The 54,033-nt window shown below is 45.2% G+C and overlaps 1 protein-coding gene across 1 annotated transcript; it reads left to right on the top strand.

Annotated features, from left to right (window-relative positions):
* The first annotated feature begins 6,699 nt into the window (after positions 1-6,699).
* On the top strand, positions 6,700-41,244 carry LOC115311452 (snake venom metalloproteinase-disintegrin-like mocarhagin). The gene is made up of 14 exons (XM_040218965.1): positions 6,700-6,772; positions 13,395-13,564; positions 16,236-16,325; positions 17,357-17,468; positions 19,037-19,120; positions 20,600-20,709; positions 22,186-22,263; positions 23,047-23,186; positions 27,874-27,926; positions 29,642-29,750; positions 37,701-37,868; positions 38,432-38,576; positions 38,657-38,788; positions 41,167-41,244. The coding sequence occupies exons 1-14, from the start codon at positions 6,700-6,702 to the stop codon at positions 41,242-41,244; spliced, it is 1,542 nt and encodes a 513-aa protein (XP_040074899.1).
* The last annotated feature ends 12,789 nt before the right edge of the window (positions 41,245-54,033 follow it).

The raw sequence follows: 54,033 nt of genomic DNA, 5'->3' as shown, positions 1-54,033 counted from the left end.
CGATGATCCGGACCGCTGGCGGTTCTTCTGTGTACATGTAAAAATACAAAAATATTACGACAACAAGTGTGCGTGAGTTAATAATAATAACAATAATCTTTATTTCCAGACAGACATGACTCTAAAAAGCTGCGGCAAAAGAACAAAAAACAAAAAAAAAGGCGGCACAGACACCTAAGTGTGCTTACGACGGGGAATGGGGAAGCATTGTGATCCTTTTGGTGAAATGTTTTCAACATGCATTAAAGGTCATTCTGAAGATCCGGTGTGTGTCGCGTGGGAGGCAGCGCGCTCATTCTATAGACCTTTTTCGCTTACTCTCGCCCCCGACCGTCAAGTAGGCATATCCGGTATGGGCGACGAAAAAATATTAAAACGTTTCAACCTGCAACTAGTAAAAAAATAGAGGCGAAACAAAACGAGGATGAGTGACGTTTACGCTTATCTCCTAAATGCATTCTATTGGCAATGCATTCTCCCTCTTCCTATGCTTGGCAGCCGTGACCTCAAGAAATGCCTCCCCCCCCCCCCCTTCTCTCCAAACACTAAAAAAAAAATCTACCTACGGGTTTGACGTTTTATATATATTTTTTATCGTTTGATAACATTCTTCACTGATTGATTGAATGTATTTTTAATTCTTGAATAGATAAAACAATTGCTACTGGCTTGTGAGCCTTTTGAGTTTCTAACGAAATCGCTTTGCCAGCCCACGGCCAGACTGGAAGCGCGCGCTCTCTTTCTCTTCTTACGGCCTTTGCAATCGCCGGAAGTCAATGGCATTTTTTCTCCGTATGTAATTCACTTGCTTGCCGCCAGGGACGCAGCCACCTCACCCCCCTTCACCCCACTCGGAGAGTCCATTAAGCTGCTTGGCGCTGGTGTTCGAGCTTCGTAGGTTGTTGTTTTGGCAACGGTTTATTGAACTTTGCTCCGATTTAAGTCACTCTACCGACAGTCAGTGTCGTCAGCAAACTGCGTTCCTCTATGACATGGACGGGACCTCTACTTGTCTGACCCCTTGCACGCCGTTGTTCGGAAAGCGCGGTCATGGTCTGCTGCTGCGTTCCATTCTCTCAGTCGCACTTCTGGACAACATTGTTGCTTTTTTTTTTTAAGGCTGTTAAGCACCTTTCGCGTACAAATGTACACGAAGTTCTGCGACTACTCATTGCACCTTATTTTGAAGACGCGCCAATCCTAAGTTGCCCAGAGGGCATTGACAACAGTCACTCAAAGCGCATGGCTGGTTTAATTTGCAACAGGTTCCTCAGAATACTTCTGATTACCCATGCAAAGACGGTCACGGACAGAAACACAAAATCAGCTGGATATGTGCACAAGCCCTCGAGGAAGCAGTTTAGGCTGTAATATGCACTGTGCGAAAATTGTACAGACTACTACACCCTCGTCTAGAGCAGCTGACTGACTTCATGTGCGGCCTATGAAATGATGAACAAAAAGTTAGGGCGCAAACAAGCTGGTGAAGGTTTAACATTTTGGACAAAACCCCCAGACTGGGGGGGGGGGAAATGACAACACAACACAAAGTCTCAAACACAGCTGAAGTTTATTGGGCAGAAGATCGTGGTTTTATAGGGCACAGGTACCCGGAAACCAAATGAAATGAGGATGCAGACCACGGCAATAGATAGATTGGGCCTGCTTACATTTCACGAGAGTGCACGAATTATTTATTATTTAAAGTTCCTCCACGTAGAAGGGGTCCGTCTCCACCTGTTGTTGAGTTGCAACAGAAGTTCTGGAGGTAAAGACGAGTATAATTTCTCCGCAATTGCATTCGTTGTCTCTACTTACTACTTTTTACTCCCGAATCTCTCGGAGATGTGCGTCAAATATTCACCGTTTTGGGCTCATCAGAAGCGCATTGGATAGTGGTTGAGGGTCTAAACGTAAGGATCTGGTGTCAAAGGCGATAAAAATCTAAGCGGCAAGTTGCGACAGCGCTGAGATACACTGTCAGACGCGCTCTGTGCAAACGGCAAAAGGTAGCCCCCCAGGGGTGAGGTGACAGCGCCCCCCGCGCATTGCGGCGGGAGGTGGCGATTGCCCCATTTGCAAAGGCTGTAAGAAGAGAAAGAGAGCGCGCGCTTCCAGTCCGGCAGTGGCCATCCCTGCAGCGCGGATCAAAGCCAGTATGAAAGAGCAAAATTTGCCGAGCTTGGCACTCTCGCCCGGGTAGATGAGCTAGCTGGGCTCTGCTTCGGGGTGAACCGAGCACCACCACTGTCATGTTTCCTGGCATATTTGTCAGAGAGAGCACGCTCTGAGCGCTGAAGGTGCACGGGCGAGCAGCAGAAAGGAGGAAATTAAGAGCAGAGGAAGAACATTACTGCCACGAACCACTTTTCTGGCCACACGGATGAGTATCGCCATCTAGCGGTTGAACTAATGGCTTGTTCAAGATGGCCGCCGTGGGACCGCCGCCTTAAAAAGGCGATGCAACAATTTTTGAACTTTGCAAAAATACGGCTTAGAGCGAAACCCTGACATTGATCACCTATGAAGCACGTGTTCGTTTTTCACGACAGGCAAATAAAAGTCACAAAAAATCTTTAAAAAAAATTAAAGCCGTTTACAACTCCCTGTAACGCCGAATTAGAGCGCAGCTCTTGAGGAGGAGGAGGGAAGGGTACTGAGGGTAACCTGACCTCGATGGGGGGGGGGGGGTCACGTGACTGGGGAGAGGGGTCACGTCACCTCAAGGGGGGGGGGTCACGTGACCCCTCTCTCAGAGGTCACCGAAGGTGCCCGAGATCCTGCCGAGGTCCTCCCGAAGGAACCCGAGGTCCACCCGAAGGAACCCGAGGTCCTCCCAAGGTCCTCCCGAAGGAACCCGAGGTCCTCCCGAAGGAACCCGAAGTCCTCCCGAGGTCCTGCCGAAGGAACCCGAGGCCCTCCGGGGTCCTCCCGAAGGAACCCGAGGTCCTCCCGAAGGAACCTGAGGTTCTCCCGAGGTCCTCCTGAAGGAACCCGAGGTCCTCCTGAAGGAACCCGAGGTCCTCCTGAAGGAACCCGAGGTCCTCCTGAAGGAACCCGAGGTCCTTCGGGAGGACCTCGGGTTCCTTCGGGAAAATTTACCCACAATGCACCACGCGTTTACGCTGACGGCGACGGTGAAAGCGACGCCGCTCAAGCCGGAAACGGGCACCTAAGAGCTGCGCTCGAAAAAACCAGCAGCATTCACCCCCTCAACTCGCCGCAAGAACGAGCGACCACGGGAGGAGCCGGTTATATGCCGCCGACGTTGATCATAGCCACGCTCTTGGACTTTTAAAGCACAGGACACTATCCAGACATTGTTATGGTTCGGCTATTGTCGTCACGTGAGCGATTGAACAGGGGCCACAACCCGAACGCTTATCGAACTATATGTTATAACGAGCCAAAATCGTGTGCTCACGCAATGCTTGGGTCCATTCTATGAGCCGCATCCAGATATCGTCACTGGGGGATACCGCGACCCCCAGCCACGTCATCAAGTTTTGCGAAGGAGAGATTGAAAGAAAACGCTAGCTTTTGCCCTTGAAATAGGCCCTTTTTAGAAATGCAATGCCATCTGGCGGCTCAAATGGTTGTTTAACTTTTGTCGTGCTAATGGCTGCAATGAACTTGTAGTCTGCAGTATTTTATTGCGCACCGCAACTTTCGCAAATAAACGGCAACGAGAATGTGCCCTTCACTGTACAGTGAATAGCAGATTCTCATTAGCCGTTGACTTTCAAGGCGTCTGCGAGGGTTGGCGCTTCGTCATGACTGGTTGCATCTTTGTGGCCATAAACACTGAACGAGATCGAGTAAGAACTGTACATACAGTTCTTTTTCGATATCGTTCAATGTCGATGGCCAAAAGTATTCAACCAGTCATAAGAAAGCGCCAACCCTCGTGCACGCCTTGATAAAGTTTTGTACATTTCGGGGCTTTGAAACCAATTGTGTGCCACTGACAGATTGACCGGGCCCGAGTTAGAAATAAATGCTTACGCATCTCTCACATACAATTCCTGCTTCGCATCGTGGTAACGTCTCAAATGTATAGGCCTCAAATCACCAGCTTAGGAGCATTTTCAACTTCTTTGTCCGTGGCTCCGGTATCTGTACTTTGCCCGTGGCTCCGGCATCTATACTAATAAGCGGCTAGAACTTAAAGCACCCTTTCAGCGTACGACAGTTAAAGTACATATTATGGTATACTCTAAGTTTACAAAGGGCGCTTTTAGTATACTTCAACTTACTAGAAGTACAGTTTCTGTCTCGGAGGTTAATTCTTGGGGTTGATCGGTATTTACCGAAATCACAAAGGCCAAGTTATTAACGCCTTGGCGGCACACTATAAAAAATACGACATCGATTTTTTTTTTAGAGCGCAGCTCTTAGGGGGCCGTTTCCGGCTTGAGCGGTGTCGGCGTCGCCGTCGGCGTCGCCGTCGCCGTTGGCGTCGCCGTCGGCGTAACCGCGCGGTGCATCATGGGAAATGTCCCATAATGCACCGCGCGAGCCCCCCACCGGGGTCACGTGACCTCGTGGGGGGCACGTGACCCCCCCGAAGTCACGTGACCCCGGTGCATCATGGGAAATGTCCCATAATGCACCGCGCGAGCCCCCCACCGGGGTCACGTGACCTCGTGGGGGGCACGTGACCCCCCCGAGGTCACGTGACTCCCCTGAGGTCACGTGACCCCCGCCGATGTCGCGTGACCCCCAATGACGTCATCGTCACTGATGACGTCACCGGCATCCACATCGTCATCGTCATCATCACTAATGACGTCATCATCACTGATGACGTCACCGGCATCCACATCGTCATCCTCATCATCACTGATGACGTCACCGGCATCCACATCGTCATCGTCATCATCACTGATGACGTCACCGGCATCCGCATCGTCATCGTCATCATCACTGATGACGTTGCCGACATCCGCATCGTCATCGTCCTCATCACTGATGACGTCATCAGTGACGTCACTGATGTCGTCACCGACATCCACATCGTCATCGTCATCGTCACTGATGACGTCACCGGCATCCGCATCGTCATCGTCATCATCACTGATGACGTCACCGGCATCCGCATCGTCATCGTCATCATCACTGATGACGTTACCGACATCCGCATCGTCATCGTCATCATCACTGATGACGTCATCAGCGACGTCACTGATGACGTCACCGACATTCGCATCGTCATCGTCATCATCACTGGTGAAGTCATCAGTGACGTCACTAATGACGTCATCGGTACCCGCATCGTGATTGTCAATGATGACGTCATCAGTGACCTCAGTGATGACATCATCGGCATTGGGGGTCACGTGACCCCCAAGGTCACGTGACCACCCCCTGGTTAGTTTAACCCCCCCCCCAGTGCCCTTCCCTCCTCCTCCTCAAGAGCTGCGCTCTAATTCGGCGTTACAGGGAGTTGTAAGCAGCTTTCACTTTTTTCGTGTACTGGAAGCCGGGAAGTTTGAGCCGACATGCCTCCACAGCAGGTGCCGTAACGAGTCAACGTGAGCCAATCTTACACCGTCTTGTTTCCGCAACGTCATGTGGTTGTTTCTTCCCTTAGTTTCGGTATGGCAGACTCTAGACACCATAACGTCACCCTGAAATAGCTCGAAGACGAATTTAGTTCTCCGGCTTCTAACAACCGCTATAAGATATTTGGACTACGGTCAACGCTAGAACCTTTCCGTCTGGTCTGGTCATTTCAATAACTATCGTCATCTAAATGTATATCATCTGTACATGGCGGCCTATCAATGGCTCGTGAACGAAGGATTTGAAAACAGGCACCGTTACGGAGCCTGACTATCCCAGAAGTTAGTTTTCTGTATTGTTATTAGATGTCACAATGGCGAGAATTATATAGCTTCTACGCGCAGCGCAGTTGAGGCTGTCATGTAAATCCTTGGGGTGTCCATTTTTGTCATGCCCCAGACAGCGCATGGCATTAAAATGTGGTGAATTTTATCAAAAGTTTTACTCACATAAACGCCTCATGCAGAGTGAGAGTTTCTTGGCACCATCCAAACTCAAACAAATAGAGAAATAAGTGTACAGCGAAGAACACCCCAACTTTAAGACGAATATGTACTAGATTTTAACGGCGCTTAACATAGAAATATGTAGATTGGTATTTGAGCCACTGGGTGATGCATGGCGGCTGGAAACCTGGAAACTTCAGAAGCATAGCACTAAATTTGTTAAAGGATCTAATATGTAATTTAAATGTGCTACATAGTTTTTCAAGACTTATTCTCATTCGCTGGTGAAGCACCATGTCGTTTGTTTTGATTTCCAAGCATGATGTGGAAATCGGAACAGATAAGTTCTTTTCCTGTTAATTATTTAATTTCAATATACGATTCATAGAACTACCCTCCAGTAAATAATCTTAATCGATACAAGATTCCGGCTTGCAAGTTAAGCACATCCTATTTGCCCCTACGTGCAGTGTTTTTTCCATACCGGAAAAAAAGCCGTTCTATTGAATCTACCCGGAACTCCTTTGTGTGAAACCGGACGTCATGAGTTTGGTGATGTGAAAACAATTGTTGCAAGCCCCATGAGCTCTGCAAACCCGCGTAAAATAGAAGCATAAAAAGCAACAACATAAAATGCTGAGAGCATTAAAAAAATGTCTCACATTCTGTACAAGTCATACCAGCTGTAATGGAGAAAGCGTTCTGCGTACTTGTTACTTTGCTTGCTTCAATGCTCATTTGCAATGGATCATCCTATGCCCGTAAGATCAATCCTTATCTTACCAACGTTAGTAAAGCGACTCTATAGTACCTGATAACTTAAAAAACACAGGCTGGGGCGAGATCGTTTGGTGTAGTGCTACAGCAGCCTTTGTTTGCATTTTTCACCTTGTTTGAATAGACGGCGGGAATAGCATGCTAAGCCGCACGACGAGACCATTTTTGGGGGTTTTATTCCTTAACACTTCCTTCTTTTTTTAGATGGACACACTTAACTACACTTACCCTAAGCCACAGTTACCACACTCATAGCATCCTCTATACTGACAAAGCATGGCACATCGCCACGAGAAGCGGCCGCCCAAATTGAACAGGTAGAGCGGCAGACAAGGGATGAGAGGAGAGCCACGTGACGGACGCCCCGCTGCGGCGAGACGCCCAAACACACTTGTCCCGAGCGATGGAATGTCTGCTCGTGCTCCTCGCGTTGTGCGCTGACTACAAGCTCTCCGAGAAATACTTTGTGCTACCAGCTCCTAGCGCTCGAAATCTGCAACCGGGCACTCTATGGTTCCGTCGTCGAACTGCCAGGCTTTGTGATTATATAGAGGAGGCTATGCCACAGTGTACTCCGGGACAACGCTCGGCGGCTAGGCAGTCAAAGCCATGGTCGCACGTCCGCTTGCGAATCTTGAGCGCCCATCAAAGTGGTGCACGCGCACTGTTCACTTCTGAAATAGCTGTCCGAGAGTATAGGGAGTATTCACTGGCGGCCATATCTGTGTGCGCTAATACTGAGCGCGTGCTGACAGCGAGCTTCCATAGTTCTTTTGCAACGTGCATTCCGCACCATCAACAGTGTCGGTCTTAGCAGCCTATTGATGTGAGCTCGTTCTGAGCATGCGCTCTAAACAGCACCCACAAATATGGCGTCCAGTGAACACCCCCTATAGTGCAGTAATTGTGGTGAAGCGTAACTGAAGTCAAAGACGGCTTGGCTGCGGTTAAGAGTGCCCGTGTAATATACGTGCTACACAGGGCACCCTTAACCGCTGTTAAGTCACCTTTTATCGCTATTACGCGTCACCACAGTTACTACACTATACTCTCGTATACCTATTTCAGAAGAAATAGGTATATGGCATATGCATATGGCATTGATGGCTGTTCACGATGTGCAAGTGCGCGTGCTCCCATAGCTTCGACTGCATGGCCGCAGAACGTTGTCCAAGAGTGTCGTGTGGTAACCGTAGTGAAGCGTAAGAGCAGTTTCAGGTGACTTAACCTGCGGTAAAGGGTGACCGTGTAATACGCTTGTCACACGGGCACCCTTAACCATTGGTAGGTCACCTTTCATTGCTGTTACGCCTGATCCACATGATGCGAGTTTACTTGCGATTTCGCAATTGCAACGCCGCTTGTGCGACAAAGAAAAAAAAGAAAGAAAGAAAGCATGGGTGAAGCTTCGGTGCCCGACGTCGCAGTTGCGAATTCGCACGCAAAATCGAACCATGTGAATCGAGCTTTACGCGCCACCACAGTACACTACACTGTACTATCGGATAGATATTTTAGAGGTGAAGAGTGCGCCTGCACAGGCTCTGATGGGCGCTCAAGACGCTCGAGCGCACGTGCGCCCAAAGCTCTGACTGCATAGCCGCCGAATGTTGGCCGCAAGTACAGTGTGCTAACTTTGGTTGGGCGTAATGGTACTTACGTGCGCCCGTGTTACAAGGGTTTAACAAGGGTATCAAAATGTGTGCAGTAACTTGACGTCTCAGAAGCAGTGATTTTTTAGGGCTGGGCAATTGATGGATTACCCTACAAATCAATCAATTAATGATTTATTCGCGATTATTTTTTTAACCGGTTAATCGCTACAGGTTTGACAAACCAAAAGAAAGTAAAAATTAAACGCTTTCATCATGCAGAAGCGCAAGAGCACACCTGTATGAAGGAAACATTTGAGGTAAAATTTAACCTAAAGTAAACTATAGGGGCGAGATTTTGTACCTCCAGGCAAGTGCAGGGCGCCTTTGAACTGTTTTCAACCACACATCCAGGTAGATTCATAAACGAAATTCTATATTGCGCCGTTTATCACACATAAAACAAATATATATATAATTCTGACTTAAAAATATTATGCGTAGAAATAACCGAGACCAATAGACTGATTAATTAATCGATTAAAGGGTGGCGATAAATCGGGTTTAAAATGTTAACCGGCGCCCAGCCCTAATATAGATACACATACCTCGTTCTAGCGATTGTAAGAGTTCAGGATGTTTAAACTGTGTCCATACTGAAGGTGTGGACCGGTGTTTACGTTTTATTAATATGAAGATGATAACTTTTATAATAATATTAATAATAATTAATATTAATATTATTATTATTATTATTATTATTAAATTCCCAGAGACCACCTACTTTTTTTTAATTTGCTTTGTAATATTTCTTTTTTAAATTTCTGCTACATTGGATTAGCCCTACAAGTCCTTGAGGCCTTTGACTAACCAGCTGCGTTGTGCCCGTGGATATGGTCCTCATTTTAAAATAAACTAAAATTAATATTATTATTATTATAATTTGCTTTGCATAAAAGCAGTAGCGCCAGCCGCGTCTCATGCACACCCTTGTGTTATTGGCTGCAGTGGGCGTCAAGCTACATTTAAAGATGAAATAAATTGCACTACATTGTATTAGTGTACACTTTGAATGCAAAAATACTACAGAATCCGGGTAAAGGCAAGGTAAAAATAATTAAAAAGCGGCTTGACAGACCAGTAAGACACAGTTTAGTTAATAATTTATTGTCCCATACGAAATGTAACGCCAGTAAAACAAATCGCAATGCGGCAGCATGCGTAACTTACATTACTTAGCCACTTCTGTATAGTTCAATTTCCACCTGCTACCGCCATGGTGCTTTGCTTTAATAACGACGCCTCCCGCACAGCAGGTGAAACGATTAATTATACTATTTCACTGCTTATATCAAGCCGGTTCTTTTTTACTATTGTTATTCTTATTTTTCGAGTACTTTTTCAAAAAATAGCCACTCACCGTGCAGATATTTGGTGAACCCCGGTTTCGAAATGGATGTCATGTTTGAGGCGGCATTTTGTGAAATTGATAAACAGGTGGCGCGTTTTTTTTTTTTGTTTTTTTTTTTAATGGTATGTATGCATGATTTAATAGACGTGTAGCAAACACATGAAGCGCCGCCCGTGGCCTCGAAAGAAACGGCGGGAGCGGTATGTTTAGAACCGGTTGTAGCAGAGAGAGAAAGAAAAATGGGCGTTGAAGAAAGAATAAAGCGTTGGTTATTAATTATGCGCCTGTTCGGAGTCATGTTACCGTCCTTCAGAGGGCGGAGGTGGTGCCAGGACACACTTAAAAGTTCAGACTGCACTCCTACGTCTGTCCTGGCGCCAGAGAAAGGAGAGGACCTGCTCCCTCTCTCTCTCTCTCTCTCTTTCTTTTTTTCTCTCCCTTGGGTATCATGTGGTAGATGCTTCGGGGGCAAAGAGGACCGTAGACGGCTTTGCGCGCAGTAGTGCAGTTAAGAAAAAAAAAAGTTTATACTGAAAGGAATAATAATTGCAAAAATCAGGTACAGGTTAAGAGTTCAGGTTAAGTTCCTTCCACCCCTTTCCACTTTAGCAGAGCAAACGGTAAAGTGGACTCGACCACGCCTCCAGCGTTCGGTCTGCTAAAGTGGAAAGGGGTGGAGAAGGTTCCCCCAAATTCTTAACCTGTCCCCGACTACAGATGGGGGTCTGCAAAGCCAAGCTTCTGTTTAACAGAAATATGTAATGTCTCCAACATTTGATTCGCTTTTGAAAGTAAAACCCGCGCATTTAAACTGTTACTCAAATGATAATAATTGCAGTCGCTTTGAGATGAACGTGGATAAGTTGGCGAGCAAAGCGATGCTAGAAGACCATTAAAGGGGCACAAGTGTTACCAGCATTAGCTAATAAAGAGTTTTGGTAGATCGTTCCGATGAGTTCGTTAACGATACCCGATTCTCCGCCGCAGCGTTTGCGCTAGGATCGTATCGTTATCGGGGGTGTCAGAGGTATCGAAACGATCTACTAAAACTTTATATTAATATTTATGTTATTTATTACGTACTTCTTAGCAGACTCATATGGGTCTATAGAAGGGCGAGTGCGGGGTTATATCTTTTGATATGAGATATATACTTTTTTCCGGCAATGTTGTATTTGTAGCGTATAAGGGCGGAATGACATTTTGACTTGTAGTGAGGTAAAGGGGGGGGGGGGGAGAGAGAGAGAGAATCACATTCAACGCAAATGTCATGAGATTTAAAATGCTTTTAGGGTTCTTGTGTGGCAAGAACACGATTAATAGTGTGTAGGAGTCAGCGAACAAGCGCAATATTCTTGGAGGAAGCCGCGCAGTTTTTGAGCAGTTGCTTTTCTGACCTTTTCCTACGGAGTCTTGTAGCCGAATCCTTTTTAAAGGCCACGCTACTAAACACTTGAGGAAGTTTGAAATGTACGTGTGTGTTAACCGCCTCAACGTGCGCAACCTTCACGTCACTGAAGAATTACTACAGATGTGCTTCTACTTTATGAATGCGGCATTTGTCAGTACGAACAAGGCGCCTTTCATAATTAGGCGGTGATCTGCTTCTTAAGTTCTGTTAAGAAGTGCTACATAAGGAAGTTATATAATACAGCGGTAATCAGGCTTGACCCTTTTTGGGATCTGAAGAAACTACGACCTGATCGACGTGATGGTAACGGTTTATCAGAATGAGAACATGGCGCATGTCCCGCGCGTGACCCCGTTGCCCACTTCCTCGTCGTCCCGTGTCCGTTCTCCAACAACCCTAAAGCGTGTTTCACATGCAGCGATTTTGGCCCTAAAGCGACGCTCGTGCCACTGAATTGCTGGTGCTGGCCAGAGCGCCGCGACGGCAGAAATCGCGCCGCTCTAGGGCCAAAACCGCTGCATGTGAACTAGGCTTAACGCGGGAGCGCCCAAATTTCTCCGGCGAGCGCTCGAGTGGTGGCATTCACGGGAACTAATCCAGTCACGTAGTGCAACATGAAAAACCCTCTCGAGCGGTGTCCTGGCCCCTACAACGGGAACCGCCGACACACGCTACGCCACGCCAGCTTAAAAAACAGAACAGCAATTTTTTTTTCTAGAAAGTGACGTTATTGAGAAACCTCTGAGCTTAATTTATGTTTTCTATTGTTAAAGCTTTCTGACGATCGTGAAGAGGGCGATAGCACCCTCCCGTGTTCGGCGGCCCCAACGGTTCCGGATGGAGAGGGTAGGACACTCTTCGAGCGGGTTGTTCTATAGTTCCCCTTCGTGTGTCGTGACTATGGGTTAGTAGCCGCATAATGCCGCCAGTCGAGCACTTGCCGGAGAAAACCGCGCTCTCGTCCGCGTAATGGACAAATGTGATTGCGACTGCACATAGTAAAGTTGATAAAAAATCTATAGATTGTCATACAAATTACTGAAACCTACTACAGCCGTATAAATTATACACTGGGGCAAGTATAACTTAGATTACATTCTTTTAAAAATGATAGTTTTTATGACTATTCTGTGGTCCGCACTTACGTGCACATAATACAGAATGTATAAGGTGAGGTGGTAAAGCATAGTGGTTCGCAGTTGTCCGTTGAAAAGTAATAAATCTGCGACAAACGTACCACGTTATACACATATCGAGTTTTAGTAACGAATGAAATGACAAAAAAAAACAGTTGAAAAAATGCAAAAAACGCGTAATTTTTCAAAATCACTTTATAAATCCCCGACGAAATTAGGTTCAGTGAAAAGTAATCATATGCAAATTAATAATTAAACTTTGCTAACTTTTCAAATGTTCGGTATCACTTTAAGAATATCCGGGAATTTTTTTTCATTGCTCACCTCGCACGGAGATAGGCAAAACCAATGCATTGTGGAGAATTCGTCTGCTAGCAGAAAAGTGATCGCCAGGGGCGCTGCGATCACTTTTCGCCCGCGATCCGCTGGAGTTGCCAGTATTGGCTTACACGGTATTTGATTTGGCTTTACTGTGTTCGAAACGACTACCGTATCTACTCGAGTAATAGCCGCACTGTTTATGAAGATACCTGAAGGTTCGCTTTTCCGCGGAGCACACAGATTGCCAATCACCGCGATCGACAGCATGATTCCAGCGGTTTACAGGTCTTCGCGCGAAGATACCATCTGTGAAGATTGGATTTGTATGTGTTCTCGATCTAGTTATTCATTATGTTATTTATGCGCAACGGGATGATTGGCTGTATATGTGCTCTGCGGGAAAGTAGAAGCAAGGGCATTGTTCATGAATAGTGCGGCTATTGCTCGAGTAAATACGGTATTGAGGCTCAAACCGCCACCCAAGCCAACCCTTCTACACTCGAGATACAGGTCATATGCATATATTAGATGAATAACTCTAGATGTATGAAATAAATCTAAACACCACCCCTCCAAAAAACTCACACACAAAAAAAAAAATAAGCAATGGTATAGGTTCAACCGGTTGAGCGTACTTCGAGTTGCAGCGTGATTGTTTAGGCATTTTGTCGTCATGACGGCTAAGAGTACATTTTGTCAACATTTAATTTTCTGGTGTTCTTGCGCCCCCAACAGGACATGTTATTTCGACAGTGTTCCCGAAACTTGTAGAGCCGCGAAGTTCAACCGGGGAACTCACATTGATAATACACGCTGGTCTCGTACTTAAGTTGCGCAGAATTTCCGTCTTTGCGGATAACTTTCAAGTTACCACATATTCAGACAATTACAAGATTGTTGAACAGGTAAGTGATCGCCACATTTCAACTTTAACCGCATGTAAGAGACGTGCCTATTAAAATTTAACAGAAGGGTTTCTTTTAATAGTTTCAGTGACCAAAAAAAGTTATTTAATATGTTCTAGTCCAAGATCTAAATACGCAAATGTAATACTGAACAGGTACCTCGTAATTTTATGCATACTTTTTTTACAGTTACATGCAGGCATCAGTTAAAATAATCTAGAACTACGCTTGCTGAAGACATTAACTAATGGCTTAACATTGCTAGTTCTACCATTTGTGTAAATACAAATATATAAAAAAGAATTATAATTGCTAACAACTCTATGAACATATTTATGGTAGGACTGGGCATCAATTGAAAACAATTGACCCGCTTAATCAGCGCCCTTTAATCGATTAATCGGTCGCGTTAGTTACAAACATGATTGGTTCAAAAATGGCAAAAGAACATTTTTCCTTCTAGTTTTTTTTTTTTTTTTTTTTTTTTTGTTATCTACGCCGCGATGTGCATCTTCAGCTTTGGCTGCACATCTGTAGCTCTGTACAGCCGAAAGGTACTCACCTATTATTATTCAACCGGCGAAAGCTTTGCGTGACGATTTTTCTCATACTCTCCAACATGAGCGCCTTTCTTGCTTCTTCGCAATTATCCTCGCTGCACTAGAGAGGCGCACGAGAGACGTTGAACCAGGAGAGACATTCTACGTTTTACAACCGACACACTTCAGAGCCGAGGAAGCCCCACTATCGCCACTCCCTTTCGATGTTCGTCCCGTCAGCTGTGGAAGGATAGAGAGGCACACCCAGAACTCCTCCGTTGGCATCGCCATTGAGCTGCACGGTGCGCGCCTGGACCATTGTGAAAGTTGGTTGCTTTTGCAGGACTGACAAGTGCACTGGTACTTCCCCGACAGATTGTAAAAAATGTGTTTCCAGTTGTAGCCTTTATCACTTATAAGTGGCGGTCGTCGATGCCAGAGGAGCGAGGAAAAAAACCCAAAACCCAGGCAGATATGCCATCTGACTAGGTGCGCACACAAGTTAATCAAAGTGAAACTGCTGGACTTTGTGCCTCTTGGGGAATCTCCGCCTTCACGCTGGAACCAGCCCTGGATTAATGGGTCACTGACATCCCAATGGTCATAATTTTTTGTTGTCTAAAACGATGCAAGTTGTAGTCATAGACGCCCAAAAAAAACGCCACAAAGCGAGAAAAAAAATGTCCCCAAAAATAAAAAGGCGTATACGCCTTTTTATTTTTGGTGTTTTTGTTCTCCCCCGTCTTATTTCCTCACTTCTTTTTATTTGTGAAGTAATCGATCGAGAAATTTAGAAGCTTTGTAATCGACATTTCTATAATGCTTAACGGCATTCATAAAACATTCTTTTTTAGTAATTGCATACGCACTATGGATTTTCATTTTGAAATTCCAAAAATCGGAGTCCGGACTCGCCTCCTGGCTTCTTGTCCTCCGTCGGAAAACATGGCGGTGCCGCAGCGCTCGGCATATGTAACACTAGGGATGATCAGTGATTCGGGGAATCGGGCGAAGTTCTCTTTTTTAGGTGCCCGACGACCTGTCAGACTTCGAAAGGGAAATCGTCAAACGGCCCAAACAACTAGGGTTTGAGTCTGTGTACCGCGTAGAGTCGGTTGTGGCTCCTTCGGGGCAGTCTTTCACGCAGAACCGGAGCGACGTCGCCCCTCACATCACCCACAAAAGTCCACTGCGCACTCCCTTCGACCCCAGACCGGGCCCTAAAAGAACTTCAAACTCGAAAGTGAGGCATCGTTTGCTCACAGCGATGGGCGTTTTGCGCGGTGAAGAGCGGTCGATCGCGGGTCACGGGAGAACGCGGCACTTCATGTCGGGGCATTTCCGAGGCGTGAGAGAATCTCGAGTTGCAGGACGACTCAATCTTTGACGCCACTGCACTGGTGCGAATAGCGCGGGAACTTCGAATTCAGCTTTTGAAAGTTTTCTTTTACTTCACAAATATTGAGTTCCCAACTTTTGAATTTCGAGGGTAATGTCCAGGCATCGTTTTCAATCCCTTCGGATAATAAAAAAAAAATGACATATAGCTGGCATTGCCCCTTTAAAGGCCTACCTGAAAAATCGTCTGCTGTCGGGAAGAAAACCGGTTCTCAGTTTCCTTCTCTGCGCACACTGCCCTTTTCCCCACATTAACGGCTCTCTGAGCTACTCCCCATTAAAAGAAAGACGGTCTCCCTCTTGCTCGTGTGGAAAGGGGGAATGGAAGGTGAGTTTCCTCCTTTCTGGCTGCTGCATGGTCGTCATTTTAACAATGATTAAAGGTGTTGTTATTTTTGAGTTTCCCGCTTAATATCAGGAGGGTGTTTGCCTTTTAGGGAACGAAAACATGGCAATGAAAACACACGTAATTTTTTTCTTGGCTTGCCCGGTTACAAGTTCAACCGACTATTATAACCAGTTGAAATTTAATCACGATTAAAGCATTAATAGATTAATCGGAAGGTTTATGGGAGTTTGCTTCTCAAAACAGTTTCAGGCACACTAAAGCAAAATAAAAATGTAATAGACAAATATATGATTTTCTACTAAGATGTATATCGCATCACTTTTCGCTTATTATTCCGCAATGAAGGAATTATACGTTTATACGACTGTTTTGGTTGTTCCTTCAGAATTCCGCAAAACTCCAAAGAGAATTGTACCACGATCCAGAACATGAAGCTGCCCTCGTAATTGAATTTATAGATGACGGCATACAGGTGGTAAGCTCTAACGACTGTCTCCAGTCATCAATTTAGATGACGGAAATACGCTGAAATTTTGACAAATTCGCAAACTGCGAACCTGTTGTACCTCATTTATTTATGATACTTTTGACTAAATTTTATTAAAGTTAAAAATAAAAGTATAGCACCGGCCGGGTGATCCTTTCTCAGTGCCAAAATCGGCGGTCAAAGGTCAGAATTAGTTTTGTCTGTGAAAAATCAAAGCACAAGCTCACACAAATCGGCCAGCGTAATAAATTACACTCATGTGTAAATGCAACTACAATCGACAGATGCCTCATGCCACAAGTTGACAATAAAAAGTCACCATTCGAAGCCGATAAAGATGAAATCATGAGGAAACATTATATACGTGCACATTTTGCCTGTTTATGTCAATACTGGAACTCTTCTCTAATAAATAGAAATATATATTGAAGCTTGAGAAACTTCTTGTGATGTGATTTATATCCAGTATATTCCAACTTCTTGTATGATATGCATGGTTTCACGCTTGATACGTTAGAAACGTAGATTATCGTTTGATGCGTGAACGTTTTTATTGATCCTCGTTTGGCACTAAAACTTGTGTGAACATCTGTTATACCCGAATACATGCAAGTGTTTTCGTTCTAACGTAAAAGAGCCTCAGAAACCTTAATTTTTACTAAATGGCGAGCACCCATCTCGTTCCAAAGATAGGAATTTTATTGCGGGATATTATACAAAAAACCCCAAGGCAGTCGGATAAACTAATTATTCTAACCTAGTCTTGAAAAATTAGCTTTCTTTGAGTATGCATGATGTTCAGGCAAAAAGCCTCGTATAATACGCAATCGATTGGTGACCACTGCTGCTTTCGCCTTGATATCCTAGGGAGATATTACTATGGGGATAATCATTGGCTGTATTTAGTATACTGTTGGAGCCGAAACCCTCGTACGAGAATAGTGCCTTTTAAAAATCTGTCGGTCAATTTTATCTGTGAAATATTTTCAATGTATTATTAAGGTTTTTAATGTTTGCAGATTGGAATCCTGGGAGACACACTGCGTGTGAGGCCCTCGTCTATGGCAGAGAGAAACTTGGACGGCCATGTGGCACACGAACTATTTGAAATACCAGTACGGAGTGCTCAATGTACGCCAGACGTTGCTTCTTTTATTTTATATTGATTTTGAAGAATGCATTGTACGAGAGATACCACATACATAATAAGGGCGTCGAGCGTGAAACCCAAACCACAAGTGTTTTTCAAATGTCATTGTGATCGAAGGCAGGTAATGAATGGGCGAAGGGCGCGTGCCGAAGGAAAGCGCAGAATGGGGAACTGGCGCTGATATGTCGCTCGCATGTACTAGATTTCACTATACATCGTCTCACCTCAGGTCCAATAGCACCCACCGCAACAAGCTAATGGGGTCAATTAACCAGTGAGACAAATTCAGTGCCTCGGCATTGTTCATCTTTATAGGTGTGCTATCGTCGGCTAAACTAATCCACCGCAGTGGATGGACACTGACCTAGCGCTTTTAGTATTTGTGTGTGTACTTGTATGTGGTATCAGAAGTATGGTGAAACGATGTATACATGCCGACTAAAATGTCAGTGTGCCACGCACACGAATCTCGGAAGTATAAAAGCTTCCGGATGTTGCCAAAATTTGTTTTTAAATCGACATTACGTATTCTGCAAAATGAATATTGGTTCAAGGATAGCATCAATAGAATATTTGTCTTTCAGTGCTTCATTTGATACGCCAACTCTATTTGCTTGTGTTTTTAATCCTATTAAACCGAATATAGGTGCAATGAAAACTACATACAATATCCGATTTTCGGATTGCGAGATCAAATAAGATGTGAGACATAATGTCGAAAAGTATAGAAAAGGACCAAACGGTCAAAGAATTCCCTCTGACTATAAGAATATTTCTGTTACCTTTCGTAATGCATTCTTGTAAACTAAGCAGCACCCTCCCATTGCCGAGTTATATGGCGCTTTACTCCTAATAAATTATAAATTTTTCACCCATAAAATACCGTGGAAGCTAAGTGCCCGATTTGACCGGACAAGCGCCCATGTCTAGATTAACCCCTTTTGCAGTGAAAGTGAAGTGGGCGTTCCCTGGTATTTTATGATATATAATAACTATACTGATTGAACTAAACAAATTAAAAAATACAGGTGAGCTTACTTTGTTCCAGATGGACAAAAGCAGGTCTGTGGAAGTGGTAAACTGCGATTATTACCTATCTAAACCGATTTGTTTTTTTTTTTTCAAATTTTATTTGTTGCATAACGCTCAGCCACCGACACAGCTAGGATTGTACACTATTCTGGATTCAATTATAAGCGGGATACAAGGATAATTGATGCCAAATATTATATAACTTAAAATGGTAGAAAATGTTTTTTTATAATGTCGAATCATCACGAAGACTACTTTCTATCGATTTAGCTATCTGTGCAGTGACAAAACCATGGTCATGAAAATGATATTTGATGCCAAAAATAGTCACCCAGTCGCCTTGCTATATACTTTTAATTCAGTTATAAAGACGGGTACTAAGCAAAACGTAGTATCATCACCAAATAACGGGAGACCTATACTTCCTTCAGCATGTATGATGAACAAAAAGTAAATTATATCACGTAAACTTCATTCGCAGAAAACGTGTTTGATACATATGTTCACCTTTTGACAGACGACAATCCCGATAAAGCCGCGTTTCAAACTCGCCATTTGAATGGAATCTTGGAATCTCGGATGGCTGCTAAGTCGCGCAAAGGTAAATGACCAACTGCAAGCTTCATTCATCAAATTTTGTATTGTATCCGACAAATAAAAAAACATTAAATCGCAACCCAATTGCGGGTGTACTTTAGAATTCACAAACATGGCTTATGCTCATAGGGCATGAATACTAAATCAAACGGTAATTGTGGTTTTAGCTTTATTACTAGAGTCATAATTACTATCGGTTCTTTACTGAAACACATTTCGTGCTGATATGTAGGGCTGCTAAAATTCGCCAAGACCAGTGTTCACCTCATCTTTGCAGCTACGGCTTTCTTTTTTTCTCGGGATTAGTACACGGCCTAAATAAATAAATTATAATAATAAAAACTTATGGAGCTTTCAGTACTGCGCTTTAAGAAAAGACTCTGCGTCTAATTACCCGCAAAACACTCAAAGAGCCAATCTCTGTCGAAATCTGCTCAGCGATTGATGAGGCGGACCGTCCAATTAGACCTCAAAATGAAGCCTGCGCTGTGGCATTGCAATGCAAAGTTTCATGCTTGCAATGCGTAATGCCACAGCGCAGACTTCATTTTGGGGTCTAAAGGGATGTTCCGCCTCATCAATCGCTGAGCAGATTTCGTATATTGCAGAGATTGTCTCTTCCAGTGTTTTGCGGGTAAGTTGACGCGCAAGGATTTCTTAGAGTGCATTTTATTATAATACGTAGAAGAATAACGCTGTATATGCAACGTGTAAATAAATATGCATTGTTTAATTTCCAAAACGCAGCAAATGATTTTACTTCACGTCACATTTATCAAATCGCTTTTTTTACATTATATTTTTTTGTGATATATAATACTTCGTTTTTTCCTGAGGCCACAGTGCAGCCGGCGCTACGTAAAAATTGGGCTAACTAAGCATTGCTGACGCGCAACGTCACGGCATTCATATTGTTCGGTGTGTGTCATATTACCACATAATCGAATCAATCTCAACGTATGTCCGTGAATTCGGTAATTTAGCCTGTAGGTTGGTGTTCTTGTCCGTTGGCTGCGTTTTGGCGTATAGCAAAAAGAGTTTATGAGATTCAGCCAAAAGTTTTTTTATCTTTTTTTATAGAAAATTCAAAGCAATCGAAAGAGGGCAAGGAACGCTTGGGAGCATAAAATATAAGTTAATAGAACTTGAAAGCTTCGCCTCTCTAAACAAGATACTACGAATATGACGCGTTTTTTGTGTTGGTATAAATATTCTTTTCCATCAATTTGTCTCCAAATTTTAATGGCAATCATTGTGGAAACTCGCGGTTGAGGCTTGACAGAAGATATATGTTGGGTTAATTTTGGTTCCTTATTTCGCGAAGTACACGATTACCTTAAGGTGGAGTTTGAGTGTGTTGTCTCTTTGTTTCATCCGATATACGCAGTAATAATTTCTCGGGCACACTCAATACATTTCTAAAACTTGCATGCGTTATCTTGTTTTGTATATCCTTTCTGTGTTAATTGTATGCCTTTTCCAGAACTATTGACAATAACCCCAGAGGTGCATATTATGGTCGACACCACACATTCCTCCCAGTTCGACAGTCAGAACAGAACGATAGATTATCTCGCTGTATTTTTCGCATTTGTGAGTATCAACCTAGTGCTTACTTTGAAAACCTCTTTAAAAAAAGTTGCTTAAACACCTGCTTCTGTTAAAAAAAAAAAACTCCTATAGTTCATATGATCACAGTGGCATCGAAGTCTTAGAAATTAAATTCAAAGGAATGCTTAAACTAGAAATATTTACACTAAATTCCTGGTTATGTTAAAGAAGTCTTAGTGATCTGCAGGAGCGCCCCTTGATAGTGAATGGCAACACTTGCATCCTTGTAAAGCGATATCTTGTCGCGTTTCCCATGCGGATATTGGTTTATCTCGAAAACTCTTTTTCCAGAGCATAAATTTAATGAAAGGCAGCATTGCAATCATTAAATTTTGTTTACCTGTCAGCAAATCAACCATCTTTACACCATTACGCGGTATAAATAAAGGTAGCGTAAGGGCGATACATAGTTCAAAATATTCCTCGTCGCCGGCACCATTTCTCCAAAATAGCTGAGTATAACCGAAGGAAAGGAAGGCTAAGTGAGGAAAAGTTAATGAAGAGGAGAATCTCGTTACTGGTATATACACAGGGGGAGCCAACTGGAAACCTTAAATTATTTTTGTTTGAACTTTATTTAACAAAGGTGGTACATATCTACACAGTTTTACAAAAAAAAGTCCCCATTCCGCTCAATAAAAGTTTTCTAGTGCTTAATCAGTGTGTTAATTCCTATATATAAAAATATTTCGGTCACTTGGGAAGTCACTCATGCAGCACCAGTTGCCCCACTTTATAAGATCATAAACGTGCTCCCCTTATCGCCTCCATAAGTGACACAAAAGATGCAGCAGTCTCATGAGGTGAGCATCAGTGCCAATGCTAACAAGTGCTGTTATTTATCTATTGTTACTCAGCGATGTTTTATTACTATATGGCTTTAACTGCGGCAATGAACTTTGATGTCACCACTCCGTAAGCCTGACGAGTCGAGGAAAGTTTGTCATATAACTCCCTCGGCTTGGGAAGCTCCTTGACCATTCGGACACTAGAATGACAAATATACATAGCACACTGCAAGTGAGGCGGTATCATTTGCGCTGCTTATTTGACTCTATGCTTGTTGTCTGCACTGTTGTACTGTGAGGAGATCTGCTGGACATACCTTTAATTACTGGTAAAAATGTTGCCAGTTTACAAAACCATGGCACCATATTTTGAAATATCACTACCACATTTTTAAAATTTTCGTTTGACATTCACTCGAATATCGCTTTAGAAATGAAGACTGAATGGTTAATGCGATGTAATATTTCTTTGTTTTTGTCTTTTTAAGTTTAGTGAGTGTTACCATTACAATTGTATGCATTTTAAGGCCTCCCGGATACCTATCTATGTGAACTTTCTTTGTCGTGTCCGGAAACGGGCCATGCTTTGGCTTCTTGTGCGCGCACTTTTATTGAGCGTGAACGCTTAATTCTCCAACAATAAATCTTAAGTTCGACGTTGCTTTCCAAGGTAAACATGAAATTCAAGACACTCTCAAGGAGTAAACTGGATGTACAGCTCGTGTTATCACGACTCACAATCTTTAGGGTATGTAAGTCTGTTATAACTTGTTTTTGCAAAAACCCTTATCTTAAAAGCAACATTTGCATTTTATTGTGTAAATTAAAAAATATCTCGCTTGCAATATTACATTTTACTGATAATAATAGGCATTTTAGTCATGTAGTAGACTGATATTGCGTTAATTCTATTATATAATCAAATAGAACCCCTTCTTTAGCTCTAAGATAAAATTGTATAATCAGAATTGGCGCGTCCATCATTTAATGAAACATCTAAACAAACGAAGCGAACACATCAACTAATGTTAAGTTTAAAAATGGCTGTGGTCACTACAACTATGGTAATATGTTTACATCGCTCTACTTTGCAAAAATATGTCCCGCAGATCTAGGTCTTTCATAACTCATAGATGACGCATGTATATTAAAGTTGTCACCCGAAGGCTGTGCAAACTCTCGTTGTCTGCTGAAAAACAAAACGGAATACTTAAGGTGACACTTTTAGGAACGACAGGCGCGAATATACGCGGGCTTATTTCTTTCGAAATCAAGTGAGAAGGACACTAAATGTTAACGTGGAGAATTATACCTCTGAAAAATAAACACACACGTAATCATCGGGCATAAGCATAAATATTACCACAAACTCTAAGATATAGAGAAACTCCAAGTCGAAATTAACCTTGCTGTGTGTTCGTGTTATATTCCTGTTTATTATATGCACGAGGATAATAAATGCACAAGTCAGCTATCTATTGATGTATTGTGTGCTGTTTAACATAATTTTTCACGCTGTCTCCGGTTGCAGAACGGAAATGAAAGCTTTGTACAAAAGCCCGATGACCGCCAAGACATTATGCTCATGCGAACCTTGGAAACATTGAAATATTTCGTTGGAAACAATACACAGAATTTTAGAAAGGATGACTTGGTAGTACTACTAACAGGGTACGCCTGCATGTAAATACCTTAATATGAACATATCGTACGGACTTCCGCAATCAGTACATAACGGACGCCATGACTAATTCATGAAGCTCCTTCCATAAACTGCACTTAATCTTTATTTACTCCTACATTTCATTCGTCGTTAAAAAAGCTGGAGTAATTCTGGCAGAATTACTACAGACTCAGAACAATAATGCTCGTGACAGTCGTCGACAAAATAATACTCCCTGTACAAGAAACAGAGGTCAGCATTTTTGGTTCAACTCACTCAATCACAGCTAGCTCAAAATAAAAAAACTCAAAACTCACTAGCCTTCACCCTACGGCCGCAGTCACCTTCAAGTCCTCACTCACGAGCTCGTGCACTCATGGACTCACCACACTCATGAACTCACGCGCCTTATTAAACTTATAAACATACCAAACTCACGCCTCTCACCGAACTCATCAACTCGTCAACTCACCGAACTCATGAACTCACCAAACTCATGAACTCATCGAACTCACCCAACTCGAAAACTCACCGTACTCACCAACTCACACCCCTCACCGAACTCGCAAACTCACAAACTCACGCCGCTCATCGAACTCATGAACTCACATACTCACCGACTTAATTCACTCACTCAGAAGTAGTCCTCTCCCTCACCATAGTTGCGGCGCTGGCGCTCGTGTTGTGCGCGGGTTGTGCGCATTTTACAACCCCCCCCCCCCCCCCCCCCCCCCACGATCGTTGCCGTCCTCCGCCGCTCCGGCTCCAGCCGTCACGTCGCCAAGAATATTACTATTTTGTATTTTTGTTTCTTTCGCTTCGACCCCTTCCGGTGACCGGCGGAGCGATTGAAGAAGGCGCGCTTTGAGTCTCGCGAAGAAGTATTCTTTATGGTGTGTACCCTCCGTTTTGAGCATTCGCGGCACCTTCGCGCAAATATGGAGTAAGCGTCTGGATCGCTGCTTATTTAGGTTCGAATTATTACTAATCAAACATGCACCCCCGTGGGTGTGTATTTTGTTCCTGCATAGAATATTGCGAACTTCTCCTTAATTGTCGGACGGTATTTGTCGTCAGTCACACGTATTATTTCACCGAAAATAACTGCCTGGTGGGTATATTCTTTCCTTAAATGGGGGGGGGGGGGGGGGCTGGGAAGGGGGCGGTCATGCAATTTCTTAAATGGTATACAAATCTTCAAAGATTGTTTTGTTTGAAACAAAAAATTGGGCCACTTAATTTTTGGAGGGCGGGAAGGTTGCTATCATGCACACACGAAAATGCAAGCATATAGAATATTGTTTTTTATAATTACTTAGGTGCTTGTTCTTGCCCCTCCCCTGTTATTTCCTCGAATAGTTGCTAAAAAGAAAAATGGCCCGCCTCATAACCGGGACGTGCGCCGGCGTGAGGTGTGTATGTTGTTAAATAAAAATATATAAAAATAATAACTAATAGTAAATACTATTGTACCTAGTGAGAAAACTCTTTCTCCGGCACGCCAAGCGTTTTCGAGTGCTGCCAGTATTCCGACTATCCCCAATGCCAGTACTCCGACTATCCTCTTAAACAACTAACGGGGTGTCGGACAGCCGGATAGCAATGTCACGATTTTTTATCACCATTATTAAGCGAAAGCAAACATATTGTTTTATGTCTCTTTAAATTGTATTCTAGAAACGTATCGTCTGTAATTATTTAATGACAATCAACTCTAGAATAAACTTTTATATGGTACAAAATAAATGGAGCAGCATTTAAAACGAACTGCGATAAAGTCCGGCGTTTCGGGCGTACTCGAGCACGAATGTTTCCAGGCGTACATTTGTTTACAGAACTCCAGGCTAGGGATTTAACCAACAAGTATGCAGGCCAATCGTGACAGTTCCCAGCCGTCTTTCATTTTATTATTGGCTTCGGAATTAGCGGCTGTACCTATAGGCGAGCGCACTCGAAATAGCAACTTCTGCCTTCAAGCGCAAAGGCGTAGCACTCGTTTTCCTCCCTCAATAAACAACAAAACGTCGCGCGTATATCGGTGCCTATCACTCTGTACGGCAGCGGCCGAGGCAAGCATTAAATTCCTGCCCCCTTTCTCGTTACCCGCGCCACGAAGCAGCGACCAGCGGCGAAAAACCACGCCAAGCCTCGAGAAGTGAGCCGGAGCCAAAGAGCGGAGATAAATGCAGCGGCGCTCTCACCTCCTTTCCCACCACTGGTAGAAAACCAGCTCTGTAAGAGCTAACGGCGCCATTGTGAAACGACAGTCCACTCAGCTTCCCCGGAAATGTACGGAGAACTCACACAGCCCGCCCTTCATCGACGTCACCCTGCAAACGGACATCGAACCTATGCACCCTCGGGACCTCATGCCCCGCCAAACTCATGAACTCACCAACTTCGTGAACTCACGTCCCTCACCGAACTCATGAACTCACCGAAGCCATGAACTCATCGAACTCATGAATTCACCAAGCTCATGAACTCACCGAACTCCTGAATTCACCGAACTCCTGAATTCACCGAACTTATAAACTCACCGACCTCATGAATTCACGCTCCTCACCGAACTCATGAACTCACCGGAGTCACGAACTCACGCCTCTTACCGAACTCATGAACTCATCAAACTCACGCCCATCCCTCTACCTTAAACTCGTGGATTTCGAACCTTACAGACTTACTCACCCTCACGTCACGCCTGATCGGTGAGAGTGAGTGAGGTGAGTGAGTGCACTCATGAGGTGAGTTTTGCCGAGGCATAGCAAGAAAAAAGCACTGTCTTCTCAAAAGTAGGCCTGTTTACAATTCTTATATATGCAATGCGTCGCTCGAATTTTCACTTGTTATTTTAACCCGCATTATCTAACGGGTTAAAAATAACATGTATATTGCAGGTTAACAAATCTTAAATTTATGATGACACTCCATTCTAATAGAAAAGATCGAAAATAGTTTTGAGAAATATTTCCAATCCTGTCGTTTATATATTGACTTCAAAGTTATTAAAAAACAAAGTGCGTTTTAGATTGAACCAAATATTCATTTTATAGTTACTGACAAATAAATATTAACACTAAAAGTAGAAATGGCAAAATTACTTTCCCATTGTAATTAAATCACACAACAAACTACTTTCCTGAAACCTGCAAAAATGTACTTAAATTAGATTAGAAATTAGAGCAGGCTAATGTAATGTCATTACGCTGCAATTATTTTCTTAATGTAAACCAGTTTGCTTGACATTACTTTTCAATACATTGATGCAGCAATTCCTGCTCGTTTTATTTACAGTATATATACTAGAATTCATACCTTTCTGTTTGCCCCACAAAACCCTCATGCGCCTCACAGTTAATTATACTGAAGAGTCATTCCGCTTGCGCACACGACTTAAGTGTTAAACATGGTGAATGGCCTCCTCTTTAAATGCGACTCAAATACAGCTGGTTCATCTGTTTCATTGTTCATCCAACGGTGTAGATCCTTAGTGAAAGGGGAATGGGATTCCGTCTTTCCGATTTCGGGAAAGTTATAGTCCGTGTCAATAACTAAACTTAACTCATTGGAGCTGGTTGTAACAAGGAGTCGTCATATAAAACGTTTCCCTTTGGACTCGCACGCAGTCAAATCCTTTTCCCCCAAGGACGCCAGTTGAGGCATTTCCGGGCATTCCTCTCGAGAATCGTTCCCAAACACCCGAAGAGTCAAAGTTATTGCGCGTTGTCACACAAGGGGGCTGTCTGTTTGCTGGGCTGAAACGTCTCCAGTTGAAGAAATAGATGCCGCGAGCTTTCAAAATGTGTACTTTCCCAACAAACGGGTGGTGATATTTGCTCGTTTACTTATTGCTGAATAAAGACCCCAAGAAAAATAAGAGATGCGTAGCCCGAGCGGACCCTGTTTAGCTTGCTTCCCGTCTTGTCCGACTACAGGAAACCTCTTTACTTGCATAGGCCAAGGGTACGCACGAAGCATTTTGGGGCCTCGACAAGGCATTTGGGATTAACTATTTATATAAAGACGTCTATCTTTTGCCGCGTAACCACTCTGTTATTGATACCCGCGCGCAAAGAAGGGGTAAGGTGATGAATTTAAAGTGGATAATTGCTTCCAGTGAGCTCGTAGCTCCTACCGCTCTGTCAGTTTAAGGGGGAAGGAAGTATAGTGCCGGTCGCAATCACTTGGCGCCGTGGATCTGTCTTGTCTGGTGTTCGTGAACCGTGGTCTTCCAGCAATGCCTTCACATAGAAGCTTTTCTCGTTGTTCGCATTTCAAGCCCGCCTTTGTGCGTCTGTCTAGTTTCTCGTACGAGGCTTTGCGCGAGGACAGACGCTGTTCATTTGCTCTGATGTCTCCGGACATTTCAGCATCCAACATATTTTTTTCTTTTATTTCCCTACATCTTGCAAACGAAGTGACACAAATGGGACGAAAGTAATTTTAGAAGTAATGAGCAATGTTCTTGAAATTACAAACTTAAATAATTAAATAGATTAATAAATTACCAGCATGGGAAATTGATTCATTGTATAACTCATTACCACAAAAGTGATCAAATTATAGTAAATTTTATTGAATTAATGTAATTACCACCATCTCTGCGTATATGCTTGTTTTTGTTTCCTACATCACTTCGGAAGTGAGATATTTTGCGAGCGAATTATCGATCTTTATATTTCATACGCTTTTCAGATGCGACCTTGCTCAGATGGATGATAAAGGAGAACTCTTCCTGGGAGTAACGGGTGAGTAACATTTGCTGCGATCGAACTCACCTGATTATAGCTGTTTCCTAGTTTAATTGTAATCTTAGAGAACACTTTCTTTTTGTACGAAGAGTGTTTGGATGTCATCTCCATCAAGTGTGACTGCTGCTGTCTTCATTGATGCGCTAGCAAAATACAAGTTTCACCGGGTTTTAATCGTTTTTATATTTTGCTGAGTAGGCCCAAATATTGATAAAAGAGATAATTAAACAAATACAAACTAACATAAAACATTTTCACGCGATCTGTTTTATTGTATGCCCAATGCACACAATAATAATTTAAAAAACGCAGCACCAGGCTTAGTTGTAGCAGCTTAATAACTACACTCACATGAGGACAATTTGCACTTGTATATGAAACACCGTTTTAATCAAAACTTATTTTTATAAAAAAAAATGCAAGTAGCATATTACTTTACAAAACGGGAGATTAACCTGATCTGATAAATTATAGAATAGTTTTTGCTTTCAAATTTTAATAACACCCTCGGGGTTTTCGAGATTCACTAATGGGGTAACTTGTTGCCACCACACCAACTTGATTTTCATAAAACAAATGGAGGGAACCAGCGAATTACTTCAGAGAAAAAATGTATTGTTACATATTTTGACGTCAAAGTCACTGCTGTAGCTGTCTTTGTGCTTTTGTTTTAGGATTTTGACTTAGCAATTGTCAACATTTTGCTTTAAAAAACTTTACTGTGGTGTTCGTGGACCGGTTTCATTGCATTTAAAGTCATGTTTCTGTAAGCGCAAACAAGTTGTCCAGATGAACAATGTTCAAATGCACAACTGTGATTTGTGGTGCGCGATAGAGCAGCATTTTAAGGTCACTACTCCTTACCTTTGTTCATAATGATGTAGAGATTCCCTCTGCAGCTAATGTTTTTGTATGGTATACGGATGATAATAAAGTGACTGACGGATGATAATAAAGTGACTGGATGGTAATAAAGTGACGTTTCTTTACGCTCCAGACGCGCCCACGTACTATTCGTTTTCCCCCGACCTTAACCAATGACGGCGCACGCTTTGCTGCTTCGTCATCGCGCGTTCCTTGCGTGTTCTCTATTTTGCCCATTGAATGGCGTGCCCCTTATTGTGTTGCGATGCGACAAGAACGAATTTTAGAACACTCGCTTCCGGTATACTCGAGGACAACTTTATGTGGCTCTTCAGGACTGGGGCTCTAATCTGGACACTTGGCGAAAAAGTCGGCGAGCAATCTGGCGGCTGTGATTGGTCGGCGCCGCACTTGACCTTAGCACCGGCCAATCATAGCCGTCAGATTTCTCGCCGTCTTTCTCGCCAAGTGTCCAGATTAGGGCCTCTGGAGAGCGCTGGGGCACAGCTTTGGCTGGACTTCAGGTCGCTCGAGCCCCCGTAGCTTTGACTGCATCGCCACAGAAAGTTGTCCATGAACACAGTAATGGTAACTATCCCGACTTTCTTGACTAGTAACAACCACATTTACTGCCTGTGGTGTGTTTGAGGCGCCAAACAGCTAGTGGAAAAGGTAGTAACGCCCAGAGAGAGGTAGTAACTGCTGCAGTTACTTTCAACTCCCCACATTAAAAAAAGTAAATTCGCAAAGCTAGGCATGTTGCAAAGGGCATAAAGTGATAACTTACATTAAAGTGATAATGTCCTAGTTTCCCGACTATAAAAGAAAGGTATTTCTCGAATATGCAGGTTTCGCCTACGTTGGAGGAGCTTGCAGCGCTGATAAAGTGGGCATCGTGGAAGACATGAATAAAATGTTCGACGGTGTGCATTCATTTGCACATGAAGTTGGACACCTGTAAGTAATGGCACACTAGAGTACTTGTTGTTCTGAGGGCGTATTGTCACATGTGAATATGTACTCTGTGAAACGAATAAAACCGTTGGCAGGGCTTAGCAATACTTAGTAGTATTATGCCCAGCCGATTTAAAAACAAAAATGAAAATTGTGTCATATACTAAATATATGTCTATTTTTTTAAATATATACACAATGACTGCTAGAAATCTAGAAGGTTCAACCGAGTTATCTATAGTTTTAAACTGGTAACATAATAAAAAGGCTGCTAGCGCCGGTTGTTTTTACTATGGCTTTAGGCATACGTGCAAAAAGTAAAACTTAAAAATGAGCACGTAAACAAACAAAAAATATCGATGTAGAAAGCTGAGCTAGTTGGCGGAAGTTAAACATGGTGTACATTTTGAAGAAGTCTGAGGAAACCTAAGCACTTCTTATGAGTTGTGGGTGCGAAAGCATGCCACCCGCGACGTATTGCGTCCGCCTCACGGTGTCGAAGAGCCTCCTCCTCTTGCCGCCTGAGACGCTTCGAATCGCGATCCGCTTGCGCCTCACGCTCTCGAAAGGCTTTGTTCTGTCTCCTAGCTCGTTGAGCCACTGCTCATTCCTCCCGCCGTGTCTTCGGGGACTTGACAGCAATGCCTGCCTCCTCGTTCGTTGTGCTGCGTTATTCCGCTCCCTCAGTTCGTCTGCGGTATACTTGCGTGGACGGGCAGGTTTCGCTGCCGCCGAGGTTGCGGCCGCCGACGATGTAGATGCTGAAGGCGCCGCCATGTTTGTCGGCGTCAAGAGGAGTAAAAGGTTCCGAGCGCGCGCCACCATGTTCCTTTTACCGGCGCGTTACCGGCGCGGGGCCCGCAGCGCCATGGGGTGGCGTTCCTTGAAACTATGGCGCGGGATAACCAATGGGAGCCTCGTTCCTTGAAACTATGAAGCGCGCTGGCCAATAAAATCCTATCCATCTAATCGCTTCTACACATGACAGGCTTCGCTCCATTGGGCCAACGGAATTTAGGTGCCGTTTGGCGCGCGGCTTTAAAACTTGATGACTGTGGTTTACTCCATGGGACAGTTAATGCCTTCGCATTAAAAATATTAAATACAACGTCATTGCAAAAAAATAATGGAATAAAGAAGGAACACCGCAAACACCTCACGCGTGTTTTTTTTTTTTTTTTTTTTTTTTTTTTTTTTGTCTATAGTCAAACGCGGTTCAGACACACTTGACAGAGTATAGTAAGTTTGTTCGACCTAGGTTGTTTGGGGATCGTACTGCCCGCGTGGAACGCTTCAAATGCATTCCTCGAGTGCAGTTGTACCACGTTTTTTGTCGGATTGTCACATCATTCTCGTGGAACATATACAAATTATAAACATATGCTGCACCATGCTTACGTGTTCAAGCACGCTGTCAGCTGGATGTTCAACATGGAGCGCACGCCAAAAAAAAAAAAAAATCAATCACGAGCGCTTACTTCTGTGAAACACGTGCAACCAAAATTTTAGACAAGTGTTGGAGCGTCTAGTATTACCAGCTTATACAGGGTGTTTCTTTTTTAAGCTTAACAGGTTTTTTTATGAAAAGCCGCGAAAGCTACGCTAATGCAGTTTCTGTAGCTGAGTTACAAGGCCAGGGGGACATATAATATGGGGCTAATCGTGACGATAAGTCGCTTAACTAAAAAGGTTAATTAACGTTTTAATTATTAAATAAATTGTTTTAAATTTAAACTTGCCAAACATCACCAAAAACACTAAATTAGTCAATATAAGAAATATTTGGAGCACATAGGAAGCACGGTGGAACTCTGAAGTTACTACTCGTGCGGCGCGAGCAAAACAACAGGCGCTGTAACGCGCCCACGCCGTTCTTTAGAGCACAGCTCTAATGGCCTGACCACACTAGCGGGAACAGTGCCGCCAATCGGCGCCGCTGGGCGGCACTGCCGTCCGGCGTCCCAACGTGAGGAGGCTACGTTGGCCTCGGTTTTGCAGCCGTCACGTGACAGCACTGGCTCTCACGATCGCGTCTCCCGTCGGATTTCCCGCTCTTTCGTCGTCTGCTCTTCGTTAGATTCTTACGCTTCGGCTCTCATCTTTCGCATATATCAGCATTGAACCCGCACTCGCTGCATACATGGTAGGTGTCCATGACGACCAGTTGATCAGCGTGAACGTGATTATCCTAGCCTGCTCGTCGTTGTTGCGACGTCGCCGCGCTCTTCGCTCCTCGTTCACCTTGCGGCCCATGGAATAAGCTTTGTTCGATGCGGAGCGTACCTCTTGTACGCCTTGCCGCCCCGCAACCTTTTTCAATATATGGGTCATCCCGTGAACATAGGGAGCAGCCATCACGTCGGGCGAAGCTTTAAAACACAAGTCTCGGCACTACATGAAGCTGGATATCTGAATACGCTCCTGGTAGCGATATATGAAAAGCTCTGCACAGCCATGAAGCAGAGTTTTGAGATCAATGATGGAGACAAAAAAAAAAGACTAGAAGGCCTATGGTGGTTGTGCCCTATGTTCACGGGATGACCCATATATTGAGAAAGGTTGCAGGGCGGCAAGGTTGACAAGTGGTATGCTCCGCACCGAACGAAGCTTATTCCATGTACCGTAAGATGAACCCGGAGCGAAGAATCAACAACGTAAAAGAAGTTAAACCACGCCCCGTGCGAGAAAGATGTTGTGTTCTGTTAACTTGCGGCGGAGTGTATATTTGGCAAAAATGGCAATGCAATAATGATCGCACGATACAGCACCTTCATCTGTAAAACACCTGTCATCAGGTGGGCATTTGCCTACCCATTGTCGTGCTTGCCAATGTTTCGCAAGGTTCTACGACGCGAACATCCTAGCACGAAACAAGACACAACTTGCACGTGAAATCCTTGAAGCGCTTACCATTGAAGACAAAGGCGACAATTTTGTTAGCGCACGTTTCCTCGCGCTCCAAGAAAAAATTTAAAAAATACCTTCCTTCGGGGAGTAAATCCCGGGGCAAATCAAGAAGAAAGAAAATATTAAAGAGGAACCGCTTTACACATTGGCGGTTCATAAATGAGAAAAAAAGATTAAAAAAAAAAAAACATCAACAACCGAGTTGTTAGTTTTGAGGCGTAGATGCTTTCTTTCTTCGTCGTGTGTATGTCTAGTTTCTTTTTCCGTAGTGTGTTGGTTATTTTCGTTCCGCTGGCCAGTTCTCTAAGTGTTCTTCACATCTTTGTAATATTTAAGAGGTTCTTTTTCAAGTTTTTCCCATGCGGAATCCATAAAATTTAATCATCCATTGTCCGAATTTTCTGTTTGAGAGTTATTCGCAATGAAGTTAATTGCGCGTGGCGCAAGCCAGTGGGAAGATTCATTTGGAGCAACGAAGATAGATATCGTTGGCTCCATTCAGCTACAGTGGCCTCCACTCTAAAAAATGTTTCAACTTGGACGTGTAAATAAATTACACGTTCTTTACGCATAGATTATTTTATGCATGCAATATATAAAACATTTGATCATATATCTGAGTGTGGAATACATTAATGCGTATAGATAATGCCATGTGACGTGACGTGACACCATTCAAACGTTTTCGCTGAAACAATATAACGTGACACATAAAATACATCCACTAAATTTAACAAAAAAAATTTATTCGAAATTTAGTGGAGAAGCCTTGCCGCTGAAGTCCGTGAATAAATTTATTGAGTGTGGCATTGTGATGCCACGGGACGTGATATCATAATGTCCCGGGACGCCATGACATCAGGTGACGCTTTAACGTTACACGACGCCATGCTTAGCGTGCTGTGTGATTGTATCTACTCTGTGTGCAGTAGTCTGTGCAGCACATTCGTTGTCGCCCGAGTCCATTTGCACTGTAGAAGAAGGCAAAGAAAATCAATCAATCAATCAATCAATTAATCCTTTATTTCACATCAGAAACTGATGTAGGCTGCAGCGGCAAAAAGTCAAGCGATTGACTTGACAAGGCCTCTGCAGCCTTACAATTGGCACACGGCGACACACTACACATCAGGTAATATTATTCAGTTTTCAACTTTTAACATTAACAACTCCGGCCGAAACTCAAAATGAAATAAATTACTGGTATTGCTGTAGTGGCACAAAATACGACCCCAGCCAAAATATTACGTCCGTGGGACGCCGCATTCTCAACTAATGCCGATAATAAAAACGCAACCCGCCGCCAGCCGCTGCACCTTAGCGGGCGGCCAGTGGGTTGCCGATCGCTAAAGCAACATTGGGCCGTGACGTCAGTATCTTTCTCTTTTTTTACTCCGGTCCGGGCATTGCGCGGAGTGCGCTCCTTTGAGCCACTATCACCGCTACTTCGGCTTGTGGTTGGCGTGTTTAGCCGTTGCTTTTATCTGTAGCCGCCCATGTAGCTCTGGTATAGCCTTTTGTTTATTTGCCTTCTGAGGACTCCAAGACTCTTTTTAGCGAGCAACTCGGTGCGCCCAAGACTGCCCAGCTGTTCCTCGAAAGATGCCGAGTGCAACTTGTATAGCACTGTGGGCTGCTGAAACAACCCACCGCACAACACGGAGGTGCTTTTTCACAAGTTTCCAACGCACCGGAAATTGGAGAAGGTGTGGGTGAACGCTGTTCCACGAGTGGACTTTGGACTTCGGCTTTCACGCGCCCGAGGAAAAAAGAAAAAAAAAAAAACGTGTACAGCCCAGCACACGTGTGTTCGGGCGCCGCGGCCCGCGCCGGAGAGCCTCAAAGCTTCGTGTCTGGGACTGACCCGCAGCGCGAAAGCGAGAGGGACCCCAGTACTGTACGTCACTGGCAGCGCGGCGTAGAGCAACGCCGCTCCATCCACGGAGCCCCGATGACGATGTAGGCCTAGCGACGGGTACGGAAGACCGCACACACGACGACAGCCGCCGAGTGAGGCACCGAACGAGTTCACTCGTTTTCCAGTCGCTAGCTTTTGGGTATACAAGCGACGTGTACGGCATAGCGCACGCACTGCGGCGGCCACCGAGTACGGCACCGTACGAGTTCACGGGTTTTCCAGTCGCTAGCTTTTGGGTATACGCACTAATGCTTGCTACATACGCTGGATAACTACCACGTATGCAGAATTTTTAAAAAAATCAGCTTACCTCCTATCTTTAGACGGCTAGCGCAACAGAGGTAGGTGCCGCTCGGCCTGCGAACTCGTTAAACGAGAACGACCTTGACGTCACGTTCACATAGCGGGTGATTTCCAGTGTTGCCGGGGCCTCGAGCGGCTAGTTTCGGTTTCGTTGACCGCGCCCCAAACAAAACTTTGAGGCGTCGATATCTTCAAAACTACGCACAGTAACGAGAAAAAAATTACGCCTTGCAATTCAGGGACGCTGATTGCACTAAAAACAGTCATAATCCCAAAATCGAAAGTTTGGACCGGAGTTGCCCTTTAAGCAAAAACAAGAGCAAGAAGAAGAGCATTAGTTAATCGCACTATCAAAGATAGCAAATAGATATATATATATATAAGCCACATGACGACATATTTAGGCGCATAATATATTTAGGCACCACGTAGCCATGATTTTGTTTCGGGGGGGGGGGGGGGGGGGGGAGGAGGAGGCCCACCCATTACAAAATGTTGTATGAGAGGGAGGGGGGAGGGGGGCCCCAGCAAAATGGAAGATTTCACGAAGGGGGGGGGGGGTGCCCGGGCCCCATGGGACCCCCCCCCCCCCCCCCCCAGGCTAGGTGCCTGATGACAGAACTAAGAAAAATAATCGTACTAGCTCAAGGATAACTGAAACAAACAGAACACACGACCCCACAATGCAAGCGAAATTTTAATGCAGGAAAAAAGTTCTAATTGTACTAAAATTGTGTTTCTCGATATTTCTCAAATTATGCTTCTGAAGTTTATTTAGAACAAAGGGAAGATGATACCTTAGCATTTGGAACCCGTAATCTGTACGATTTGTTGGTATTTTCCAATGCTCCCCTCACGGACATCCTATACCCAGATATTTAGTGTTAGGCTTGAAATATGTCCAAGGAAAGGCTCGTTAGAACGGAGGGCTGATCTATATCGCGTTAGTAGAGTATGCTCATATAGGTTAGGAACAGTTATTAGACGTAGTTCTTTAAATAATGGAGGTGTACGTGTATCGAAAGGTACATTGAGCAATTTACGAACAGCCTTTTTTTTCAAGACTGTGTAATTCGTTAGCATTTGACAGAGACTAAATTACAGTAGTTCAGATGGGGTTAAAAAAGGGGGAGTTGTTTAATTTATATCTAACTGTTATGCTTTCTTGTTTTATTATAACAATTTTAAATATTATAGTAAACAAACTGTTATTAAATGTCAATATATATATATATATATATATATATATATATATATATCTGCATACCAGCACATAACGACAACTGTCAAAAAGTGAAGCCTAACTTTGGCATTAGTTTGGCGATTTTGGCCCAAAAATGCCAAAGCTCTGCCGAACTACAAGGTAGTAAGCCTAACTCTGGCACATCTGTGGCGATTTTGGCCCGAATGTGCCAGGTGATAGCCGAACTATCAAAAAGTGAAGCCTAACTTTGGCATTAGTTTGGCGATTTTGGCCCAAAAATGCCAAAGATCTGCCGAACTAACGGGCAGTAACCCTAAATTTGGCATTTGTTAGGCGATTTAGGCCCGAAGATGCCAGATAATAACCGAACTACCCGGGAGCGAAGCCTAAGTTTGGCACTTGTTTGGCGAATTAGGGCTAAGATACCCAGACTGTTGCCAAGGGAGGTCAGGTTTGGCACTACTTTGGCTTCTTCGGGCTTTTTAATGCCCTAAACTGCCAGACGCAAGCCAAGTTTTGGCCCAGAACATGGTGCTGCCTGGGTATGGAGGTTAGAAGTTGCAATTTCAAACGTGCCCAAAAAGGTAAGCTGCTGATATGGATTTCAGCAAAGGAGGCATCAGGATGTGCCACCGCTCGGGAAATTGCACAAACCCAAACACGTCTTCGCGCGTTCTAAAACAAAAAAAAAATCGTAGAAGACGTATTATGCAGTTGGCAAGGATGCAAGCGCCGCAGCTCGAGCCAGCAGGATTCTGCCTTGTGTGCTTGAAATAGCTACATTGTTCTTTGGTGGAGGATTTCTAAGCGGAATTCAAGACATTCTGAACAAGGACAAGCCCATCATTGCAGACGTCGTTATTATAAATAATTCAAATAATTCGAAGTTTGAAAGACTTATTTTCGAGCCCTTCTTAGTCTGTTCGTCTCCTAACTCTATCAATTCCGGCGTTTCAGTAAAATAGTTACTGTCATGTCCAGTGCTGTAAGACTTCTAGATTCATCCGAGTATTAATTTAAAACAGGAAAGGCATATGAGCAAACATAAATATAATAAAATAATTACAGTTAAAGTTACCTGTCTTTTTATCATTATACGCGAGGTTGTTATCGACATCGGAACACTCTTGTTTTCGTGTTATGCATAATTCTGCTGTCTCTCACCGTAGTTCGTTGATTACGATGTAACTGATTATGCTGAGGCCTCAACGGGTCTTACTTTTATCTAATAAAAACCAGAAGCGCAAGTATGACAATCTGTATAATCAGTTTTTGAGCAAAGATTGACCATCCGATACATCGCTTTTGGGCCCACTGTAGCTTATCTTTCTCGTCCCAAAGTTCGTACAAAGAAGCTTCTACCTTCCTCTTTCTAAATGCCCTCTGTTTTTTGGAGTTTTCTACCTGGAAATGCCTGAACCTATAGTCTCCGACAGGCGACACCATTTCTTTTTTGAGAGTCGTGGATTGTATAAGCCAGCAATTCAACTTTATAAGGTTTGTGACATTTTTTAGTCAATCAAAGCTTTATTACATTGGCTTAACGGATGTCAGGTGACTACAAATATATTCGCCTCCTCAATAAGACATAAATTGAATTATTTTCCTCTGATTGTTTTAGACTTGGAATGGTTCACGACGAAGAAGATCCTCCTGAAGAACTGCCGGGGAGCCCTGGTGGTAAAGGATGCTATGCATCGGCGGGAAACATTATGTCTCCATCACAAACTTTAACAAGTAATCACAAATTCTCCGTATGTAGTGCCGAACAGATTCGAGTATTCGTAAAGTAAGTACTCATTCCACTCAGCACGCCATACGTTTGCTATAACACGACCGCTATGCACACACAATTTAATTTTTATGAGTCACCAAGAGGGTGAGAGGTTAGAACAGCTGCAAATTTTGCTTAAGGTACAAAACCCTCGCCAGGCTATCAAAAGTTTAGGTTTTGCAATTTCCGGGAAAAAAAAGGTCATCCTTGCGTGCTGCATGTCATAACTAATTCAGTTCGTTCACAATTACGTATGCAATTTCCAAAGCTCTGGGAGCTTGGCCTTTAGAAGAGTGATGCAGTCCCATTTAGCAAAAATAAGTACTGCACAAATAGGTTAATTGAAGCTCTTTAGACTGAAATTTGAAGGAAAATGCTTCAGGTCTGGAGAATGTTCTTGCGTCCACTGAAGCTACTGCTGAGCAAAATTACGCGTTTGGGAGCAACTAAGTTTTGAGAAACCTCGATGTACAGCGAATAAGGTACACCAGTTCATTAAATTAAGATATTTCTTTGGTTCCTCATTCTTAACGTTTATTAAGTTATTACCTCCAATTATTACTTTTCTCATTACGTAGCAGTCAAAAGCGGAAATGTCTTAAAAATCAGCGTCCAAGGCACACCTCTAATCTTCATGTAACTAAGATAACGACGGAGCAGGTTTCACCACAAGATTTCTGTGAAAGAAAGCACCCAGAACTTTCAAACGTTCGCTATCAAAAGGTAAATATATCGCATGATATAGCGTAAAGGTGCTAGTGAAACAATTCCCGGCATATGAACGGGCATGCAATTTTTTGCAGGAAATGTCTGAGGGTGGCTCGACATTCAGCATCAAGAAATGCCAGATTGTATGCCTAGATGAGTCAACGAATAATTTCGAAGTTCATGATGCTCCAGATAGTACTCCTTGTGATGACAATAGAGATATAAAGGTAATTTTTTTGGTAAACACATTTTACAGCGGTTGTAATCACAAAAATCCCTCACTGTATACTAGTCCTCATTCACATGAAAAACCATTCGTTCATTAATTTTCCTTTAAGCAGTTCAACCAATGAGTTAGGCAACCGGAATCCCGCCCCAATGGCCATGCACTCTGTGCAAAAGAATGGCTTCTCTCTCTGTCACCCAGAATAACTGCCCTTTCAGTCGCTTTTTATTTTTTTAAATGATGAGAGGAACTGATTGCAATTATCAACCATACAAACGCGATGCATATAAACTCCGCACTTCTGAGAGTGTATGCTCCCTTCTGCATTTATTGAAATTTTAATATAAAAATCGCAACACGTATTGTCAATTTAACAATAAAAACAAGGAGGCTGAAATTGTACATGTACTGATATTGTTTTGTTCGCAATGTAACAGAAAACGGAGGCGGCGGAAGTACATTTGTCAGAAATGCAGGATTATTAGGCCGCGTGTCAAATATTTGAAGCCTTTGTGTGAGATTCAATCTAAATTACTGGGCGGACCCGATGGTGCGCTGGCCGCTCTAAACGACCATATAAAATCGGTATCTTAAACTTATCATCCTACAATTTTCTACGGAGGTTCAAGTGGGTGGTGCGTTTCGGCATCAAAATTTTAAATAATGAACTTACCTGTAAAAAGTAAAAATAATAAGGTATTATGTCTACCTGCTGTGTCAGCCGGCACACGACGTACAGTCTCCAACAATATGAAAGACCCATTCGGCGATGCAGGTTGAAGCAGCTGCGCAGGGTTCCCTTTGGCTAGACCCATGTTGCTTGAGGTAAAAAAATTAATAAACGTCTGGTGGATGCTTACCCTAACCACAAAACGCACAACGCCAACGTGCGCTTAATAGCGCTGCATATACTGCCTCAATTATAGGTATTTCTTGCTCTTGGATACTGTACTTGTGATTTAAGCCGCCCACATTAGTGAGGCTTCAAACTGGGGAGAACATACAACACAGTGAGAAAGACTGACAAATTCTTAGTTCAGACTTTGTTTTCCCTCTTTTTTTTCTGTATTTTCCACTTGGTTTTATTTTTCTTTTAACCCAGTTTGAGTTTTTTTTTGTTTTTTTTTTATCATAATGAAAGAACATATGAGAGGACAGTGCTTCCTCAGATTCTTTTTTAAGATTTTTTCTCGCAAAAGCAATTTGCCTCGCCAAAAGAAAACAATCCTTTCGAATCAACATCGGCGTTCGCCTTTTCAGTTTTAGTTGAAAGTGCGTTATCTAGTCATTTGGATTAATAAAACGCATGGAATGAGCAGAAATGCGACAAAAAGACAGTATGTTGACTTTTGCGTATAGACTAGTGTACTTTGTTTAAAAACAAAAAAATAAGACGGGTTTACTATTTACCTTGAGCGCTTGAAACCGCTGGTATCGGTCATCGCCGTCGTATGGATCTCCTTTAACAATCTTTCTCGCGCGACTGACTTCTTCCCCCTCAAGCTCTAGTAGTTTGGTGCCGCGTGCGTCCGATAGTATTATATTAGCCTATGCCAAATTACAATCCGAAAAGCGGGCTATTTCGGCTATACGGACGCCGTTTGTGAACTCACCCTTTTGCTGGATGTTGTGCCAACAAAGCCTGTGTCATGTGCAGGCGGATAACGTAGGGTAGTCAAATACGTTCCTATTTTTCTTTGTTTCTCGGTTGGCTAAGTTCATTCCTTGCCATAAATAGCAGTGAGATACGTTAAGAAACTGATTTGCGGTTTCTTCAAAGGGTCCACCCGTCAAAGGGACAACTGCACAGCGTGGGCCCTTTGGCGGGCTGACTGAAGTAATAACTGAAATAAAAGGGCTCAAGTTGCTAGCTTCTCATTGATGACATATTTCCTTACAAAACATGTTGTAATAAACATTTCTGGCATCATTTAATTGTTGACCGAACTATTTACAGATTATCCGCGTAAAAAGGCTCACATTTTATTTAACTTTACCTAAACTCTTCCAGAGAAGCATCAGATATTAATAAATATGTTGCCCGCTTACAGGTTATTATTCCATTTTTATGTAAAGATACAAATAAATAAGACGAAGTAAAGACGACTCTTCGTGGTCTTGTTTCGTTCCAAAAAAATGGCCTTCAAGAACTGACTTACTTCAGTCCGCATTGCACATACTCTTTGTAATAGTTTAACTCACCTTTCAATGATAACGGTATACTCACTGTTCAGTAGAGTTATACTGCTTGACATTTTCGTATGTGACTACTGCTGGTTCTTGGATTTTGCAAGTAACATGCTATTTTCACCAACTGCTTTTCAGTATATAAACGTAGCATCTCTTGGTCGCATCATTAATTTGTATAATTTTTTTCAGATGTGCTTGAACAAACAGTGCACAATTCCAAAGAACATTACTACTTTCCCTAAGAAAACCTACTATACGAGCTCATAATTTGATGGCAGCGATCACTACATAAAAATATGCCACATGATCATACCTCACCCAAACATAAACATTCGCCTGTTTTCGTTCCTCACAATAAACGCTGGTCGAACTCGCTATTTATTGGCGAAAAACCAGAGATTAGAGCCCTTTCATGCTCAGTTGTCCCCTCCCAAGCTATACTAGAGTAAAAATTTGTGCATGAATTTGTAGTGCCATATTTTCAATGTCTATAAACATAAAAAAAATTGTATATAACATCTAAAATTGTAAATGCAAGTGAAGGGATGATATGACATAGGAAATTAAATGCAGTGATCTTCAATGTGCATTGGTACACAAGTTAAGAACCTGGGATATTAATACAATTCTGAAAAATGGATTATGGTGCATGTATCATGTTTGGTTTAGCGTGCCATAATTAAGTATTTCCTGAGAGAGCGTAACTTGAGGAAAGTATTAACATGAACAATAAAATAGGAGCGTGGGAATACTGGTTAAAATCGAATAGCGCGGTTTAATCGCTAGCTTCAACGCTGTTCAGAAAACCAGTTCTCGTAGCTTTTCATTGCATTGTGAAGGTTATGAATGATATGCAGCGCAATTTGATTCAAACCAGTATTACTACACCTAATGCAGTGAAAAGGAACATATAAAATAATCACGATTATAGATATTTAATGCTTAATAAACTAAGCGTCTTTGCTGCTAAACGTGTAATTATTTTAGTTATTACCCATATGCGTTCTTGTTATTGGCAAAACATTATGTTTCGGGCACACGTTACACATTCGTTATCAGCCGTTCTGTGCTTTTATAGTTGTGATTACAACATAGCTCTTCGCTGCCCTATTTTTAACCAATTCTGCGAGGTCAAAAATCAAAATTTATTTGAAGTAATTGTAACTATTGAAAGCAGGAACGTACCAGACAGGAATATGAAGATAAAAAATGTATGGTACTAAACGAATCCAGCTGGTCAATCATCAGAATTGAGTAATTTATGTCAGCGCTCGTTAAACTATAGACAATTGCAAGCATGGCGCCACAAGTGGTGCCCCATGCGTACAAGCGCGTGCAACGCGCGGGTGGATGTAGCTTTGGCAAGCTCGTAATCGCACGGGCGTGCCTGCTCCAGCAGGGACATGGCGGCGGCCAGTCGCCCAGCTTGCAATCGTCTATACCCTTTCAGCATAACATTTTAATATTTACTCTCTTCAACAACTGCAGAATAGTTCGTAATATTTAAGTTGTTGTTTCGAATCAGGTTAAGTATAACACGCTCCAGTTTAATATTTGCGTCTGAGAATAACGCGCTACAAATTGGACAAATGCAAGGTGGCACTTAAGGACCAAACTCTCCGTATAAAAATAAGGCCTAACATGTGATTCTTAAGAATATTTCTAGCAACCACCGCACTTTCTGCAATTTGTTTAACGTCGTGGTATCTCAAGCGAGATCAAAACAATCTAATTTAGATTGCAGTATTTAGCTATAGAACAAAAGTTAAACGTATTACACATTGCGTACTGCATTTTGTGTAATAGAATGGTCGTTCAAGAAACCGAGACGTTTATTCCTACATGGAGAATGAAACATTCGGCAAACACGAAATTACGTTGAAATATTCTTTGAGACACGTTCAAACACCCCTGTCATTATTTTGGCAGCTTTCCGATTTCTTTGGCGTAGACATAAGTAGGCTGCCTGATTGTAGTCGGACGAACGTGTTCGCGAGCTTTGTCTGTCACCTGCTGTCGCCCTTCGCGAAACCGTTGACACTATTTATACACTCATCTCTACAGCGTCCTTTATTCCCCGTACTGTACTTACAATTTTTGCGACATTTCTGCTGGTTTCACTGTCTCCTTCCTCGGAATTATAATTATGCTCTACCGCTACAGCCACACAGGTCGACGCCATAACAGCTGGAACTGCTGCGGTTGCGGTAATACGTCACTGCAGGCACAGAATATTCGAGAATGGTTCCGCTAACGTCCCGCGCGAGGTTCATCACCCTAGATTTTCTCAGCGATTCCTTATGAACGAAAGTTTCCTCAATTATGAACAACCCTTGAACATCCGCACAGATGTTGGCGGTACAACGACAAACCTTTCCCATTATGCCCCGCACGTTCCTCGGCCGACAATTGTAACCGGCCAGGTATGACCAAGACGTACACTCACAACGCAACGCGGTAGCAATATTTCCTTTCAAAATGTTGGCGAACACCGGTACCTATAACAAAAAAAAATCAACAACAAAATTGGAATATCTTATAAGTTTAGGGAGTCTTTTAGGAACGAGCTGTCTCGGACTGCAATGGGGAAATCGCTTCTTTTGTTGTCGTAGTTCTACTCTGCAGCATCTTTCATGGCGCTATCTGCATTGCCCGTGATTGTCCACTTAGTGTTATAGTAACCGAGTTCAGCTCATGAAAAGTTAACAGCTGAGCTTGAAGTCACAGTATCTATTCAATATGGTGTAAGTATATATATATATAACCTACCGTAAAACTCAAGGTTACGATTTAACAGATGTGTGAGGGTTCGTCCGAGTGTCGTGTCCTAACTGACAAAAGACTAGTCCCAGACGCGGCGCGGCACACGTGTCGAGTTCGCGCAGGGCGTTCCCCCTCTTACGTGACATTAAAAATTGAGCGCTATGGCATAGTTAGCTATACTCATTGTCACATCAAAAAAAATATAATGTTTTCGTATTATACACGCGTTATGCTAAGTAGTTCTGATAAGATTTGATTGTCGAAAGAAGAAAAAATAATTTTGGCTTTAGGAACGGGTAAATCTTGATAACATGACCTAAAGCTAATCTAAGATGCACAAATTGCATCTTAATTCAAGGGCAAAAATAGTAACGTCCGGCGAGGTGCCAGAATTTTTTTCCTACACTTCTTGAAATGCATGCGTGTATAGGAGGTTTTGGAAGAGCCCACAGGACCGTTTTTCTTGTTCACGGGGCCGATTTATGCCAGCATCTAATGATGTCATAAACCGGCATTTCGCATTTGCAAAACGCGACCATAAGCGCGGCGCTGCAGCATCCGGTTATGCTCGAGCATAGCCTCCTCTATACTTACAAAGCCTGGCAGTTCGACGACGGAGCCATAAAGTGCCCGGTCGCAGATTTGGAGCGCGAGGATCTGGTAGCACCGAGCATCAAAGAGCCATTTCTCGGGGAACCTGGACGTCAGCGCACAACTTTTGCAGCGACGAGGACCCGAAACATACTTGTTCGCCCGGGAGGAGTGTGTCTCGGCGTCTCGCCGCAGCGGGGCGCCGGTCACGTGGCTCTCCTCTCATCCGTTGTCTGCCGCTCCACCTTTTCCATTTCGGCGGCCGCTTCTCGTGGCGATGTGCCAGGCTTTGTCAGTGTATAGGCGGCTATGGCACGAGTCACGATCGTACACGAGCGCCTGTCAGTGTCTGTCCTAATGTGCTAGCAAAGCACTTAAAATGAGAAAGAACAGCAACAAACTCAACGGGATAAAGTTGCAGCTCGCGGCTTCAGCGTCCTATCAAAACCATAAGAATGTAGAAATAGTACATCAGATTTAGCTAGTTGGTTCGTGTTTATTGGAAAGATTTAAAAGCGCGAAAAACACAGGGATGAAAAAGAAACACATACAACATGGGCGAGCGCCAACCTTAAGCTGACTCGCTGTATGTTTCTTCAAAAAAATGGAAAAGTGAAAAAAAAAATAGATGAAGGAACACCCACAACGTTGGCGCCAAATTTCAACACGTTGAAAGTTGGCGCACGTTCATGTTTAGGTGTTCTTTCTTCGTCTTTGTGCTTGATTTTTTTTTTTCCTTTAAGAAATCTTAAATAATGTAAAAATATTGTTCTTGCAGCTTTTTCAAGTTTTGCTCTTTCCTTTCATTCTGTCCGTAAGCTACGTGGAGGAGTTAAATGCTGCAGAACCGGAATGACACCTAAGAATATTAGTCCCACCAAAAGGGGGGGGGGGGGGGGGGGGGGGGGGGTTCCAGTGTTTGAATATGAACATGCATATATTGGAAGCGTGCGACAAGAAACTGGCGCCGTGGTGCGCCTCTTAGCAGAACCACGAGGCATTAACATCGCGTGTAGCAGCCAACCTAAGTTGCTAATCAATGCCAGCTTGCCTGAGCACGGCGCTATACAAAACGTTCCGAGCCTCAGTTGCCGGCAACTTTTTTTACCGCAAAACCCGGTAATGGAGAACGCGCCTCCATGCGATGGCAAAAAGACCCGCCATCATCTCAATCCCAATACGGCTACTCCATCCGCAAACGAGCTAAAAAGCAATCTGATAATAAACGGAGCGAGAAATACTTCTCATGTAGAATTTATCAATTCCTCGCACTGGTAGATATCGCCCCGTAGTGATTTCCGAACCATCCCACCCAAGGTTATTGAAACACGTTCAGCCAACGTCGTGCCTTTTTTTTTTTTTTTTGCCTCTTCTTATATTATTGTGCAAACTCTCACAACACGGCTCAGGGCGGCGCGACCATGAGGCGGTGTACTGCGCCGCGCCGAGCAAAGAAAATAGTGTGGCGACGCGCCGCGCGAGCGCCGTCGTCCCTTCATTTATATCTTGTTTCCCCCTATGCTCTCGGTAGAACCGTAGCGATCGAGGAAACCGTCGTCCCTTCGCTTTCAGTTTATGAGCAAGCCGTAGCTGCTCGTTGTTGTATGGTACGAGCGCCGCAGACGCTAACAAAACGGTGGTCTTATTTCTCGTCTGCTTCCCAGGATTTGGAAGCAGATGTTTTAAAACATCGCTCCCGTTATACAAAAAAGAACACAACAAAAACAACGATATTATATTGTACCCAGTGACTACACAAAACGTTTGATGATCAAGAAGCCTCGCGATTCGTTGGATTTATTGGAGGATGTATATTTCCCAAGCCCAAAGCGTGAAACATGCTCCGCACGAAACTCGGCGCCCGCAAGGTCGCTTTCCCGCACGACGATTAGACGCAGCTCGGCGCACGTGAGCGCCTCTACTCCAATACGGAGTTGGCGGCGAAAGAAAAAGGTCCGCGATGCTCTGCAAGTCACTCTATCATGCGGCTGCCTGCCGCAATGCTGGAACAGTTGCTTAGAAGGCAGACACCTGTTCTGCTTGAAGTGGATCTGCAGCCAGACAGTCGACGGAAACCAAAGCAGACACGAGATGGTGCAGCGCGACCGCAGCGCAGATTGCGCCCACTCGTCCTTTTCGCCAGCCTTTCTGCCACAAACCGGCAGGATTGTGACACCCGCGAGGGCGACACAACGGCTACCGGGACCAGTAGCGCGACCGAAATAAATATATTTTTTTTATTTTCTATTTTGGAGGGGGGGGGGGGGGGGGAGGGGGGGTTTAAAATGCACGTGCATTATATAGGGACGGCAATATTTCAGGGAGGAAAACTAAAACCCCGTAAGTCGTCCCCTCCCCCCTCTTTCCCCATTCTGGCTACGCCACGGCCTGTGATGTGATAGGTTGCCACTCGAAGGCCGACGACTAGACTTGAGATTCTGCAAGGCAGAAAATCCTCCTCATCATGGGGGAGGAGGAAAGAGGCAACGGTGGACAGTGTAGAAGGGGGAAGGGAGGGAAAAGGGAGAGCGCGAACTGGTCGTCGGTCTTTAAGAACAACTTTTGATGCATCTGCGTGAAACGTCGATTAACGCACCACTCGTGGTCGCATTTCGGGCACCGTACTTCGTTCTGCTAATTCAACAATTATTTTTTTCATTAAAGAGTCGAATTAGTAGAAGTACAGGACTTAAGACAGGGTACGGCGAATGCTGAGAAACCCAAGCTGGGAATTTGCGGGAAACCTGTTGCATCATCCTTCAGTGTTGACAGCGGAGTCGAATCTCTGAATTACGACGGAGGATCTCGACAGGTCGGGTGAAACTTCGAACTTGGCAATGAAGAGGAGCGGCTGACCCGACATCAACAGAGGCACGAGGATGCTCGAGGCTTGACTCGAACTACCGTGAAATAAAGTGACTTTACATTCCACTATATTGTACATGAACGGACAATAGAAAGTTTTAGTAGATCGTTCCGATGACGCCGATAAAGATACGCGATACTCCGCCGCCGCCTTTGCGCCTGCATCGTATCGTTATCGGGTATTGTTATTGGGGCTTTCAGGGGTAATATCAAGATCTACTAAAACTCTCTAATGCCGGACAGTCACAATGTAAATATCGGTACACGAAGGTTCCTAATCACTTTGTTTATCTGATGACGAATCAGCAGTTCTTAGGACAAGACCGACGTTGTCACAGTCAAAATTACACTCCGAAAGGCACAGGAAAATGAAATATCCAAATCTTATAATTTCAGTCGCGGGACAGGGAAAATGCATTGTTGGTGCATTGAGTTTTGCCGGATTTTGTTTTTACTATGTTTTCTTTTTTTAAGTTCCGCGTACGTATAGTGTTTCCGACAGTCACATGGTTGGCACCTCCATGGGTTACATGGTCACGTGATGGCACGTTGTAATGTTGCGGTGTCACGGCACCCCACGTCATGTGATGTAGTGTCAGGTAACACTCTAACTTCGCTGTATCACACCCTGGTGTAGCTTGATGTTTCGCCGTCACGTCATTAAAGCCAAGGCGCGACATCATGACGTCACATTACATGACAGTGTTGTGTTATGTCATCAGAGGCGTTACGTGACTTGGTCATGTGGTTGGTGTTACAAGGCCCCGTCATGCTGATGACGTCGCCTGATCACCATCTGCGAAATTTAGCGGTGATGCGTTTCCCCCCTAACTCTAGCTGAAAACCGTGGCTTGGTGTTCAAGGGGTGCTTTTGTACAGTTCATTTTCTTCAGGACTCAGTGTCTAGCCAACAAGGCCCGTGCACCGGATTGTTTACGTCATCCACCTCAATCGAGCGAGGGACACGTTTTAAACACAGGTGGTGTGTGTCAGCGTTTGGCTTTCAGTTGTTGCTTCATTCATTGAATATAGTCCGAGTCGAACGCTGATGCAGCGCTAGGTTTACGTCAGCCGAACGCTGCGCCAGAAACACAAACAAATAACGTTTTGTTCGGCCGGATGCTGCCGGACTAGATGCGCGCTCGCTGTCTTGGGGCCTCTGCAGTATGATGTGTGTGTGCAGCACTTATGTTGACAATGCGGAACTGCCACCTAGTTGGCTGGAAACGCCACTGGGCGGCCGGGAGCTGCGTCGCAGAGAGGTCGTAGGAAGTATCATTACTACATTTGAAAACAACTTTCTGTGGCTATGCAGTCAAAGGTATGAGTGCGCGTGCTTAAGAGCCGTTTTCTTCAACTTGCTCAGTCTGTTCACAATCCTCTTGGGGAGCTAACACATCTGCCTTTCGCTTTCTGCTTTTCGGCACGGATGCCGACTGTTTCAAAACGGGTTCTTTTCGGGCTGTCTTGGGTGCAGCAATATATTAAGTCCTTCGACGACCCTTCGAACATCGAAAGCACGGTTTCAGGGACTAGCTTTTTTTATGCGGAATCCCGGTATATAATTCCTCGGTTTAAAGTGCTGCTGTATGAACTGTAGATGAAGATTGGGGGAACCAGGGGCTTCCCTATATCCTTATGTAGGCCTAGCTTCAAGCAGGCCGTGGGAGTCGTCGTCACCAATGGTGGCGGCTCCCCAGATACGAGAAACCGAGACCGTATCCCCCGAAGTAGATGGCTCTCTCTCGTTTACATGGGGTGAATGTGCCGCCGGCGCACCTTTGGGAGTGACGGTGACCGCGACCCGTTTTGGGGCTGACCCACAACCGGCCTCCCCGTGCGCGTACATTTTCTGCAGGCTACACAAGCAAGCCACAACCAGTGGCATGGGCTCTTGGCTGGAGGGAGCTACACCTTCCCGCGATAATGCCAGTTATGCCAGTCATGGCAGCGCAGGCCCCCCCCCCCCCCCCCCCCCCCCCGCCACCCACCTCCAGGCGATACTGTCAATCAAGGCAGCGCCGACCTCTTTTAGAGCACAGCTCTTAGGTGCCCGTTTCCGGCCTAAGCGGCGTCGGTGTCGCCGTTAGCGTCGGCGTAGCCGCGCGGTGCACTATGGGAAACGTCCCATAACGCAACACGCGGGTCTCACTCGTGAACCGCGCGTTGCATTATGGAATGTTTCCCATAATGACGTCACAAGGGTCTCCCGCGTTGCATTATGGGAAACGTCCCATGATGCAACGCGCGGGTCTCACTCGTAACTCGCGCATTGCATGATGGGACGTTTCCCATATTGACGTTACTGTGACGTCCCGAGTGACGTCACTAGGGTCCCACGCGTTGCATTAGGGGAAATGTCCCATGATGCAACGCGCGGGTCTCACTCGTAACCCGCGCGTTGCATTATGCGACGTTTCCCATAGTGACGTCACTGTGACATCTCGAGTGACGTCACTAGGCTCCCACGCCTTTGCATTGTGGAATACGTCCTGTGATGCAACGCCCGGGTCACGAGGGACCCGCACATTGCGTCATAGGACGTTTCCCATAGTTCTTGCTCCTCCCTTGTCCTCCTCCTCCCTCCTCCTTCCTTCTGCCCTCCTCCTTCCTCCCCCCGCCCCCTCATCCATCCTCACCCCTTCTGCTCCTCCTCCCTCCTCTTCCACCGTCCTCCTCCTTCCGCCTCCACCCCCTCATTCTCCTCCCTTCTGTACCCTCCCCTCCCCTTCTCCTCTTCAAGAGCTGCGCTCTAATTCGGCGTTACAGGAAGTTGTAAACGACTTTTTTCTCTTTTGCACACCTACGGGCAAAGCGTGTGGCGCGAGCCAATAGGGAGTAGACCGTTTCCGCAACCCGCTAAGCACTTGCACAGCGCTCCATAATACGCCACAAGACATTGAACTACGCAGACAAGGCTGGCGGCGCGCATGCGCAGCTGTGGCGTTTTTTTTTACGGGTATCCAAGCGGAGGAGAAAAACGACCTACTACAACTCTATAATAAACAAATTGTGCGTTTAGTGTGGTCTCCCGTCCACCGGAGCCTAAAGGCAGTCAACGGACGGACCCGGCCGTAGCCGCCATAGCAGCGGACTACGGAGTGGGTGTTGCCTCACAGCGATCAGCAAGGTAAGTCGAAACCCACACTTGGCAACAGGCGAGTTACGGAGTGGCTATTTGCCTCACTGAGGACTTTGGTGTTGTGGGAACCATTGGGTTCCCTCTATCCCTATCTAGGCCTAGCTTCAAGCAGGCCGTGGGAGTCGTCGTCACCAATGGCGTCGGCCTCCCGGATACAAAGAACCACGAGGCCGAATTCCCCGAAAAGGCCGGTTCTCCCTTGCCCTTTTGGGTGAACGCGCCATCGGCACACCCTTGGGAGTGATTATGGACGCGTCCCGTTTTCGAGTGACCTTCTACCGGCCTCCCCGGGCGCGTCTATTTCCCGCAGGCTACATAAGCCGGCCACCCACCTGTGGCCGGGGCTCTTGGTTAGGGGGGGCTACGCTCGACGGAGCATTCATCGTTATTTTCCTGCTCCCCCTTTTCCGTAATCCTGCCAGTTCCGGCAGCGCGGACCCTTCTCCTGGTGATCCTGTCAATTAAGGCAGCGCCAACCTCATTTCTCTTTTGTTCCGCCTACGGGCGCAAAGCGTGTGGCGTAAGCCTAATAAACACGTTTCTACGATATCCCTGTGTTTCGTGTGGTCTCCCGTCCATCGGAGCCTAACGGCAGGCAACGGACGGACCCGGCCGTAGCCGCCATAGCAGCGACCTACGGAGTGGGTGTTGCCTCACAGCGATCAGCAAGGTAAGTCGAAACCCGCTTTATTGCAATTGGCGAGTTAAGTAGTGGGTATTTGCCTCACTGAGGCCTTTGGGGTAAACTAGAATCCCACAACTGGCGCCCCAACGTGCGGCCCGTCCGGCGTCTGCAAACAAAGCAGCACGTTCGCAATGGCAGCGAACCAGGCCAATTTCCGGCCTTGGACTTCGTGGACGGAGGGAGAGGCGAACGCCCGAAACCCGACGCCATTCAACGGCTTAGTGGCCACGTCAGCCACGCACGGACACAATGCAGTGTCTTTTGAGCCGATCTTGCTTCTAAGCGGACGCGACCCAACATGTCCGGAATGCGCCCGAGGCATCCCCCTCCGCGACGCGCCAGCAAACTCTGCTGAGCGAAGCGCACCTGCGCTTGTCGAGGTCAACTCCGCGCTCGCACAAAGCGCGGCGACGCAACAGGCAAATACAGCCTCGTACTGCGATGACCTTCTGACCCCAGACTGGCCTGCAGCTTCCGCACAAACGGAAGACACTGCCGCCGTCTGCGAGCAATGGCCCAGCTCAGCGGCTTTATGCGCAGCGGGACACACGGCGGCACGCGGCGGCCCGCAGCCAGTGTACAGCTCGCCAGCCGAAAGCGTATCTCATCAAAGAGAAAATGCGCTAAACTCGTACCAGCCACTGCTAGATAACGCAGCACGAGTTATCGAGAGTTTGACGGGAGCGCTGCAAACAGCGACGAGGCCCCCGCCGCCCACGCGGCCACCGGTCAGAATTCCTATCCCGACATACCGAGGATACGGAGACCGAATGAGCGCCACGGACTTCCTCGAGGACCTGAAAAGTTATCAAAAGGCCATGGGAATGTCGGACAACGAGATACTGGAACGCATCCTGCCAATCTCGTTGGTGGACCAAGCAGCGCGATGGTTCCGTCTAACCGGAAACCAGCTGCTGACTATCGAGCAGTTCCGAAAGGCTTTTCGCCAGGAATTCCTCCCCGCTGACTACGAGCGCAGGATGAGGAGAGAGCTCGAGCAACGGACCCAACACCCAGACGAGTCACTGTTGGAGTTCGTAAGGGCGATGCAAGAGCTCTTAGAGCTAGCAGAACCCTCCGCGCCACATGCAGAGCGGGTAGAGCGCGTCATTCGACAGGCGCACCCGACTTTTGCGGCGTACCTCCGAGGCAGTCGCTTCCGCGACCTGAACGAACTAGCCTCGGAAGCTCGGCGGATCCAGGGAGACATTCTAGCCGCCCGAGCGTACCGACCTCCGCCGCCTGCGTCATCGGCACTTGAGCCGCGCTGCGCATGGAATGGGGAGACGGCGCCCCGAAACAGGAGGCACGAAGCCGCCCACTACGCCGACGGACCGGGTCAAAACACGTACGACATCTCAGATCGTGCGCTCGACCCATACTCTTACGAGAGGCGAACAGCTGAACCCGCGCCGCAGTGGCAAAGGCGAGATCGGAACAGACAAGAGTTACCGACGCCCCGGGAGCAAACGCGGCCAATGCGTCCAAATGCACAGGACGAAAGGCCCGGCGCGCAGCAGAACGTGCGACGCGACTTGAGAAGGGTTGCGCAACCACGCTGCTTTCGCTGCAACAGCGCCGACCACCTGGTTCGACAATGCCCAGAACGGCAGAACCCCGGTTTCCAACAGTCGGGAAACGAGCAAAGCCGCCGATAACCAACCCGGTGGCTCTAAACGGCACGGAGCAAGATACTCTTTTGCCGTCCGCCTACAGAATAGGCTTTCCGCCAGGCACGCCGACGCCATTCATAGCGTTGACGATCGTTGGTCGGACGTTCAAGGCGCTGCTCGACACGGGCGCAAGCGCATCGCTTTTCGGTGACGAAGTGTTGACCCACCTCCGGCAAACCTCTGTCCGAATGAGGGTGGGAAGCACGGCCTTTCGACTCGCGTGCGGCACCGCACATTCAAGAGGTACCGTCCGGTTGGTTGCGAGATGGGAGAATCGAGCAAGACGGCAACGCTTCGTTCATCTCCCCAGTCTTTCCGTTCCGATCATCCTGGGCAGAGATTTTCTCGCCAAAACAGGGATCGTGATCGACGTGAGTATCGGTGGCTACCGAGAGGGCACTTTCGCTCCTCTGAAACCTTTCTGCGAACCCCCAACCCCAGAAAAACCGCTGGTTAATGGGGCAGGCAGCAGCAGCCGAAACGAGGCAACAGCCTCCCAAGGTGAACCCTCTCCGACGCGGTTGCAAGCGAGCGCCGTAGCGTCGGAGATAACGCACCCCCTGCTGACTGAGTCATGCAGCGTGTCAGGGCAAGAAAAAGCCCGTCTGTCGGCATTGTTACGACATTATGACAAGATGTTCACAGATCGACCCGGGTGCACCAATGTAGTGCGACACCGGATCGACGCGAGCGATGCGCTCCCTCGGAGGCAAAACGCACGACCCGTTAGTTTGGCTAAACGAAAAGCCATTGACGTTGCACTGGACGAAATGATCGACACCGGAGTTGTCCGGCGGTCAAACAGTCCCTGGGGTTTCCCCGTCGTGTTGGTCCCAAAGAAGGACGGTACTTCACGTCTGTGCATCGACTATCGCCGTCTAAATGACGTCACGCGGAAAGACGCATATCCGCTACCAAGCATTGACTCGATCCTGTCCAACCTCGGCAGCGCACGGTATTTTACAACCTTAGACGCCAGCCGAGGCTACCTCCAAGTTCAAATGGAGAGGGGTGACGAGGCGAAAACGGCCTTTGTTTGTCACCGCGGGCTTTTCGAATTCACAAGAATACCCTTCGGTCTGTGCGGAGCGCCCATGACGTTCCAGCGGTTGATCGACCGCATACTGGGAGAAGCCAAATGGAAACACGCAATGGCCTATCTCGACGACATTGTCGTCTACTCGAACACCTTCGAAGATCATCTCAGAGACCTGAAGGATGTGTTCGACCGGCTAAAAGCCGCGGGAATCACGCTGAACCCGGAAAAGGCTCAAATAGCCGAAACCCGAATCAACTTGCTCGGTTTCACACTCGATTGCGGACGCATTGCGCCAAAC

This window comes from Ixodes scapularis, unplaced genomic scaffold (genome assembly GCF_016920785.2).
Source record: "Ixodes scapularis isolate PalLabHiFi unplaced genomic scaffold, ASM1692078v2 PGA_scaffold4__175_contigs__length_147842914, whole genome shotgun sequence".
In the NCBI taxonomy this organism is placed as follows: Eukaryota; Metazoa; Arthropoda; class Arachnida; order Ixodida; family Ixodidae; genus Ixodes; species Ixodes scapularis.
Note: the sequence above shows the minus strand (reverse complement) of the source record. Positions and strands in the feature narration are given on the sequence as shown.

Bases quoted from the DNA above. Each gene is read 5' to 3' on its own strand.
- LOC115311452 (XM_040218965.1), top strand. From the start codon at position 6,700: ATGGAGAAAGCGTTCTGCGTACTTGTTACTTTGCTTGCTTCAATGCTC. The intron at 16,326-17,356 runs GTAAGCTCTAAC...TAATGTTTGCAG, and splicing joins TAGATGACGGCATACAGGTG to ATTGGAATCCTGGGAGACAC. The intron at 17,469-19,036 runs GTACGCCAGACG...ACCTTTTGACAG, and splicing joins ACCAGTACGGAGTGCTCAAT to ACGACAATCCCGATAAAGCC.